The sequence below is a fragment of the Chiloscyllium punctatum genome, chromosome 4 (genome assembly GCF_047496795.1).
Source record: "Chiloscyllium punctatum isolate Juve2018m chromosome 4, sChiPun1.3, whole genome shotgun sequence".
NCBI lineage: Eukaryota > Metazoa > Chordata > Chondrichthyes > Orectolobiformes > Hemiscylliidae > Chiloscyllium > Chiloscyllium punctatum.
This window is the reverse complement of record NC_092742.1, coordinates 106185588-106257676: the sequence shown is the minus strand read 5'-3', so window position 1 is coordinate 106257676 and position 72089 is coordinate 106185588. Positions and strand designations below refer to the sequence as shown.

The 72089-nt window shown below is 44.1% G+C and overlaps 2 protein-coding genes and 1 long non-coding RNA gene across 3 annotated transcripts; 2 read left to right on the top strand and 1 right to left on the bottom strand.

Moving 5' to 3' along the window:
• Positions 1–16728: 16728 nt before the first annotated feature.
• Positions 16729–21167, bottom strand: LOC140476626 (uncharacterized). The gene is made up of 2 exons (XM_072569518.1): positions 20790–21167; positions 16729–19848 (listed from the first exon to the last, which is right to left on the bottom strand). Exon 2 carries the CDS (start codon positions 19741–19743, stop codon positions 18343–18345), a length of 1401 nt encoding a protein of 466 aa, XP_072425619.1. The 5' UTR covers positions 19744–19848; positions 20790–21167; the 3' UTR covers positions 16729–18342.
• A 2771-nt stretch (positions 21168–23938) lies between these two features.
• Positions 23939–42138, top strand: LOC140476625 (uncharacterized). Its single transcript, XR_011960528.1, has 2 exons — positions 23939–24218; positions 39588–42138. It is a non-coding gene; the product is annotated as an uncharacterized lncRNA (long non-coding RNA).
• A 675-nt stretch (positions 42139–42813) lies between these two features.
• On the top strand, positions 42814–53535 carry LOC140476624 (uncharacterized). Its single transcript, XM_072569517.1, has 2 exons — positions 42814–42982; positions 50229–53535. The coding sequence occupies exon 2, from the start codon at positions 50323–50325 to the stop codon at positions 51283–51285; it is 963 nt and encodes a 320-aa protein (XP_072425618.1). The 5' UTR covers positions 42814–42982; positions 50229–50322; the 3' UTR covers positions 51286–53535.
• The last annotated feature ends 18554 nt before the right edge of the window (positions 53536–72089 follow it).

The window sequence follows — 72089 nt, the reverse complement described above, 5'->3', positions numbered from 1 at the left end:
CAGCCCCAGGTTGTGGTCCACATAGGTACTAATGACATTGTTAGGAAAAGGGTTGGGGATTTAAGGTAGAAATTCGGTGAGCTAGGGTGGAAGCTTAGTGCGATAACAAACAGCGTTGTTATCTCTGGTTTGTTGCTCATGCCACATGCTAGCGAGGTGAAGAATAGGAAGAGAGAGGAGTTTAGATTAGAAGATTACATTACAGTGTGGAAACAGGCCCTTCGGCCCAACAAGTCCAGACCAACCCACCAAAGCGCAACCCACACGTACCCCTACATCTAACCTGACCTGCACATCTTTGGACTGTGGGAGGAAATCGGAGCACCCAGAGGAAACCCACACAGGGAGAACGTGCAAACTCCACACAGTCAGTCGCCTGAGGTGGGAATTGAACCCGGGTCTCTGACGCTGTGAGGCAGCAGTGCTAACCACTGTGCCACCGTGCCGCCCACACATGGCGACAGGAATGATGCAGGAGGGAGGGTTTCGGATACCTGGCTAATTGGAGTTCATTCTGGGGTATGTGGGACCTCTACAAACAGGTTTACACCTGAACCAAAGGGGTACCAATAACCTGAGGGGGAAATTTGCTAATGATATCCAGGAGGGTTTAAACTAATTCGGCAGGGGGATGGGAACATAAACTGTAGTTCCAGTGTCCAGGAGGTTGAGAGTAGTGAGGTCAGAAATATGGTTTCATGTCGCAAGAGTTCACTAGCAAGCAGGAAGGTGGTTTGAAGTGTGTCTATTTTGATGCCAGGAGCATCTAGAATAAGGTGGATGAACTTGCAGGATGGGTTGGCACCTGGGACTTTGATGTTGTCCCACTTCGGAGAAATGGTTAGTGCAGGGACAGGAATGGTTGCTGCAGCTTCTGGGATTTAGATGTTTCAGTAAGAACAAACAAGATGTTAAAAGAGGGGCAGGCGTGGTATTGTTAGTCAAGGACAGTATTACTGTGGCAGAAAGGATGTTTGAGGTCTTGTCTACTGAGGTAGTATGGGCTGAGGTTCGAAACAGGAAAGGAGAGGTCACCCTGTTGGGAATTTTCTAAGGGCCTTTGAATAGTTCCAGAGATGTAGAGGAAAGGATAGCAAAGATAATTCTGGATGGGAGTGAGAGTAACAGGGTAGTTGTTATGGGGGCTTTAACTTTCTGAACATTGACTGGGAATACTATAGTTCAGGTACTTTAGATGGGTAAGTTTTTGTCCAATGTGTGCAAGATGGTTCCCTGACACAGTATGTAGATAAGCCAACAAGGGGCACGGCCACACTGGATTTGGTACTAGGCACTGAACCCAGCCAGGTGTTGGATTTGGAGGTAAGTGAGCACTTTGGTGATAGTGACCACAATTCAGTTATGTTTACTTTAGTGATGGGAAGGGATAGGTATATAACGCAGGGCAAGAGTAATAGCTGGGGAAAGTCAATTATAATGCAATTAAGCAAGATTATGGCAAGACTTAAGATGCATAGGATGGGGAAGGAAACTGCAGGGGATGGGCACAATTGAAATGTGGAGCTTATTCAAGGAACAGCTACAGCGTGCCCTTGATAAGTATGTAACTGTTAGGCAGGGAGGAAGTGGTCGAGCAAGCAAGCCATGGTTTACTAAAGAAGTTGAATCTCTAGTCAAGAGAAAGAAGTAGGCTTATTTTAGGGTGAGACACGAAGCCTCAGTTAGGGCTTACTAGTAGAGATACAAGTTAACTTGTATCTTCCTGAAGAGGGGTTCATGCTCGAAACGTTGATTCTCCTGCTCCTTAGATGCTGCCTGACCTGCTGCGCTTTTCCAGCAACACATTTTCAGCTCTGATCTCCAGCATCTGCAGTCCTCACTTTCTCCTAGACTTACAAGTTAGCCAGGAAAGACCGAAAGAGAGAGCTATAAGGAGCCAGGAGGGGACGTAAGAAGTCATTAGCAGGTAGGATCAAGGAAAACCCTAAAGCTTTCTATAAGTATATCAGGAATAAAAGAATGACTAGAGAAAGGCAAGGGCCAATCAAGGACAGTAGTGGGAAGTTGGGTGTGGAGTCCGAGGAGTTAGTGGAAGCGCTGAATGAATATTTTTCATCAGTATTCACACTGGAAAAAGACAAAGTTGTTGAGGAGAATACTGAGATACAGGCTACTAGACTAAATGGGATTGATGTTCGCAAGGAGGAGGTGTTAGCAATTCTGAAAAGCGTGAAAATAGATTAGTCCCCTGAGCTGGATGGGTTTTATCCTCGGATTCTTTAGGAAACCAGGGAAGAGATTCGGGAGCCTTTGGCTTTGATTTTTATATCATCATTGTCTACAGGAATAGTGCCAGAAAACTAGAGAACAGCAAATGTTGTCCCCTTGTTCAAAAAGAGGAGTAGAGACAACCCTGGTAATTATAGACCAGTGAGCCGAACTTCGGTTGCAGGTATTGTGTTGGAAGAAGTTATAAGAGACAAGATTTATAATCATCTAGATAGGAATAAGTTGATTAGGGATAGTCAACAGGGTCTTGTGAAGGGTAGGCCATGCCTCACAAACCTTATTGAGTTCTTTGAGATGGTGACCAAACAGGTGGATGAGAGAAAAGCAGTTGATGTGGTGCATATTGATTTCAGTAAGTTGTTTGATAAGGTTCCCCACTGTAGGCTATTGCACAAAATACAGAAGCAAGGGATTGAGGGTGATTTAGCAATTTGGATCAGAAATTGGCTGGCTGAAAGAAGACAGAGGGTGGTGGTTGATGAGAAATGTTCATCCTGGAGTTCAGTTACTTGTGGTGTACCGCAAGGATCTGTTTTGGGGCCACTGCTGTTTGTTGCTTTTATAAATTACCTAAATGAGGGCATAGAAGGATGGGTTAGTAAATTTGCGGATGACACTAAGTTCAGTGGAGTTGTGGATAGTACTGAAGAATGTTGCAGGTTGCAGAGGGATAGAGATAAGCTGCAGAGATGGGCTGACGGGGGACAAATGGAGTTTAATGCGGAAAAGTGTGAGGTGATTCACTTTGGAAGGAGCAACAGGAATAAAGAATACAGGGCTAATGGTAAGATTCTTGGTAGTGTAGATGAGCAAAGAGATCTCGGTGTCGATGTGCATAGATCCCTGAAAGTTGCTACCCAGGTTGATAAGGTTGTTAAGAAGGCATACGGTGTGTTAGCTTTTATTAGGAGAGGGATTGAGTTTCAGCGTCATTAGAAAGAAGAAGACTGAGCGGTGACTTAATTGAGACAAATAAGATAAGGTTGGATAGAGTGGATAGTGAGAGCATTTTTCCTTGGATGGTGATGCCAGCACGAGGGGACATAACTTGAAATTGAGGGAGATAGATATAAGACTAATGTCAGAGGTAGTTTCTTTACTCAGAGTAGTAGTGGTGTGGAACACATTGCCTGCAACAGTAGTACACTTGCCAACTTTGAGGGCATTAAAATAGTAATTGGATGAAAATATGGATGAAAATGGAATAATGTAGGATAGTTTGGCTTCAGATTGGTTCCACAGGTCGACACAACATCGAGGCCTGAAGGGCCTGTACTGTGCTGTAATGTTCTATGTTCTATAAAGAAGTGGTTTTCTCTTTTTACCCTGTTCTGTCTTTTCCACACCACCACCCCCTCCCCCCCCCCCCCCCACCAGAAACTCTATATCAACATGACCATGTCAAAATGTGTGGTGCTGGAAAACCACAGTCAGTCAGGCAGCAGGAGGGTCGATGTTTCGCGTATAAGCTCTTCATTGGGAATGTTGGGTGGAGGGTGAGGGGGAGCGCGGCCAGGGGGCTGACGCTTAAATGGGAGGGAGATGGGTGGGTCTGGGGGGAAGGTAGCTGGGAATGCGATAGGTCAATGAAGTTGGGGGTGATGGTTTTAGGTTGGAGATCAATGATGATTTCACCAGTATCCTCATCTCCCCTCTCCCCCCACCTTATCCCAGCTCCAAACTTCTACCGCCTTCTTGAGCTGTCCTACCTATCCATATTCCTACCTGTCCATATTCATTCCCACCTATCTGCTCCACCCTCCATTTTCTTCTCAAGTCTTCTGCCATAACTAATTATTTGTTCTTATCTGTCCTATCTAAATACCTCATAATTTTGACACTTGTAAAATATCTTCTTAGTCTTCTCTTGTCCAAAAATAGCAGCCCTAGCTTCTTCGAACTATTCACATAGTTAAGATTAGAGTGGTGCTAGAAAAGCACAGCAGGTCAGGCAGCATCCAAGGAGCAGGAAAATTGACATTTTGGGCAAAAGCCCTTCATCAGGAATGAGGCTGGGAGCCTCCAGGGTGGAGAGATAAATGGGAGGGGGGTGGTACTGGGGAGGAGGTAACTGAGAGTGTGATAGGTGGATGGAAGATGGGGTAAAGAGAGGAGGGTGGAGGGTAGGAAGGAAGATTGACAGGTGGGACAGGTCATGAGGATGGTGCTGCGCTGGAAGATTGAAACTAGGATAGGTGGGGTGATGGGAAATGAGAAAACTGGTGAAGTTTACATTGATGCCACGGGATTGAAGGGTCATGAGATGGAAGATGAGGCATTCTTCCTCCAGGCGTCGGGTGGTGAGGGAGTGGCAATGGAAGAGGGCCAGGACCTGCATGTCCTTGGCAGAGTGGGAGGGGGAGTTGAAATGTTCAGCCACAAGGCAGTCGGGTTGATTGATGCAGGTGTCCCAGAGATGTTCTCTGAAGCGCTCTGTGAGTAGGTATCCAGTCTCCCCAGTGTACAGGAGACCATATCAGGAGCAATGGATACAGTAAATGACATGTGTGGAAGTGCAGGTGAAACTTTGATGGATGTGGAAGGCTCCTTTGGGGCCTTGGACAGAGGTGAGGGGGGAGGTATGGGCGCAGGTTTTGCAATTCCTGTGGTGGCAGGGGAAGGTGCCAGGACAGGAGGGTGGGTTGTTAGGGGGCGTGGACCTCACCGGATAGTCACTGAGGGAACGGTCTTTACAGAAAGCCGATAGGGGTGGGGAGGGAAATATAACTCTGGTGGTGGGGTCCGTTTGTAGGTGGCGGAAACGGCGGACGGTGATGAGATGTATATGGAGGTTGGTAGAGTGGGAGGTGAGGATCGAGGGGATTGTGTTCTTGTTGCAGATGGAGTGGTGGGTTCGAGGGCAGAGGTGTGGGATGTGGATGGAGGGCATCATCAACCACATTGGAGGGGAAATTGTGGTTTTTAAAGAAGGAGGCCATCTGGTATGTTCTGTGGTGGAACTGGTCCCCCTGGGAGCAGATGCGGTGGAGGCAGAGGAATTGGGAATTAGGGAGAGCATTTTTGCAGGAGGCAGGGCGGGATGAGGTGTAATCCAAGTAGCTGTGGAGTTGGTGGGTTTGTATGTCAGTGTTGAGTTGGTCATAAATGGAGAAGTCCAGGAAGGGGAGGGAGATATCAAAGATGGTCCAGGTGAATTTAAGGTCTGGGTGGAATGTGTTGGTGAAGTTGATCAACTGTCCAACCTCCTCATCGGAGCCCAAAGTGGCGCCAATGCTGTCATCAATGTAGCAGAGGAAAAGGTAGAGAGTGGTGCTAGTGTAACTCCAGAAGATAGATTGTTCCACATAGCCAACAAAGAGACAAGCGTAGCTGGGGCCAATGTGGGTGCCCATTGCTACCCCTTTCATCTGGAGGAAGTGAGAGGATCCAAAGGAGAAATTGTTTAGGGTGAGGACCAGTTCAGCGAAATGAATAAGAGTGTCAGTAGAAAGGTACTGGTGGGGACATCAGGACAGGAAGAAACAGAAGGCTTGGAGGCCCTGGTCATGGTGGATGGAGGTGTAAAGGGATTGGATGTCCATAGTGAAGATGAGGCATTGAGGGCCAGGGAAACAGAAGTCTTGAGTGTGATGTCTTGAGTCTTGGGTGATGTCCCAAATGTATGTGGGGAGTTCCTGGACCGGGGGGATAGGACAGTATCGAGATCGGTGGAGATGAATTTGATGGAGCAGGAACAGGCTGAGATAATGGGTCGGCTGAGGTAGTCAGGCTTGTGGATCTTGGGTAGGAGATAGAAATTGGGATGCAAGGTTCCCAAACAATGAGGTTGGAAGCTGTGGGTGGGAGATCCCCTGAGGTGATGAGGTTGTGGATGGTCTGGGAGATGATGGTTTGGTGATGAGGGGTGAGATCATGGTCGAGGGGGCAGTAGAAGGAGGTGTCTTCATATTGGTGCCTGGCTTCAGTTGTGTAGAGGTCAGTGCACCAAGCTACCACAGCACCCCTCCACTGGATAGTAGTAAGGTTGGGGTTGAAGCAGAGGGAATGGAGGGCTGCACATTGAGAGGGTGAGAGATTTGAGTGGGAGGAGTAGACTGGTTGAGACAGTCAATGTCTCGGCGGCAGCTGGAAATAAAGAAATTGAGCGCAGGTATTAGATCGACACGGGGTGTCCAGGTGGATGGAGTGTGTTGGAGGCAGGCGAAGGGGTCCTCGGAAGGTGGGTGGGAGTCTTGATTGAAAAGGTAAGCTCGAAGGCAGAGGTGGTGGAAGAAGTCATAGAGTACAGCATGGAAACAGACCCTTCAGTCCAACCTGTCCATGTCAACCAGATATCCCAACCCAATCTAGTCCCACCTACCAGCACCCAGCCCATATGCCTCCAAACCTTCCTATGCATATACCCATCTAAATGCCTCTTAAATGTTGCAATTGTACCAGCCTCCACCATTGAATTCGTACATGCGTGGACAGCAGGAATGAAGGTAAGGCCTTTGCTGTGGACTAATCGTTCATCCTCAGTGACAGGGAGGTCTGGGGGATAGTGAAAACCCGGCAGGGCAGGGAGCTAGGACCTAATATAGGACTGGAACTGGGAGTGGGGCGGAGACTGTGACTGGAGTGGGCGTGGGAATGAGGGTGATGTCACTTGCAGAAGTGATGCTCACCCCGGGGTTCTGGGGGTGAAGGTGTTGACTGGGATCTGTGCATGTGCAGGTGAGTAGCGTAAGTGGGGGCGGAAGTGGTTGCAATGATGGCAGCTGCAGTTGGGGAAGTGGTGGAACACGAGGCGTCAGTGATGACAAAGGGGGCGGAAGTGACAAAACGCGTGGTATGGGTGATGACATTGGGGGTGGAAGTGGCTGCGGCAGCAGCAACAGAAGGGGTGGAAGTATGGTTCCGGTTGGGCCTTGTGTTGGTCTTAGTAGTGGCAGATCTTGTAGTGATCACGTGGCGGTTGCAGTGGTTGTTGTCTGGCTGGCGGTCATGGAGGCGGCATGAGCAGCTATGGCTGCAAGCTGCTAGGCAGTGGGGACAGAGATGATGTCATTGATCGCCGTGGTGATAGTGGCTGGCACAGCCTTGTGATTGATGGCAGCCGAGCAGTTCCAGAGGCTGGGGGAAGCTTCTGGAATGTTTGAGGATTGCTGACTATTGAGGTGGACATATAGAAGTTTGTTGCACTTACAGTTTTTGATGTTTGAAATGGTGCGGAAGTCTTGTTTATTAAATGTATGAATTTTTCTGAGGATATAATGCAGCAGGGGTCCTTTGCAGTTCTGAGTGTGGCCCTCAAATGAGGCATTGCTGACTGTAGAAAGGTTAGGTGGCGGCGCATGGCTGCGAGTGTGGTGCAGAGGATCCTGAAGAACTGTTGCTGGAGGTTTTGAATTTGTAGTCTGTACTGGTTGTCCTGTTCAGATCCAAACTGTGTTGGTCTGAATGTGGTTTGGAGTCCATGTGGAATCAGTTGTCTAGTTGCTCATATCTGGTAACATTTTTGTGAATCTTTTCTGCACCCTCTTAAATCCCTTCCTGAAGTGTGGTACTTCAACTAGAGTTGAGGGAAAAATCTGGATGTTTAAAGAAAAATTGTCATAACCTCCTTGTTTTGCATGCAATGCTCCTATTTATCAAGGTCAGAATCCTAACAATATCTTCAACCTCCACTGCCACCTTTATAATTTGTGTGCATACATGTAAAATATCAGATATCAGACAGGGATCATTTAAGGAAGCACTGATCATTGTATCATAAGATTGGCTTGGCTGTAGAAGGGACAAAGAACAATTCAGAATAATTCTGAATTGGAGGACAGCAATTTCAATGGGGGAAAGAGGGCGTTTGCAGCAAATAAATTTGAGCACAGGTTTGGGTAAAACTGTAATGAAATAATAGCCTGCCTTACAAGAGGCGATTGTTCAGCAACAGTCTGAGAATGTTTCCGCAAACAGGAAATGGTGGCAAACACAAAACTCTAGTTCCCTGCATGATGATTCAAGGGATAAGGATTATTGATAACCCTAGTGAGAACCAAACTAAATACAGGTAGTTCAGAGGGGAAGTAAAGAGTAAGAGAGACTGGCAACTAAATTTAAAAGTGAATTCTAAAGTCATCCTTTAGTCACAAACAGCAAAAAGGGTAGCAAAATAATGTGTGGGGCCAATTATCATAAATCCCTTGTTTAAACTTCATAGGGGCAGCAGCCTGATATTATGAAGAGGAAGTTGATGTCCAATCCATTCTGAAAATATACGTGGTTGAGACTTGGATGAGTTGAAGTTTCACCGAACTTTAGAAAGGCTAAAATAAAATAGAACTGCAGATGCTGGAAATCTGAAACAAAAAGCAGTTGCCGGAGAAACTCAGCAGGTTTGGCAGCATCTGGGTGAGTTAACGTTTTAGAGTCCTGTGACCCGTTGAGCTTCTACAGCAACTTCTGCTTCAGTTAGAAAGGCTGCTTGTCCTTGCTGTTGGTAACTGATAAAAACTGAATTGGAGACACCTGAGGATACTGAGATAAGTAACTTTGAAACTGTAATGGCATGGTCCACAACAACCTAATCCTGTTCAAATACAGGGATGGGATCAGAGGGCTGGAGCATTACAATGTTTTTGTCACAAGTGCTTGAATAAATCCAGCAGCTAGATTCATCTTCATGGTAGGAAAGCTTCTAAGGAACTGTAACCTCAGCCTCAAGCAACAATACTTGGGGAGCATATGGACTAACTTTTTATGCTGACTAAGAACTCCTCACCATCTAGTGTGTAACCTATTTACTGGGACCATCTGATGAAGGCTTATAATTCTAAATCTTCAGTTTTCATGAGTATTTTAATGGTAAAAGAAAGTGCTTGCTTTAAGAGTCTTAATTTGTTTTTTGTGTTTTAATTGCAGCTGTGAAACAAACATTAAGTCCAAACTCTGCCCAAATTCTGAGGAAGTTGAGAATTTAAATTTTCCAGGAAAGGAAGTGATAGTCAAGAAGTAAGTTTGATTTATTGTATGACCATGGCATGTTTCACTTGTAATACAGTAAAGTCTAAAGGTAATTACTGGAAAGCTGGTGATTGTACCTTAGATTTATCAGCAATCTCCATGAAGTTGTAAATGTTCCTATACTGTATGATTCTATAAGATGCACCCATAGAAATAATGGCATGGACACTACTCTAGATCATAGAACATTCATGAAGAAATGGCTTTTCAATAATTTACATAGGTTGTCCCTCATCCCTCAGCAGTTCAATGTAAAAGTGTTGAGTTTATATCGCAGATTGAAATTTATAGATTATATAGCAAATGTAAGTTATTGAAGGAGTGGCTTCACTCCTCTGACTGTCTGTCTGTCAACTGCTTTGGCCCTCTGTGTCATTTCTTGTGAGTTTCCTGAGGAATTCTATAGTACTATTTTGTGCTATTTTTATATTTGGAATATAACCCTGTTTAATGAAATTAGCTGCTCAGGGCTGGAAATGCTGCATTTTGAGACTTTTTTAAAAATGGTTGGCAACCAATTATAGACTCAAACACCTTTTTTATTTTGTGGCTTATGATCAATTGCAGAGGTGTACAGCTTCACTCACCAAGCATTGAAGAAAATGATAGTCTCGATCCGAGAGCAAATAAAGCAGTGATGAAAAAGTTTCATTTGACGTGTGGTTAAAGTGTATTTAATCTGGAATTTACCAACGTGAGAGGAATTGCTGGAGAGTGAGAATGTCCTGTAAAATAGTGTAGAAATTTTCACATTAAGCCATTCCTGCCACCCCACCCCCACCTCAATGCAGGGTGCCAAACAGCACTCCAAACCATTGCAATCACATTAAAGAAGCTGCTTGATTTGTGTCTCCAATGATTTCATTATTCCTAGAGATTGATTTGTTTAGACTTTCAGTGTAATTCTTCCAAAGCTCCTCCTGTGAATGGTTCTACTATATCAGATTTTGGAGTTGTTCATCTTGGATTGTCATTTATCAAGTTTGCATTAGTGAAGGAATGGTTTCCCTCTTCACACCACTTCACTACAAGTTATCCTGCAAACTCCCTGTGAATGTTTGTTTGAAAAGGAATTACACCAATTTCTAGTGCAGTCATGTACTTGGTATGTGGTTTGTTCCTGATGTCCTGACTTTGGTCGCCCTCCCACTCCATGCTGCTGTTCTATGTTGTTCATGTAATCTAACTTGCAGAACTGCTTCCTGAATCCAAGAAATCCAAATACTCTTATGAAATGAGTTTCCATGTTTGAAATGTGCTAATGAAGTACTTTCCAAGATGTCTGACTGTGGGAAACATTGCACAAGTGCAATTGCATAGCATTGATGGGAGATTAGCAGGAATTCTAGTTAAATATTTGAGCCGGACCAAGGTTGCTGAGGTTGTTTTACTGCTGAGTAATGTCAGTTAATACCCTGGAAGCATGGGGTCAAAGACAGGATTAATCTGTGCTTTTGGATGAAGGCCTTTAAGCCACACACCCAATATGTCCCATTCAATACTTGGGGAATGGTTGTGGGAGTAGCTTGGCTGGTGTGGACACAAGTTGAATTTCCTAATCGGAAGGGTGCGGTATCATTCTGATTACATAAACAAGTGATATTTACTGCTTCTTTCGGTGGGGAAACTCTAAGACCATCGATAGCACCCAGAGTTTTTGGGGCTAGTCAAGGGAACCACCCCGCAAAGTTATAATTACCCCTGTCAGATTTCCAAGTTGTATCATTTGAACCAGAGTCAAATTGTTGTACATCGTATACTTCTCTTTTGGTAAGTGGTATTACCGTGAGAGGAATTCCAGATTCCCCATGGTGTGGGATCTCCGCACATACCCAATAGTCGGTATGCCCCTTTAGTTTAGCATAATTCTGACATAAAGTGGTAAAATGATTTTTTCCCACCCCCCTTGGCAGCTCGCGCCAATATTATCGTGACAATATAAAGCTGACCACTCATTTCAGCTCACAACCGTATCTGTCTATTCCCTAACCCTTTGTATGCCAGGGAGGAGTGAGTCCATGCAACACTTACAATTGTTTTGGGATACAGTTTTTTTTTAACCAATACTTAATAGTCTCTTATCTCAGTCCATTCTTTTTGCTCAGCTTGATTTTCAGAGGGTTGTCATGCCGTCCACTGGGCCCTTAACAAGAGTGTGATGACTCCACCCTTTTTCAGCAGTTAGGACGGCTGTTTCAGGAGTCAGGAGGGTTAGGAACGGTCCCTCCAGCTTGGGTGCAGTTTGGTATCTTTCCAGGTCTTTATCAGGACCCAATCACCCGGTCATATCCGATGTACTGAGAACTCAAGTGGAGGTGTCTGGGTCAACAGACCCTTCTTCCTAAGGACAGACAAAGAAGAGCCGAGCGCCACAATATAGTTCTTTAAAAACTTATCATTGAACTCTACAGTTGGTAATTGTCCTGTCACTTCCTCATCATTTCCTCGAATTAGGGTTGGCTCAAAAATAGGCAGCGCTGAAAATGTGATGCTGGAAAAGCGCAGCAGGTCAGGCAGCATGCAAGGAACAGGAGAATCGACGTTTCGGGCATAAGCCCTTCTTCAGGAAAATAGGCACCAAGAATTCCTCGCCTTTTACTCCGGAAACCCTGAGATTCTTGTTAGTCAATTTAACACCGGTAGGTCTACAACTTAGGGATGACCGTGCCGCTCCCGTGTCCACCAAAAATACTGCCTCCTCCCCTTCAGGTCCCACCTTTAAATTTATCAAGGGTTCCCGGTGGGTCTCAGGAGGAAGGAACCCCTGACTCCCCTAATCTTCATCTAAGGTCATTAGGGAAACAGCTTCCCTTTCTCGTGCTAATTCCGGGCATTCCCGTTTAAAATGCCCCACTTTCCCGCAATGGTAATACCCTGCCTGTTGCCTCCTTTCCCGGGTGTCTGACCTTTGTCTTTCATGTCCTCCCCTATCCTTCCTGTTATCCCCTGATCCCAGTCTCCTTCTTCTACTGCCGCCACCATCATTTTGGCCTTCTGTTTCTGCTTCTCGTCTTCCCTTTTCACATACACTTTCTGTGCCTCACATAACAATCCTTCACTCCATCCATCTAATTTCTGTAATTTCTTTTGTATATCCGGCCATGATTTAGTTACAAACTGGACCTTTAAGAGTCCCTGTGCTATCGGATTATCGGGATCCATTCCCAAATACTCCTTGTGGTCTCCTTGAGCCTTTTAAGAAATGCAGAAGGGATTTCATCCTTCTCTTGTCGTACTTCAAAGGCCTTAACAAAGTTTTATGATCTAGGCGCCGCCTCTTTAAATCCTAATATTACCATTTCTCGTAGATCCCGCACTGACTCCCTATCTTCTTTTACATTATTTTCCCAATGAGGGTCAAAATTTGGGAATTTCTGTTCTGCTGGGGCCCCTTCTTCCCCAACTGGGTGCTTCTTTTCCCATTCCTGTAAAGCCGCTCTCCTAATCATACCTTGTTCTTCCCCTGAAAATAACGTTCCTAAAATTGCCATCAGTTCTCCCCAGGTATATAAATTAGGCCCTAGGAATGGATCTAATTGTTCGGCTAGTCCAACCGGATCCTCTGTTAAACTTTTCATTTCCTTTTTAAAGACCTGCTAGTTAAGGGAGCGTTTACATATCCAATTGTACCTTCCCCAATCGGAACCTCTCTTAAGGGACATAATTTTACATTTTCCATTATCTCTGCCCCTCCTTTACGTGTGGTGGCTCGAGTGATTCTGAGCACCCCCCACCCCCAGGTTCTGCATCTTTTAGTTCAGAGTCCGTTCCCCTTTCTGTGTCTGGACTCGGTTCTACTTCGGGAGCTGTAAGCTCGTTCCGGGGAGTAGTATATGGGGGCAGCAAACACGTTAAGGGAACCCCTTGTGGCTTCCCTTGTTCATTCTTTTTCTGTTCTTTACATGATTCCTCTGTATTCATGGGACATAATTTTACTCTCGTGCTCCCTATCCAACAAGCCGCATAATCAGACTCTTTTTGACTGTACAGTACTTTTCAATTGACATATATATTAAGATCTTGACACAGCCAATCCTCATCGGACCCATATTTGGGCCAAAAAATACCAGGCACCTTAATACTTTCTCTAGTCCAAACGAAACAACAATAGTTTATCATTGTAGCCTTATCTTTCTCCCGCATCCGGGAGTTGAGTTCCCAACTACCCAACATTTTCCCCAAAGGACTGTCGGGTGGGATATATCCCCCTTTAACGTTATTTGCAGATCGATCGTTACATGGGTAACTCCCCTTGCCTCCCATTATTGCAAATTTAATGAATCTGGCCAATTATATGCTTTTTGAAACTTCAGCTGTTAACATTCAATCATCAACAATGTACATTCAAACCGAATCACAGAGGGTTAAACTTTCTACTAGCTGTACAGCACTTTTCTTTCTGTCTCTCTCTCTCACACACACACACACAGACATCGTGTCTCACAGACACTTTGAGCTTCCCACAGCGACTCCTCTAGTTTTTGAATATTTTTCTGGACATCTGGTCATAAGTTAGTTACGAAGTGCACCCTCAGTAGCCCTTCAGCTACTAGCCCTTCTGCCACAGGCTGTTTTCCATTGACATATGCTTTATTTTATATTTCACCAATTCCCCATACTTTCATACGTCCCGACCACCAAGGCAATACTTAAAGGTCTCTTTCCTACCTTGGTCTGTGCACTGAATTACCTGGTCGTTTCGGTGCGCCCTGTCCTGCGGCAATTCTTGCAGCAAATACTGCTGCTCCCGGTCGCCTGGAGGGCGACCTTTAAGACTTTTCCCTACCTGGGTCTTGTGCACAAGAGTTGCCCAACCGAACCCACCACGTCAGCCCGCCTTGTTTCCAGGTTCTCCCAGTCCGGATCATACTCGCCCAAACCGCGAACGACAAGCAAGGGAGTCAGAGACCACCAAAATCGGCAAGGTGCACCTCCGCCATCCTCCCAATAGTGTCGAGCGGTCGGAGTTTTGGATCCCGGAACGAGGCCCCCAACTGTGAGAAACAGAACTCACTCACAAATCAGCCTGAGACAAAGCCTTGGAAACCAGAACAATTTATTACAGCCTTTCAAGTACCAGACGCTTCTTCAATCAAGCAGAAATGCATGCGAAAACAGAGCATGTTCGCTTTCTTATTCCGTTTACAAGTTGCGGAATCATGCCTCCCTTTTGCCATCCTATCATAAGCCGATTACCTCTCTTGTTTTTTTTCTCTAGTTATTTTCTTATCTGGCCATCCTGCTGTCCTTGTATGTCTGCATTCTTTGTTCCTTGTTTGTTACAGTTTGTTCTTTTGTCCAGTTTCTCTAATCATACTAGAAGCTTTATTGTGAAATCCCCCTGCTGCTTCTTTTTGTGGTCAGCTACAACCCTTCATAGTTATTTCCTAGCTTAAAACTATTTTCTTTAAAAGACCCTCTATATTCATTAAAACCTTAGTCTTAAGTATACTTAAGAATTCAGTGACCGTTTGTATAATGTTCCCCTTCCCTCTCTCCACAACACCCCCTCCCCCACCTGCAGAAACAACATTTCTAATCTCCCACGGGTACTCTGTAAATAACTACAGGTAGACAACCCTTTATTCGAAATACCAAAATCCTAAAAGCTCCGAAATCCGAAGGTTTTCTCGTGAAGATTTTTTTCTCATTAACAAGATTGTTTGGCATTCAAACTGTTAACCCAACTCCACACCCGCTTGATGTGTGTCACTCAGATACAACATGTGGCACCTTGGCCCAGCACTGGCAGGCCTCAATTCTGTTTCAGGGCCTGATTCACTCGCAGTGCGCCTGCTGTTTGGTAAGATTTTTTTTAAATTTCACCATCAAACTGTCACTTATTCTGAAATTCAAAGAATTCTGAATTCCAAAAACCAGTTGGTCCCAAACATTTCAGATAAAGGATTGTGCACTTGTAAATCCTGATTCATCTTAAGAAGTGGCCATTGTGAAATGTCTCTGAGATGCTGACAATTTGTCCCACTCCCAACCACCTTCTTCCTCACACTGGAAACTTTTCCTTTTTAGGGAGAAGTCAGTCACTTTTGAAAGTTACTGTTGAAAGTTACTGGATATTCAGATGATCCCAAATGGATCACCCCAATCACTGAATAAAATCATCTCCCCTCATCCTTACCTGGATTTTTGCCACTTAAAGTTGTGTTATCAACCATCCTGCAGTGAAAACAGTTTCTACCAATGTAGATAAAAAATCCTAAAATATTTCCTCACCTGGATAAAATCACTCTTTAATCCTGAATGCTTGAAGGCAAATAATATGCAACATTAAGTGATATTCAATCAAAAACTAATTTTGAGGTCAAATTTAACAAATTGCCTGGTTGAGCCTTAGACATTTCCCAGGGAGAGGGATAGACTTGCTAATTAAGGAACAGAATTAGTAGCAGAGACTGAAGACCATTGCTTTGGCCTTAATTTTTATTTGGAGGAAATTTCTGCTCATCTGTTACTGTATGTGCTGTACTCAAACTGATAATTATGCAACAGTGGAGGAATGGAGATGGATGATGGTGAAATGGAGCAAAATGTTTATTTTTCTTTTGATTAGATTAGAGTCCCTACAGTGTGGAAACAGGCCCTTCAGTCCAACAAGTCCACACCGACCCTCTGAAGAGTAACCCACCCAGACCCATTTCCCCTCTGACTAATGCACCTAACACTATAGAGGAAACCCACGCAGACAGGGGGGAGAACATGCAAACTCCACATAGTCACCCGAGGCTGGAATCAAACCTGGGACCCTGGAGCTGTGAGGCAGCAGTGCTAACCACTGAGCCACCGTACTGCCCCCCTGGGGTATGTGTTTAAAGTAACACTGTTTTTGAATGGATGAGTAATTTGAAGGGCCTACCACAGATCCTTGGAGGACACCCAGGGTATCAGGTTGAGGGACTTAGAGCTTGGTCAAATGGACAAGATGAGCTTTGGAGGGAACTGATCAGATGGTCTCATTGAGTCACAAAGTTAACAGTTCCTCAATTGTCGTTAAGACTTGAAGATGGAAGAAATAGTGAAAGCCTTCACTGTGGAACAGGAATGGACCATTCAGCCTCTGAGCCTGCTCCACCAATTACCAATGGCTGGTCTTTCTTTTCTGCAGTATTCCTATTGTCATTCACCTCCAGAAAACTGTTGATTTATCCTCAATGGTTGAGATTCCATGAACCCCTAGGTAGAAAATTCTGAAGATTCACCACCCTTTGAGTGAAAAGATTTGCCTCACCCTAACGTATACCTTATTTCTGAGAAAATGCCACCTGATTATAGATTAAACTGCTAGGGAGGAAATCCTATCAACCATCCACGCTGTAAGGATCCTGTAAGTTTCAATGAAATTGCCTTTATTCTCCAAATGTTATGACCCCACTCGATAGTAATACTGGATAGGTTGGATTTCTGAGTGAAACTTGGCTTGGTAGATCATAAGCTTTATGTTTGAAATTTGGAGAGGATGGCGGTTAATTACTGAACATATTCACACAATGCTACCAATTTTCTTTCAATAAACAACACGTGTTTATTGCACAAAAGAGTAGAAGTTTCTGTATGTATAACTACTTTGAAAGACCTTAACATAAACAGCAGTTTAATCCATTTCCCCTGCAACATCCTTTACAAATGCTCAGTGAAGTATCACACCTATTTTTTGATTCATTCACAGGATGTGATGTTGCTGGCACTGCCAGCATTTATTGCCCAACCCTAATTGCCCACAAAAAGATGATGGTAATCTGACTTCTTGAATGTTTGCAGTCCTTGCGGTATCGGGTCATTGACAGTAGTGTTAGGTCCATACTCTTGACCCAGTGATGATGAAAGGAAGATAATTTGGCCCAAATTATGATGGACTATGGGTTGAGAGCAAAGTTGCAATAAGTGGTATTCCCATCTATTTATTGTTTCGGTCTTTTTGGGTGAGAGGCTGTGAGAAAGTTCTGTTGAAGGAGCCTTGGTGAGTTACTGCATTGTACATTGTAGATGCTGCACACTTCTGCAACTATTGGGGAGCCAATTGGGAGGCTTTGGCATTTTTTGCATTCATGTAACTAAACAACTTTTAGAGTCCACCTTTATGCTCCTTGTGTGCTTCCATATATCTTCTCTTTCCCCTTTCATTACCTTCTTGGTAATCCAATGTTAGATTACAAATTACACCCAATCCCCTGGTTCATCATTTTTTCGTACGACCTTCAAAACCACTACCTTTTATCTAATATAATCTTACAGTTCTTTTATCAGCCATAGCTGATTTATTTTTCCTACTGTCTTCAGGAAATGCTTAATTGTTGTAAACCATGCAATACATCTTCAAATCCTCGTTACTGTGTAATTTCAAACCATTTTGTGTGTTTTTCCAATCCATCACAGCCAACTTGCCAATCTTCATAGTTTACATATTCAGGTTGGAGATCTCAATTCCAGAATGAACTATATCATTTTCAAACTTGATTAAAAAATCCACATTATGGTCTCTATTAAACAAAGGCCCCTTAACAGTAAAATTATCAATTACAGTTTCACTTTACAGAATACTAAATCTAAAACAATCTGTTTCCTTTTTGATCCTTCAATGTTCTACTTCAGAAATGCTTCAGTACAAACTGCAGAAATTCATCCTCCACAGCATTCGTGCTGAGTAGCATCTCCCAGACAGTATGGAAAATGAAGTCATCTATTTTTTAGTTATAGTCCATTCACATGGACATCTAGTTTCTGATCTTTATTCAAAGGAATTTTCGGGGATATTAAACACCTTCAGCAGACATGAGTTCAATGTAACATCCAAATATTTCTCTTTACCTCTAGTATTCTCACATAAAGCTGAGCTGGATGTTTTAACATGCTTTATCCTGAATGTAATTAACAGAAAAATATCCTGAAATCACTCGTAAACTTGCTACTATCTCAGCAGTGTGCCAGTGAGGTGGGATTTCTGAGGGAATCCTTTCCCACATTCAATGCAGATGAATGGCCTTTCTCCGGTGTGAATATCCTGGTGAACAGTGAATTGGGATGATCATCGGAACCCAGTCCCGTAGTAAGGGCACTGAGCAGTCTCTCGTTGCACTGTAGCATCAATTCCACAGAACTTTTAAAACACTTGGGTCATTCTGGACATTTAACAGGCATCTCATTGGAATGAACATGTTGATGGCGTATCAGATCCCAGGATCTTACATAGCACTTCCCACAGTGTGTGCATTTAAAAGGTCTTTCCCCAGTGTGAACTCGCTGGTGTGTCATCAGGTGAATTTTCTGAGTGAAACCCTTCCCACAGTCGGAGCAGGTGAACGGTCTCTCTCCAGTATGAGTGCGCTGATGTACAGTGAGACGAGATGACCACTTGAAGCCAGTCCCACACTGAGAGCACCTGAATGGTCTGTCATCAGTGTGAACACGTTGGTGTAACTTTAGCTCCCTGGAGCTTTTATAACTCCTCGTACAATCTGGACATTTGAAGGGTCTCTCCTCAGTGTGAATTCGCTGGTGTGCCTTGAGATGGCAAGCCTCACAAAATCCCTTCCCACACTCAGTACAAGTGAATGGCTTCTCCCCAGAATGAACTCGCTGATGCTTCAACAGGGTGGAGAACCGATAGAATACCTGCCCACACTCAGAGCAGATGAATGATCTCTCCCCAGTGTGAAGACGCTGGTGTAGAGTGAGTTGAGATGATCTCTTGAATCCATTCCCACAGTGAGAGCACCTGAATGGTCTCTCATCAGTGTGAACACGGTGATGGACAATCAACTCCCTGGAACCTTTAAAGCACTTCCCACACTCTGAGCATTTAAAAGGTCTCTCATCAGTGTGAACACGTTTATGGGACTGCAAATAATGGGAACTTTTAAAACACTTCCCACAGTCTGTACATTTAAAAGGTCTCTCCTCAGTGTGAACCTGCTGATGTGACTTGAGATGGGATGATTGAGTGAATCCAATTCCACATTCAGAGCAGGTGAATGGCCTCTCCCCCGTGTGAATGCGCTGGTGAACAGTGAGCTGAGATGACCACTTGAAACCAGCTCCACAGTCAGAGCACCTAAACCGTCTCTCCTCAGTGTGGACACGCCGATGGGACATCAGCTCACTGGAACTTTTATAGCACTTCCCACAGTCTAGACATTTAAAAGGTCTCTCCTCAGTGTGAACACGCCGATGGGACATCAGATCACTGGAACTTTTAAAGTACTTCTCACAGTCTGGACATTTAAAAGGTCTCTCCTCACTGTGAACTCTCTGGTGTTTAAGCAGGGTGGATAACTGAGTAAATCGCCTCCCACAAAGGGAGCAAATGAATGGCCTCTCTCCAGTGTGAACACGTTGGTGAATTTCGAGTGCAGAGCAGTGACTGAACCCTTTCTCACAGTAACCACACTTCCATGGTTTCTCCCCAGAGTGACTGCATTTGTGGTTCTTGAGACCAGTTGATTGGCTGAAGCCTTTTCTGCATCCTGAACATGTGTAACTGTTCTCCTCACTGTGAGCAATGCTTTCTCCTTCCATGTTTAAAATCTGTTGATAGTCTATGATAGATTGGGTGACTCCATCAGATCACTGTGTGATGTTTGGTTTCAGTATCCTGACTTCAAATCCTCTATTTAGCATACCCTGTTAATTGACATAAACAGAAAAATGGAATGAGATACAAGCCACAAAGACATAAATTCAGCTTATGAAATTATATGAGTGAATCTGGTAATATGTGGGGAGATGGCATTTTGGAAAAGTGACCAACAAAGCTGGTGGATTGACATAGAAATTGAACAGAGGCTGAACTAATAACAATTTGGGAATTAGCCTGCTACGTCTGCTCAGGCCTGCACAAGTCAGTAGCACATTTATGGTGCAGAGTGACAGAGGAAAGAGAGAGATATGGGGAGGAAGTTGGAGAGGCAGGGATCAAAGAAAGGGGACTCCATATATCTAAACATCCAGATATTTGATAGGAGTTTCCCATTGCAAAGATTCAGGCTAGTACATCTAAATACTTGCCATTACCACCAAGTTATCCTCCAAGATGCACCATCCTGACCTGTTTGACATTCATTACTGGAGGAACAGACTTCCTTTGATTAAATATTAGGAGGATGAAAGTTAGTGCCTTCAATCCCTCCTACGAACTCCATTCCTTAGCCGAATGAACTCCTCTCTCTGGCATCTGACTGGTGCTGAAACAGACTGTTCAGAACCTTGGCATCCCAAATTGAGACCCCAACCAAAACAAAACTGCGGATGCTGCAAATCAGAAACAAAGGAACAAGTTGCTGGAAAAGCTCAGCAGCATCTGTGAATAGAAATCAAAAAAAGTCAACTTTGATTTCTCTTCACAGATGCTTCAGACCCGCTGAGCTTTTTTTCCAGCAAATTGTTTTTGTTTGAGATTCCACCCGTAATCACCTGTAAAACCACCTATGTTCACTTCGATATCATCACCAACTTCACCCCATTCTCTTCTTAACTCATCCATTCCATTATGGTCTGTAGACTTATTGATGCTATTAGACCCCACAATCACCCTCCCTGTAGTTAAGGTTACTCCCCCCACTTGCCTCCTCACACCGACCCTTGCTCAGTTACGTCACAGCGCTCGCCCACTGGGGTGGCCGCGCATGCGCTCTAGCCCGAGAAGAATGGCAGGCCTGAAGCCCGCACTCCCTGGTCCCTCAAACAAAAAACAACTTGCGGTCGTACACCTGGGCCCCTGCCTTGGACAAAGACCGGATCTCCTAACGCGGGGCCCGGAGAGTCTTATTCGGGCCTTGCAACCGACACAAGACGTTGACGAGATATCGCTGTTCCTTTGTCCCAGCCACGCTCTCACATAACGGCTCCACTCCTACTCCTCCTCCCTTTGCCGCCGATCGAAGCCATCGGTGAAAACGGCTCAGTGTCTTTCACAGGCCCCCATCAACATTAAACTGCGCATGCTCCACATACAAACCGAACTGCGCTTGCGTTTGAGCCGGTTGGTGCGTGCGTTGAGGATACAGTATTTATGTTAACAAGGTTAAAAATCACATAACGCCAGGTTATATTCCAACAGGTTTATTTGGAAGCACTCGCTTTCGAAGCGCTGCTTTCTCATCTTGTGGAGCAGGTCCATAAAACACAGGATTTATAGCAACAGGGTTGCAGTGTCATGGGATGTAATATTAAAGAAATTTACATTGTTTCATCTTTTAGAATGATTACGTTAGTTTCGGTTCTTTAATATATAAATTCCAGAACTTTTTAAAAAGTTACATTCTCAAGATATCTTTAACAATAGGTGCCACATCAGCTCATTTAGGGTGTGTGTGCATGTGGGAGTGTTTGTGTGTGTATGTGCATGTAAATTGGGGTATAAGTCTGTGAGGAGTTGCGTGTGTGAGTGGTGTATGTGTGAGCTCTCTCAAACGCTCACACTTACATCACTCCCCCCCACACACACACCCCTTCTCAGACTTATACCCCATTACACTCACACATACACCTCCCTATACACACACTCACAGACACTCAAGTCTCCCCTGCACACACACACCTGCAAGTTTGGGGGGTGAATTTGTACTTGCAGAATTACATTTTATTTTGCTCAAAAACTGCATAAATCCATGTAAGATTCTGTAAGTCCCATTTTAAAAACGGAATCAATCCGACCCAACACTGAGACACAGACTTTAACCTCACACCTTCAATGCATTAGCTGAGCTGAGCTGATACTGTTAATACCTCGAGAATGTAACTTTACAACCACATGAAGAAGCAGCGCTTAGAAAGCTAGTGCTTCCAAATAAACCTGTTGGACTGTCATCTAGTGTTGTGTGATTTTTAATTTTGTCCACCCCAGTCCAGTACTTGCACCTCCAGATCATGTCAACAAGGAATGTTCGGTAAAAGGATCGCCATTCACAATTGTTCTGCGGGCCTTAAACGAAGTTTCTTATTCGACTTCTGTAAATTAATTTGAAATACATAAATTATCATGAGCTGCACTTCAATTATTTCTTAAGATGTCCCATTGATTTAATGGGAGGTTTAGTGCTCCACGACGTCATGAGAATAATCGGAATTTGTAAAACATTCTGCTTCTTCCATTCCTGACCATTTCTGAAGCGTGCACTCCCCGTCAATCGTCCGGCCCCGCCCCCTCACTCACTCTAATTGGTCGGAGGACCGCCTCTGCTCGGTCTTCCAGCTCCGCCCCCTTCCTCCCATTGGCAAATTTTGGTTCAGGCGCAGCTCACCAGCTGTGCCCCAGAAACATTTTCCAGGCACAACGGTGCAATCTATCCCAAAAAAGGAAATCAAGGGGACTGTCTTGTGACGAGGTAGGAATGTTCCTACTCTTGGACAAAAAGATCTGGGCTTAGTTCCCAGTTGGTGCAACATCTTTGAACAAGATTTGGAGATGCCGGTGTTGGACTGGGGTGTACAAAGTTAAAAATCACACAACACCAGGTCCAACAGGTTTAATTGGGAGCACACTAGCTTTCGCAGCGACGCTCCTCCATCAGGCGATAATGGAGGGCTCAATCCGAACACAGAGTTTATAGCAAGAATTTTATTATGATGTAACTGAAATTATACATTGAAAAATTGATTGCCTTTCATCTGTTAGAATACAGTGATAGTTTCACTTCTTTCATGTGCAAAACACAAAACCTTTTTTTTAAATGTTGCATTCTCGGGTTAGCTGTTAACAATGTTAACAGCCGGGCAGAGGCTGATAGCCAAGTTCGGTACCCATAGGGAGGGCCTCAACCGGGACCTTGGGTTCATATCACATTACAAGTGACCACCATTGCACTATACACACTCACAGATACTCCTACACACACACACAAACATTCCTATATACACACACACACACACACTTACCGACATAGACATTCCCACACTCACACATGCACCCCCTCACAGACTTAAGACACTCTGCATTCATGACACACACATATACACTTTCTCACACTCATGTGGTTGGCACGTTGGCACAGTGGTTAGCACTGCTGCCTCAAAGCGCCAGAGACCTGGGTTCAATTCCTGCCTCAGGCAACTGACTGTGTAGAGTTTGCACATTCTCCCCGTGTCTGCGTGGGTTTCCTCCGGGTGCTCCGGTTTCCTCCCACTGTCCAAAGATGTGCAGATTAGGTGAATTGGCCATGCTAAATTGTCCGTAGTGTTAGGTAAGGGGTAAATGTAGGGTTATGGGTGGGTTGCGCTTTGGCGGGTCAGTGTGGACTTGTTGGGCCGAAGGGCCTGTTTCCACACTGTAAAGTAATTTTTTAAAAAACCCCAACCCAGACAGACAAAGACCCACATGCACACATATATTTTGTGGGGTTAATTTGTACTTTCAGGGTTACATTGTACTTTGCTCAAAAACTGCATGAATTTATGTAAAACTCTGTTATCTCACTTTTTAGATTAGAATCAATCTAAACATCATGACATAGATGGAGAACACAGGGGGCCAACACCTTCAACATATTGTCTAGCTATCACCATTGTTAACAGCTAACCTGAGAGTGCAACTTTTTTTAAAAAAGGTTTTGTGATTTACACATGAAAGAAGTGAAACTATCACTGTATTCTAACAGATGAAAGGCTTAAAGGCAATCAATGTTTCAATGTATAATTTCAGTTACATCACTATAAAATTCTTGCTATAAATTTTGTGTTCGGATTGAGTCCTCCATTATCACCTGATGAAGGAGCGTCGCTCCGAAAGCTAGTGTGCTTCCAATTAAACCTGTTGGACTATAACCTGGTGTTGTGTGATTTTTATCTTTGAACAAGTTCGTTAGAAAAACAAGGGAAGTCAAGGAGAGAATAAAAACAAAAGGCATACAATGTGGTGAAGATCGGTGGGAAGCCAGAGGAATGGGAGGAGTTTAAACACCAGCAGAGGACAACTAAAAAAGCAACATGGAGAAGATGAAATATGAGCAAGCTAGTAACACAAAAGAATACTGAAGGAGATCTTCATATGTAAAGAGGTAAGACAAAACATTGGACAGTTGGAAAATGGGGCTGGAGAAGTAGTAATGGGAAACAAAGAAATGGTGAAGGAATTGAACAGTGACTTAGAGTCATAGAGATGTAAGCACGGAAACAGACCAGACCATGCCGACCAGATATCCCAACCCAATCTAGTCCCACCTGTTAGCACCCGGCCCATGTCCCTCCAAACCCTTCCTATTCATATACCCATCCTGATGCCTTTTAAATGTTGCAATTGTACTAGCCTCCACCACTTCCTCTGGCAGCTCATTCCATATTTGTAACCCCCGTACATGAAAACATTGTCCCTTAGGTCTCTTTTATATCTTTCCCCTCTCACCCTACACTTCTGCCCTCTAGCTCTGGACTCCCCCACCCCAGGGAAAATACTTTGTCTATTTATCATATCCATGCCCCTCATGATTTTACAAACCTTTATAAGGTCACCCCTCAGCCTCCAACGCTCCAGGGAAAGCAGCCCTAGACTATTCAACCTCTCCCTATAGCTCAAATCCTCCAACCTTGGCAACATCCTTGTAAGTCTTTTCTGAACCCTTTCAAGTTTCACAACATCCTTCCAACCTGCCAACTTGACATTGTGGAAAACACCAGAAGCCGATCAGAACTTCAAGACAGTCAGGTCAAAGGTGACTTTAGTGGCTATTACAGAGGAGAAGATGCTGGACAATCTTCTGAAGATGAATAAAACATATGGATAGATGGACTACAGCCCAGGATTCTGAAGGAGATCATTTGTAGAGACATTGGTGATCTTTCAGGCATCACTGGAGTCATGAATGGTTCCAGAAAACTGGAAAATGGCCAATGTAATCCCCTGTTTAAGAAGGGAGGGAGGCATAAGACTGGAAATTACAGGCCTCAGTTGTTGCTAAAGTTTTAGAATTCATTATTAAGGATGAGATCGTGAAGTATTTGAAACTGCATGGTGAAATAGGGCTGAGTTAGCATGGCTTTGCCAAGGGGAGATCATGCCTGACAAACTTGTTAGAATTCTTTGAGGAGTTAACGAGTAAGTTAGACAAAGGAAAACCTATTTAAATCTCCAGAAGATCTGCATTGGTATTCACTGAGGAGAGGGACATGATAGATGTTGAGGTCGGGGATAGATGTTTGATTACTCTAGATCAAGTCAGCCTAAGGAGAGTTGAAGTGTTGGGTATACTAAAAGGTATGAAGGTGGACAAGTCAGATGGGATCTATCCCAGATTTCTGAGGGAAACGAGAGAGGAAATAGATATCTTTGCAGCATTCTTGAACATGGATGAGGTCCTGGAGAATTGTCCATAAGGGTAGCATCTAATTATAGACCAGTGAACCTGACGTCAGTGGTAGGGAAACTGCTGGAGAAGGTATTGAGGGATAGGATCTATTCCCAGTTGGAAGAAAATGGGCTTAACAATGTGGTTATCAATAGGCAATGTGGTTTTGTGCAGGGAAGGTCATGTCTTACTAACTTAATAGAATTCTTTGAGGAAGTGACAAATTTATTGACGAGGGAAGGGCTGCAGATGTCATATACTTAGACTTCAGTAAGGCATTTGAAAAGGCTGCCCATGGTAGGCTGATGGAGAAAGTGAAGTCGCATGGGGTCCAGAGTGTACTAACTAGATGGTGAGAAAACTGGCTGGGCAACAGGAGACATTGTAATGGAAAGGAGTTTCTCAAAATAAAGAACTGTGACCAGTGGTCTTCCACAGGGATCCATGCTGGGACCACTGTTGTTTGTAATATACATATATGGCCTGGAGGAAGTTATAGGTGGTTCGATTAGCAAGTTTGCAGATTACACTAAGATTGTGTAGCAGATAGTGAAGAGGGCTGTGTGAGAATGCAGCAGAATATAGATAGATTGGAGAAATGGCACATGGAGTTCAATCCAGGCAAATGCGAGGTGATGCACTTTGGAAGATCCAGTTCAAGAGCGAACTGTATAATAAAGGGAAATGCCCTGGGAAAATTGATGTACAGAGAGATCAGAGTGTACCCTGAAGGTGACAAAGCAGGTTGATAGAGTGGCAAGAACGCATACAGCATGTTTTTTTTCATTGCATGTATTGAATACAAGAGTTGGCAGATCATGTTACAATTGTATGAGACTTTGGTTCAGCCACATTTGGAATACTGCATACAGTTCTGATCGCCACATTAACAAAAGGATGTAGATTCTTTGGAGAAAGTGCAGAGGAGGTTCACCAGGATGTTGGGTCGAGATTAGAGTGGTGCTGGAATAGTACAGCAGGTCAGGCAACATCCGAGGAGCAGGAAAATTGACGTTTCGGGCAAAAGCCCTTCATCAGGAATAGAGCCAATGAAGGGCTTTTGCCCGAAATGTTGATTTTCCTGTTCCTCGGATGCTGCCTGACCTGCTGTGCTTTTTCAGCACCACTCTAATCTAGCCTCCGATCTCCAACATCTGCAGTCCTTGTTTTTATGTAGCTGTTTTTGTCAGGATGTTGCCTGGTATGGAGGGCATTAGCTATGAAGAGAGGTTGAGTAGATTAGGGTTACTTTCATTAGAGAGAGAGGTTGAGGGGGATCTGATTGAGGTCTACAAAATCATGAGAGGCACAGACAGGTTGGACAACAAGAAGCATTTTCCCAGAGTGGGGCACTCCATTACTAGGGGTCACAAGTTCAAGGTGAGAGGGGAAAAGTTTAAGGGAGATATGTGTGGAAAGTTCTTTGTACAGAGTGTAGTTGTGCCTGGAACGCGTTGGCAGTGGAGGTGTTAGAGAAAGGCACAACAGCATCATTTGAAATGTATCTAGACAAATACATGAATCAGCAGGGAATAGAGGAATACAGATCAGAGTTTGGTAGAAGATTTGTAGCTCGGGTGCTCGTTGTTGTGGTTCTGTTCCCCGAGCTGGGAATTTGTCTTGCAAACGTTTCGTTCCCTGTCTAGGTGACATCCTCAGTGCTTGGGAGCCTCCTGTGAAGCACTTCTGTGCTGTTTCCTCCGGCATTTATAGTGACCTGTCTCTGCTGCTTCCGGTTGTCAGTTCGAGCTGTCCACTGTACTGGCCGGTATATTGGGTCCAGGTCGATGTGTTTGTTGATAGAGTCTGTGGATGAGTGCCATGCCTCTAGGAGTTCCCTGGCTGTTCTCTGTTTGGCTTGCCCTATAATGGTAGTGTTGTCCCAGTCGAATTCATGTTGCTTGTCGTCTCTGTGTGTGGCTACTAAGGATAGCTGGTCGTGTCGTTTCGTGGCTAGTTGGTGTTCGTGTATACGGATCGTTAACTGTCTTCCTGTTTGTCCGATGTAGTGTTTTGTGCAGTCCTTGCATGGGATTTTGTACACTACATTAGTTTTGCTCATGTTGGGTATCGGGTCCTTTGTTCTGGTGAGTTGTTGTCTGAGTGTGGCTGTTGGTTTGTGTGCTGTTATGAGTCCTAGTGGTCGCAGTAGTCTGGCTGTCAGTTCAGAAATGCTCCTGATGTATGGTAGTGTGGCTAGTCCTTTGGGTTGTGGCATGTCCTCGTTCCGTTGTCTCTCCCTTAGGCATCTGTTGATGAAATTGCGAGGGTATCCGTTTTTGGCGAATACTTTGTATAGGTGTTCCTCTTCCTCTTTTTGTAGTTCTGGTGTGCTGCAGTGTGTTGTGGCCCTTTTGAATAGTGTCCTGATGCAACTTCGTTTGTGTGTGTTGGGGTGGTTGCTTTCATAGTTTAGGACTTGGTCTGTGTGTGTGGCTTTCCTGTAAATCTTTGTGGTGAATTCTCCGTTCACCACCGGAGAATTCACCACAAAGGTTTACAGGAAAGCCACACACACAGACCAAGTCCTAAACTATGAAAGCAACCACCCCAACACACACAAACGAAGTTGCATCAGGACACTATTCAAAAGGGCCACAATACACTGCAGCACACCAGAACTGCAAAAAGAGGAAGAGGAACACCTATACAAAGTATTCGCCAAAAACGGATACCCTCGCAATTTCATCAACAGATGCCTAAGGGAGAGACAACGGAACGAGGATATGTCGCAACCCGAAGGACTAGCCACACTACCATACATCAGGAGCATTTCTGAACTGACAGCCAGACTACTGCGACCACTAGGACTCATAACAGCACACAAACCAACAGCCACGCTCAGACAACAACTCACCAGAACAAAGGACCCGATACCCAACATGAGCAAAACTAATGTAGTGTACAAAATCCCATGCAAGGACTGCACAAAACACTACAAAGGACAAACAGGAAGACAGTTAACGATCCGTATACACGAACACCAACTAGCCACGAAACGACACGACCAGCTATCCTTAGTAGCCACACACAGAGCCGACAAGCAACATGAATTCGACTGGGACAACACTACCATTATAGGGCAAGCCAAACAGAGAACAGCCAGGGAATTCCTAGAGGCATGGCACTCATCCACAGACTCTATCAACAAACACATCGACCTGGACCCAATATACCGGCCAGTACAGTGGACAGCTCGAACTGACAACCGGAAGCGGCAGAGACAGGCCACTATAAATGCCGGAGGAAACAGCACAGCAGCGCTTCACAGGAGGCTCCCAAGCACTGAGGATGTCACCTAGACAGGGGACGAAACGTTTGCAAGACAAATTCCCAGCTCGGCGAACAGAACCACAACAATACAGATCAGATTAGATTACGTTACAGTGTGGAAACAGGCCCTTCAGCCCAACAAGTCCACACTGTCCCACCGAAGCGCAACCCACCCATACCCCTACATTTACCCCTTACCTAACACTACAGGCAATTTAGCATGGCCAATTCACCTGACCTGCACATCTTTGGACTGTGGGAGGAAACCGGAGCACCTGGAGGAAACCTACACAGACATGGGGAGAACATGCAAACTCCACACAGTCAGTCGCCTGAGGCGGGAATTGAACCCAGGTCTCAGGCGCTGTGAGGCAGCAGTGCCGCCCACTAAATCCTTCAAAATATGGGCGACAGGTTTAGAAAGAGGATCTGGATCGCAGGTATGGAGGGCCAAAAGGCCTGTAGCCATGCTGTAATTTGTTTTGTTTTTCGTCTTGAACTACGTGCCACACAGGAGCTGTTAAATATGATAACAGCAGATTATGTCAGGGGCAAAGTACTGGCATAGATAGAGGATTGGCTGACTACAGATGACAGAGTTTGGGAATAAATGGGTCTTTCTGTAGATGGCAACCAGTGATCTGTAGGGCACAGTGTTGGGGCCATAACTATTCATGTTATACATTAACAATTTAGGTGAAGGAACTGGACAAAGATGGCACAAGTGAAATAAAATGTGAGATGTAGCATCTTAGTCGGAAGAATGGAGACAATGACAACTTTCTAAATGTTGAACACACTGCCTGTGCCTCTGCTTTCTACCATGTCGCCCCCATAGACAACACCAGTGCTGTGGATGCCACTGACAATGTCGCTTCCGCCAAAGTCACCACTGATGCCACCAGTCACGCAACCACTGATGTCACTGCTAATCGCATGATCCCACACACATACTCACTCCAGAGACAATCTCCACCCCAACTCCCAACACCAGTTCAACACTCAGCCCTAGCCCTAAGCCCTGCCAGATATTTACCATTCCCCCAGACCATCCCTCACTGAGGGTGAATGGTCAGTCCTCAGCAAAGGACACACCTTCATTCCAGTACACCTATATATCAACAGGTTTTGCACACATCTAGATGTCGAACACTTTTTCCTCCACCTCTATGCCTACTTCTTCAAACGTGAATTCCACCCACCCTCTGAAGACACCTTCCTCTGCCTCCAACAAACTCCATCCTCCTGGGCACCCCATGCTGGCCTCTTACCCTACCTTGACTGTTTCATCTCCAACTGCTGTCATGACATGAACAGCCTCAATCTCTCCATCCCCTCACCCACTTCAACGTCATCCCTTCAACTTCTAACCCCAACCTCATCGTCAAACCAGGTGACAAGGGAGGCACAGTGGTAGTTTGGTGCACTAAACTCAACCTCACTGAAACCACACTCCCAACTCACAGTCTCCAATGTCATAGTCCCCCAACCCCACACTGCCATTCCTATCTTTGCCCTAAAATACATAAACCTGACTGCCCCAGTCAACCGATTGTCTCTGCCTGCTCCTGCCCTACTGAACTCATCTCCTCTCATCTTGACTCAGTCCTATCCCCTTTGGTCCAGGAACCCCCCACCTACATTCGGGACACTACCCATGCCATTTACCTTCTCAATGACTTTCAGTTCCCTGGACCCCAATGCCTCATCTTCACCATGGATATTCAGTCTCTGTATCTCCCATGAGGAGGGCCTTAAGGTCCTCAGTTTCTTCTTCTCCTGCAAACCCAACCAGTGCCCCTCCACTGACGTGCTCATTTGCTTGGCAGAACTGGTACTCACCCTTAACAATATTTTCCTTTCAATCCTCCCACTTACTACAAACCAGATACCATGGATACCCACATGGGTCCGAACTATGCCTACCTCTTGGTAGGGACCTGGAACTGTGCCTCTTCCTCAGCTATACTGGCACCATCCCCCACCTTTTCCTCTCCTCCATGCTCCCACAAGGAACTCGAACAGTCCAACCACTATACTCACATCTTCCACCCTGACATCAAATTAACGTGGACCATCTCTGACACCTGCCTCCTCTTCCTAGACCTCTCTGTCTCCATCTCTGCCAACCAACTCAGCATTGACATGTACTACAAACCCACTGACTCCCAGAGCTACCTTGATTACACCGCCTCGCACCCCCCCTTGCAAAAATGCAATCCCATACTCCCAATTCCTCCACCATATCTGCTCCCAGGACGAGCAGTTCCACTCCAGAATATCCAGATGTCCTCCTACTTCAAGAACTGCAATTTCCCCTCTCCCATGACCAACAATGCCCTCAACTGTATCTCCTCTGCTCTCAAACAAAACCCACTCAACCATAATGAGGATTGTATTCCCCCTGGTCCTCACATTCCACTAATCTCCAAGTACAACGCATCATCTTCCGCCACCTCCAGTCTTACCCCACTACCAACATAATACTCCACCCCCCCATTCCGCCTTTTGCAGGGACTGGCCACAACTTCCTAGTTAGGTTCATACTCTTCACCAAAACATCCTTCACGGCTGGAACCTTTCTCTGTGGCTGCAGAGGTACAAAATGTGCCTCAAACCACTCCCCTCACCTCCGTCCAAGGGCCACAGAATCTTTCCAAGAGATTTACATGCATTTCTTCTAATCTAATTTATTGCATCCCGATGTGTCTCTTCTACATTAAAGAGACTGAGTGCAAACCGAAGAACTGGTTCAGGGAACCTTTATGGTCTGTCTGCTTCAATCAACCCCACCTCCCAGTTGCCATCCATTTCAACTCCTTCTCCCACACCCTTGATGACATGTCCATCCTGGCCCTCCTCCATCATTAAAACAAGGCCATATGCAAACTAGAGGAAGAACACCTCATCTTCTGCTTCAGGAGCTTATATCCATAGAGCCTTTAACATAGAATTCACCATTTTCCAAATCCCAGCCCCAACCTTCCCCCTTAGCCTGACTCAACCTATCCATCTTCTTTTCCACCTGTTTGATCCACCCTTCTCACTGACCAATCACAGCCACCTCCTACCTGCATTCACCTCTTGCCATCCCACCCATTTTTCCCACAGACTCAACCCCCACAGTCCCTCTAATTATTCTTCAACCTCTCTCCCCTCCCCCAGTCCTGATAAAAGGTTCCGACCTGAAAAGTCAACCCCCCCCCCCCACACTCTACTCTGTTGCTTAACCTGCTGTGCTTTTTCAAACTACATTCTTTATCTACTCCTATTTTTCTAAACAGTGAAAGGCTTCAGAAATCTGGAGCACAAAGGCACTTAGGACTCCTAGTTCAAGATTTTCTTTATGTTACCATGTAAATTCATTTGGCAGTTAGGAATGCAAATGCAATCTTAGCATTCATTTCAAGATGGTGGGCGGCACGGTGGCACAGTGGTTAGCACTGCTGCCTCACAGCGCCTGAGACCCGGGTTCAATTCCCGCCTCAGGCGACTGACTGTGTGGAGTTTGCACGTTCTCCCCGTGTCTGCGTGGGTTTCCTCCGGGTGCTCCGGTTTCCTCCCACAGTCCAAAGATGTGCAGGCCAGGTGAATTGGCCATGCTAAATGGCCCATAGTGTTAGGTAAGGGTTAAATGTAAATGTAGATGTAGGGGTATGGGTGGGTTACGCTTCGGCGGGGCGGTGTGGACTTGTTGGGCCGAAGGGCCTGTTTCCACACTGTAAGTAATCTAATCTAATCTAATCTAATATAAAACCATTCCTGATGTAGGGCTTTTGCCCAAAACGTCGATTTCGCTGCTCGTTAGATGCTGCCTGAACTGCTGTACTCTTCCAGCACCACTAATCCAGTATTTGCTTTCCAGCATCTGCAGTCATTGTTTTTACCTCTATAAAACCATTGTTGTATATCTCTTTTTTAAGCTCTGGTCAGGCTGCATTTTGAAGATTGTGAACCATTTTGGACCCAGTATCTGAGGAAGGATCTGAAAGGTTTACAAGAATGATCTCAGTGATGAAGGACTTGTCCTATACAGAGTCATAGACTCATATCTGTTCCATACATTCACCCTCTGTGTGAAAAAGCTGTCCCTTAGGTCCCTTTAATATCTCTCCCCTCTCACCTTAAATCCAAGCCTTCTAGTTTTGGATCCTGGGAAAAAAGACCTTGGCTATTTACCCTATCCATGCCCCTCATGATTTTATAAACCTCTATAAGGTCACCCCCTCAACCCACATTGTGGGGAAAATAGCCCCAGCCTATTCAGTCCCTCCCAATTGCTCAAACCCTCCAACCCAGCAACATCTTTGTAAATCTTTTCTGCACCCTTACAAGTTTAACAACATCTTTCCTACAACAGCTAAACCAGAATTGAATGTGATATTCCAAAGTGGCCTAACTAGTTGAGTATTCTGGGACTGTATTCAAAAGTTCAGAAGGATTAGCGAGAATCTCATTGAAACTTAGAAGATATTGAGAGGCCTGGTCAAAGAAGGGGTGGCATGGTGGCTCAGTAGTTAGCACTGCTGCCTCACAGTGCCAGAGACCCAGGTTTGATTCCCACCTCAGGCGACTGTGTGTGTGGGGTTTGCACATTCTCCCCATGTCTGCATGGGTTTTCTCCAGGTGCTTTGGTTTCCCACAATCCAAAGATGTGTAGGTCAGGTAAATTGCCCATAGTGATGAGTGCACTAGTCAGGGGTATATATAGAGGTAAAAACAATGACTGCAGATGCTGGAAACCAGATTCTGGATTAGTGGTGTTGGAAGAGTACAGCAGTTCAGGCAGCATCCAAGTAGCTTTGAAATCGACGTTTTGGTGAATGGGTCTGGGTGGTTACTCTCTGGAGGGTCAGTGTGGACTTGTTGGGCTGAAGGAACTATTTCCATACTGTTGGGAATCTAATTTTTCCATGAGTAAGATAAACCAGAATCTGAGGGCACAGGCTCAGAATGAAAGAATAACACCTCATATCTGAATTCAGGTGGAATATTTTCAGCAAGAGGGAACCTACTATCTCATTCTGAGTGACAGATAAAATTCATGAGATCCTCACATTTGTTGGAATTGAGAATGAAGTTTCTATAAGCTCTGGTCAGATTATATTTGAAATATCAAGCAGTTTGGGCCCCATAATCTAAGGAAGGAAGTATTGGCATTGGAGGTTCAGAAGAGTGAACCCGGTGATGAAGGAGCACTTGAAAACTCTGGGACTATGCCCAATGGAGTTGTGGGATATAGGTGGATTAGTGTTACTTCTGCAATTCCATTTTACAAAGGAGGTGAACTCACACCAGTGGGTAATTGTTTTAGTCAAGAGCTGAGTCAACAAGAATGGAAACGATGTGGAGGAAATATATAATTGTTCTTGTATTAGCTAAAACTGTATGTCAGAAGGTAGACATTATGGGCAAGTAGATAAGATGTTGTGAGGGGATGAAGTTAAGCTAGATACGCCTGTACAAACAGTAGATATAAACATGTGCTTCCCACTTTTACAAAAACACAGGAACAAACCCTAATTAAAAGGGTCATAGGGATCAGAACAGCCTCGGGAAAGGCACAGATGAAGGGGGTAGATAATGATGAAGAAAGGATAGGCCTAACAATGACCTATAGCAGGGTAAGGTCAAACAGCCTTGTGAGACCAGAAATAAGCATTTTATCACAGACAAGGCCGGATAAGGCAAGAGGCAAACAGGGGTAATGGGGGCCGGTCTTAGGGAAGTGGACGATGTAAGCAGGGGAGGGAGCAGTGTAAAACAATAGACATCAAATCATATAAATGTTATGTATGAATTGAATTTAGTGTGTGTATGTCCCTTGCCTTGAGAAAGTGACATCACACCCACTTGCAAGTGTAAAATAAATGGCACTACTGATTCAGATCTTGTCTCGGACTGAAATTATTGAAGTGAGTGGGCTTTGTTTCTCACAATTGGGGGCTGTCCGGGATTTTCTTCCATCACCGGGGGGAGTGGCTGGCCTTGGACACTGGGAAGACGCGTCCCGTTCCCCATTGAGGAGCGGTCTCGTGTCCTGGTTTGGTCTGCTCCCTTGGGCGACTGGTACGAATCCCACAAGAGAGACATCTGAATCAGACAGTGATAGGAGCTCGATAGACAATACGGCACAAAGGGGCCAGGCAACTCTGTGCACAGACCAAGGTAAGAAACCTGACTTTTAAGTATTGCCTTGGTGGCCGGGATTGAGTTTTAGTAGTTAATAAGGGACTAACAAAGGAACTCAATATGGGTTGTGCCGTGGGTAAGGAAAAAGCCTCCGGGAAAACAAAAGAAGGAAAAAGCAATGGATTTGGAGGCGGGGTCCATTACAACATACCTCCAGAAAGTTCTTTGGGGAGGATGTTGTGGAATTGGCAAAATAATACTTGTACAGGGGAAAAAGATGATTAAATATTGTTGCTTCTTATGGACTAAGGAATCCATTCTTCGTCCCGCCTCTTTTGGCCAAAGATTCAGGTCGGCAAAGACTGGGTTTGTAAATATCTGAATTTATTTGTCAATGAGTGAGAGAGAGAGAGAATGAAAAGAGCTGTACAGCTGGTAGAAAGTTTAACCCTTTGTGATTTGGTTTGAATGCACATTTGTTTGTTGGTGATTGAATGTTTGCGTTTTATTCCCTGGAGCTTGAGTTCCGGGACTGTTTTGAATCTGATTTTTATTATGGAAACTTAACATGATTTCTTTTAAGGTTAAGGATTCTATAGAGATTATGAAAAAAAAGAATGATAACTCCTGTTCTTCTTACTATCAGTTTCTAACTAATCTCTTTTATCTTTATATGAAAGCGATTTATGGAGGACAGTTGAAGTTTCAGTTCAACATTAGATTGTAGTAAAAACAAGATCCTATGGTTAATATCTGTGACCTTGGATTCGGCCATTGTTCATGCATTAGAAGTTTTTTTTTTAAACTTGAATAGACAAATAATTTTAAGGCAGCTCTGATTATTTCACGACCTATAGTATTGTAATTGAGCAATGATTGGTCAGCACTACTTAAGAAAACTAATTTTGGATTTAAATTAAGGGACTAAAACTGGGTGATTACAGTGGATTTCAAAATTGAGAACTGTATGCATTTTACATTTTGAATATTGAATACTGAATAAATGAATGTAAATATATAAATATATTTACAAGTTTGGAACAGGCTTTAAAGTTAGTCAAGCATGAATTGATGAATTGGTGTCTGAAGTTATGGGGAGCTAGAAATATTGCAATATTTCTTTAAAAAAAAAAGAAAAAGGGGAAGAACGTATTGACTTATCCCCTTCGGGAGGTACCAATAGGGGACAAAGAGATTGGGTTTGTAAGTGTCCCCCTCAGCAGTGGGGAGGTCAGAACATTTAAAAAAAAAGAAATGAAGGTCCTGGTTGAGGATCCGGTGGGGCTGTCTGAACAAATTGATAAATTTTTGGGGCCCAGTCTGTATACCTGGGCTGAGTTAATGTCTATTTTGAATATACTATTTACTGGGGAAGAAAGGGGACTTATATGGGGAGCAGCCAATAAAATATGGGACAGGGAACACCCCATTGGGGATGGGGATGCTGGACAGGGAGAGGTGAAGTTTCCCCTCAGAGACCCCCAGTGGGAAAATCAAAATCCGGAGCATAGAGAAGAAATGAGGGAATTGAAAGACCTGATTCTAAAAGGAATAAAAGAGGCAGTTCCGAAGTCACAGAATTTGACTAAAGTCTTTGAAGTTAGACAGGAGAAAGATGAGACTCCTTCAGCTTTTTTTTGCAAAGATTAAGAGACTCAATGCGGAAATATTCTGGAATGAACCCTGAGGACCCAGTGGCACAGGGTCTTTTGAAAGTACATTTTTGTGACAAAGGAATGGCCAGACAGAGAAAGATACAGCAAATAGAAGGGTGGAGTGAAAAGCCATTAGATGAATTGTTAAGAGAGGCACAGAAAGTGTTTGTAAAGAGAGAGGATGAGAGACAGAAACAGAAGGTGAAAATGATGGTAGCTGCGGTTGATGAGGTAGTTAAGAAAAGAGTAGAACCAATAGTGACCAACCGGAGGGGCGGGTGGCAGCATGTAGGGCAGAGAGGGAGAGGGGGAGCGTTTGATAGAGGGTTCGAGCGACAGGGGCAGAGCTGGAAGACTCCACAGGCAGGATGCTATTATTGCGGAAAGATAGGGCACTTTAAGTGGGAATGTCTGGCTCTGAAAAGGGAAGAGAGGGCAATTCCGCTTATGAATTTTGATGAAGAATAGGGGTGTCAGGGGTTCCTGCCCTCAGGGGCCCACCAGGAACCCTTGATAAACCTGAAGGTGGGACCCTATAAGGAAGAGATAGTCTTCCTAGTAGATACGGGGGCAGCACGGTCATCGCTGAATTTTAAACCAAAGAAAGTAGAAATGTCGACACGGTCAATTACTGTTTCAGGGGTTAAAGGGGAGGGATTTACTGTTCCAGTATTTGAACCTATGATGATAGAAGGTCCTAAGGATAGGGTCACAGGGGAACTGTTGTATATCCCTGATATAGGAAGTAACTTATTAAGGAGAGATTTAATTATCCTCTTAGGACTGGAGATTGGAATTCAGGAAAAAGAATTAGTTGTACAAAAGGCAATGTTGGCAGAGGATGTGGAGAGAGAGATAGACCCTATTGTATGGGCTAGGGAAGGGAATTGTGGAAAACTACAGATCCCTCCCCTTGAAGTAATTTTTTTTAAAAGAAGGAAAGGGGATTTTGTCTGTGAGCGACAATATCCCATTTCCATAGAAGGTAAACGAGGACTGCAGCCAGTAATTGAAGGACTGATTAGAGATGGACTGTTGGAGCCATGTATGTCTCCTTATAATACCCCAATACTACCAGTGTGGAAATCTGATGGAACTTATCGATTGGTGCAGGATTTGAGAACATTAAATCGAATAGTACAGATCAGGCACCCAGGGTGCCAAACCCCTCTACGTTATTAAGTAAGATCCCTCATGACCACAAATGGTTTAGTGTGATAGATTTAAAGGATGCCTTTTGGGCTTGTCCCTTGGCAGAGGAAGGTAGGAATTTGTTTGCCTTTGAGTGGGAAGACCCTAAGACAGGACAGCAACAGCAATACCAGTGTACTGTGCTTCCCCAGGGGTTTACGGAATCCCCGAATTTATTTGGACAGATGTTAGAACAAATATTGGAGAAAGTTAGTAGCCCGAAGGGGACTACCCTGTTGCAGTATGTAGACGACCTCTTAGTAACAGGAAAAAGAAGAGAAAGAGTAGTAGAAGCCACTAACAAATTATTGAATTTCCTGGGTCAGCAGGGACTGAGGGTATCTAAAAACAAACCACAATATGTGGAGCAAGAAGTGAAATACTTGGGACATTTAGTTAGTGAGGGAAAGCGAAAGATAAGCCCGGAACGGATAGAGGGAATAGTGGGGATGCCACTGCCCAGCACTAAAAGGGAGTTACGCAAATTTTTAGGTCTAACGGGTTATTGCAGATTGTGGATTGATTCCTATGCACTGAAGACTAAGAAATTATATCTCAAACTATTAGAGGGGGAACCCAAATGTCTAAGTTGGGATGATGAGGAAAAAGAACTAGTTGAGAAACTCAAAAGAGATTTGATCCATGCCCCCGTGTTAGCCTTACCTTCCCTAGATAAACCTTTCCACCTCTTTGCTACCGTGGATAAGGGAGTGGTTTTGGGAGTATTAACCCAGAGGTGGGGGAAGGAATTAGTACATGAAGAATTGATTAAACGGGTCTTGGAGTCCCTATTACTTCCCCGAGAAATAGCAGTAGTGCATGTAAATGGTCATCAGAAAGGAAATGAACTAGAGGTTAGGGGAAGTAGATTAGCCGATGAAGTGGCAAAGGAAGCAGCCCTGAACCCACAAGAAGTGGTGATTCATTCCCTAATACCTACTGTTCCAGGTCCTTGGGAAGCTCCTATATTTACTGAAAGCGAAGAAAAGGAATTGAGAGATTTAGGGGCTGTAAAAACAGCAGGCGGGCATTGGAGGTTACCTGATGGAAGGAGAATGTTGAACAAAATGATGATGCGAGACATTATGGCTGTCCTACACCAAGGCAGCCATTGGGGAGTACAAGCAATATGTGATTTGGTTCTTAGGGAATATGGATGTAAAGGAATATATACAATTGCTAAACAAATATGTGAGGGATGTATCATATGCAGAAAGGTAAATAAGAAAGTCTTGAGAAAACAGACCCCGGGAGGAAGAGACCCAGGATTGAGACCTTTCCAGAGTATACAAGTAGATTATACTGAACTCCCCAGGGTAGGGAGACTAAAATATATGCTAGTCATAGTAGATCATTTATCTGGTTGGGTTGAGGCATACCCCCTAGCTACCGCCACTGCGAGTGGAGTGTCTAAAACAATATTGGAGCACATAATTCCCCTATATGGGCTCGTGAACCATATTGATTCCGACCAAGGAACTGACTTTACCTCTAAAGAGTTACAGGGGGTAATGAAAGGGTTGGGAATTTCCTGGGAGTTCCATACTCAATGGCACCCGCCATCATCGGGAAGGGTTGAGAGAATGAACCAAACACTCAAACGACAGCTCTCTAAATTGATAATAGAAACCAGACTCCCTTGGACCAAATGTTTACCTATAGCTCTCTTGTGAGTATGAACAGCCCCAAGGAAAGATTTGGGACTATCCCCCTATGACATCTTATTTGGATTACCTTACTTGGGAACGAATGGAGAATTGCCAAGTCCCGAAACTAAAGATTTGTTTTTAAAGAAGTATATACTGGGCTTGTCCTCCTCTTTGTTTTTCCTCAGGAAACAGGGTTTATTGGCACAGACTCCACCCCTTGAATTCACCGTTCATTTCATCCGGCCAGGCGATTGGATCTTAGTAAAATCATGGACAGAGACTAAATTACAGCCGGACTGGGAAGGGCCGTACCAGGCTCTTTTGACTACCGAAACAGCGATAAGGACAGTGGAGAAAGGCTGGACTCACTACACTCGGATCAAAGGGCCAGTGGACCCTCCAGTTGAGGAAGAAGTCTGGACAGCCGAATCAACGCAAGATTCGCTGAAACTCAGGCTAAAGAGACTTTGAGTAACTGATTATACAGTGGCGACGCGAGCGCGGGATTATTTCTGTAAGATTGTATATTAAGTCTTTTTGTGCTTCAGCATGATGTTTAGAATACTGGGAATGCTTAGAGTTATGATGCTAGCTCTCTTAGTATTGGCATTTCATCAAATATCATTTTCATATGTATTATTAACGGTTCCTGAATCTGATAACCCACAAGTATTAGACGCTGATGTATGTAGCTTAGTAAATTGTGGGGACGTAGATAATCAGAGACAGTATCGCAGCTCTGAGATACATCTTAAGTCCTATGGGGATGGCCTTGGGGACAGTACTTGGTATAACGGTCTTGTCACAGTACACCGGGCCCCCTTCCGACCAGCTCGCGATTGCCCTGATAAAAAGTGTAACCCAATATACCTAACAATAAGGAAAACCACATGGCACGAAACAATCCTGGGTGGGGGCACCTATGAGATACAATGAAATGAAACATTTGGGATAGAAATGAAAGCAAATGGGAAGGATTTCTTGGGCTGTTGTTTCCGAATTAGTGTAGGACAGGGAAAACGGGTAGAACTACTGGGTAATAAGATACAATCTTTCACCCCTCCCGATGATCCTAAAGTAGTAAAATTTATAGAGGTAAAGGACTTGAAACAGACCATTGAAATAGAAACTGGGTACGGGGATGCAAATGCCTGGGTTGAATGGGTAAAGTATACTGTGAAAAGTCTGAACAAGAGCAATTGCTATGCATGTGCCTCCGGTAGGCCAGTGGCCCAGGTGGTTCCCTTTCCGCTCGGGTGGAAGGGAGACAGGAAGGGCATGAAATGTATGATAGCCCTGTATCAGGATGAGACTGCGTGGAATGATAGGAATTGTACCTCCCTATCTCAGATGTTCCCTCCCTTGGAGAAGAAAGATGTAAAAGTTCCCCCCCCTGTTTTCTGCCGCAGTTGGAAATCACACCTCGTGTGTGCGTAGACGAGGTACAAGTCGGTCGAAAGATTTGGGGGAGCTGAAACTATGTACAGAGATTAAGAATGTAACCGAAATGGAGAAGGGAGGGAACTACTCAGCACTAAAGGTTCCCCGAGCGGATCTGTGGTGGTACTGTGGAGGCAAAATATTGAGACCCACCCTACCTCCGGATTGGAGAGGGATATGTGCAATTGGCAATTCCATTTACCCTGGCATTTGAGAAGGAAAAGATAGGAGGGAAAAAGGGAAGGGGTAAGAGATTACTGTTAGACACTTCTTTCGATGACAGGATTTATCTCGATTCGGTAGGAGTCCCTAGGGGGGGTACCTGATGAATTCAAGGCTCGTAACCAGATTGCAGCAGGCTTTGTGTCAGCTCTCTTTTGGTGGGTAACAGTTAATAAAAATGATCATACCCTGTATACGAGGGCTCACCCAAAGACTGATTGAAACAGCCTTAATGAAACAGATGCCCCTAAAAGGGAATCAGGCTGAAGGACTTTATCGACTAAATAATGAGGAGATGAGTGAGACCAAGATGGATGAAATCTCCGGGATGATGCTTGCAAATTTCGGGAGCGATGCTTAAAAATAAAATATTTGCAGAAGATAACAAATGGTAACTAAAAGAAAGAGGGGGAATTGTGGGATATAGGTGGATTAGTGTTACTTCTGCAATTCCATTTTACAAAGGAGGTGAACTCACACCAGTGGGTAATTGTTTTAGTCAAGAGCTGAGTCAACAAGAATGGAAACGATGTGGAGGAAATATATAATTGTTCTTGTATTAGCTAAAACTGTATGTCAGAAGGTAGACATTATGGGCAAGTAGATAAGATGTTGTGAGGGGATGAAGTTAAGCTAGATACGCCTGTACAAACAGTAGATATAAACATGTGCTTCCCACTTTTACAAAAACACAGGAACAAACCCTAATTAAAAGGGTCATAGGGATCAGAACGGCCTCGGGAAAGGCACAGATGAAGGGGGTAGATAATGATGAAGAAAGGATAGGCCTAACAATGACCTATAGCAGGGTAAGGTCAAACAGCCTTGTGAGACCAGAAATAAGCATTTTATCACAGACAAGGCCGGATAAGGCAAGAGGCAAACAGGGGTAATGGGGGCTGGTCTTAGGGAAGTGGACGATGTAAGCAGGGGAGGGAGCAGTGTAAAACAATAGACATCAAATCATATAAATGTTATGTATGAATTGAATTTAGTGTGTGTATGTCCCTTGCCTTGAGAAAGTGACATCACACCCACTTGCAAGTGTAAAATAAATGGCACTACTGATTCAGATCTTGTCTCGGACTGAAATTATTGAAGTGAGTGGGTTTGTTTCTCACAGAGTTTAGAAGGATTACTGAGAACCTCATTGAAACTATAGGATACTGAGGCCTGGACAGAGTGGAGGTGGAGAAAGTATTTCCAGACTAGAACCCGAGGACACAGCCTCAGAGTGAAAGAATCACATTTCTTGAGATGTGGAAATTTCTTCAGCTGAAGGTGGTGAATCTGTGGAACTCTCTGCTGCAAAAGGCGGTGGATGCCAAGTTAGAGATAGATAGGTTCTTGGGTTACAGGTAGAAGGCAGGAGAATGGAGTTGAGAAACATATCACTCTCCGTTAGCTGATGAAGAATCATCTGGACTCAAAACCTTAGGTTACTGTCTGTCTACCGATGCTGCCTGGGCTCCTTCGATTTCCAGCGTATTTTGTTTTCAGTACAGATTCCAGCATCTGCACTAACTTTACTCTAATTTACTCCAATATATTACAGTCTCATGATCTGAACACTCAGCAATACCCCCGCATTTTGAATTGGGAAACGAAAAATGAAGAAAGTACTGCGCATGTTCCAGCCCATGTGATTGATGTCAACTCTGGCCCAATAGGAAGTTAGGGGCGTGGCTGGACCGAGCAAAAGCGGCTTGTCCTCCAACCAATCGGAGTGAGTCAAACTGGTACAAACCACGTGATTGCCTTCAACAGCAGGCTCTGTGCTGTTGTGTCTGCACTCTTGGCCTTTACGGAAGGTGTAGAACACGGTAAAGAAAACGGGAGGGAAATGGTGATCGTACGGCATAAAAGGTTTAAGAAACGCACGTCGAAAAAGGAGCAAATTTTAACTTCCCTGTCCCAGGTTTGTAGCAAATGCGAAAAGGACTCCGGGCGTCGGCTGTTGTAGCCCCCTGGTAACCGCCGCCATCTTTACTGCGGGCAATGATCCGCCAGATACGTGTTGGCGGCCGCCATATTTTTAGGTGGCAAAGTGCAGCGGGAGGCATGCGCAGTCTTCCGTGTTGCCCCGACTGGGAGAGAGCCTGTATTTCCGGGGAGATGCATTTAACGCTGGCGAAGTACTGAAGCAAAGAATTGGCTTCAGGCAGCGTAGTTTCTGCTGTTACACGGCAGGTATTTAGTGGAGGCGAAATTCTTGTAACATGTGAGCGCTCCATTTTACCTGTTGCAGCCTCCCGGCGAAGTAGGGAAGCCCTACTTTTAAAAGATTTTGATCAATCAAAATATATCCGTTTGTTCAGTATTCGTACAATTGGGATCATAATACTGAACCTTGCTCTGATTTACCCCAGTGCTCCATCTTCAACACTTCGTCAATATCTGACTTCCTCAGTCTCTAATATTGGATGCGTTTTAGCTGTTTTATTATTTTATAACTGAGTTTTCCACTGCTGTCCAATCCTTGCTGTTGTCTTTTCAGATTCATTTGTATACAATTTCTTTCACAGTCAGGCATTCTTTTTCCAGCATGGAAGTCCATTTCCCTTACATTTCTGACCATCAAATTCTGCACCATTTTCATTCCCTGTAATTCATTTTGCATACCCTCAAACATGAACTCTGTTTCTCCTTTCACAGATACCAACCATTATTGGCAAAGCCCTAGAATCTGTGGAGAATGTAATGATTAACCTCCTTATACCGATGTGATTTTTTTTTTGGTGAATGTACTTCCACAATGCAATTAGGTAATGACTTGCAGATCATTCACCAAGCAATAGTGAAGAATTACAATGTATGTCTGAATTTGACACGATTCTAATGTAACAGGAATATTGTAGAGGAGCATTTGACGAGAAGCCACAGGTGGAGCTATTAGTTAGGGTGACCAAAAGCATCGTGAAATGAGCAGGTTTTCAGGAATATCTTAAAGGAGGAGTGCAGACCTCAGGTTTATGGTAAGAATTCCAGACTCTATTAACTTTGCAATAGAAACCATCACCATTGGTGAAGCAAGGAATTGTTGGAGTCTGAAGCTAAATGAGTTGTTGAGGCCTCAAAAGTTGTGTGCTATAGGGATGACCAAGTCAGGGTGAGATTTTTAAAATGTTGCTTTTAAATAGGAGCCGTTGTGGATTGGGGAGCACAAGCGATGAGGGGTAAAACAAGTCTTGGAATATGTGAGCACTTGGTCTGCAAAGTTTTAGATATTCTTGAGATTACAGGGAGTTTGAATGTGGAAGGCCATCTGGGAGTTTGTTAGGATTGTTAAATCTAGAAGTAATAAAGGAATGGACAAGAGTTTTAGCAGCAGATGTGCAGAGATTAGGGTGATGTCACAGAGATGGAAATAGGTGTTCTTGCCGCAGGACTAGGTTCTTGCTTTCATCTCAACTCACCGCATATCAGCGAATTCACACTTGAGAGAATCCATTCACTGCTCTGTGTGGGAAGGTGTTCATGCGGTCAACCAGACTGCTGGGACACCACTGAGTTCACAAGTAACTCCAGTGACTGGATTTCAGTGTGAATCATTTTTAGGAGGAAATCTATGTTACTAGGGTCTGTTTCTCTTGCTGTATATAAACTACATAATTTTTTCTTGGGATGTGAGTTCTGCGGAAGGGTTACTGAACCCAAAACGTTAACTCTGAGCTTTTCCAGCAACTTCTGTTTTTGTTTAGATTTTATTGACTGTGTCTAGTTACCCTTGAGACAGTGGTAGTGAGTTGTCTACTTGAACTGCTTTAGGTAGATTCATTATGCCCTTAGGTAGGCAATTTCAGGATTTTGACCAAGCAACAGTGAATAGAGTCGTAGTCATAGAGATGTACCACACGGAAATAGACCCGTCGGTCCAACTCCTCCATGCCGACCAGATATCCCAACCCAATCTAGTCCCACCTGCCAGCACCTGGCCCATATCTCTCCAAACCCTTCCTATTCATATACCCATCCAGATGCCTACAAAATATTGCAATTGTACCAGCCTCCACCACTTTCTCTGGCAGCTCATTCCATACACATACCACCCTCTGTGTGAAAATGTTGCCCCTTAGGATTCTCTTATATCTTGCCCCTAAATCTATGCCCTCTAGTTCTGAACTCACCTACCATAGGGAAAATACTTGGTCTAATTATCCTGTCCATGCCCCGCACAATTTTGTAAACTTCTATAAGGTCACCCTTCAGATTCCGACACTCCGGGGAAAACAGCCTATGCCTATTCAACCTCTCCCTATAGCTCAAAACCTCCAACCCTGACAACATCCTTGGGAATCTTCTCTGAACCCTTTCAAGTTTCACAACATCCTTCCAATAGGAAGGAGACCAGAATTGCATGCAATATTCCAACAGTGGCCTAACCAATGTCCTCTACAGCTGCAACGTGACATCCCAACTCCTGTACTCAATACTCTGACCAATAAAGGAAAGCATACCAAACGCCGCCTTAACTATCCTATCTATCTGTGACTCCACTTTCAAGGAGCTATGAATCTGCACTCCAAGGTCTCTTTGTTCAGCCACACTCCCTAGGACCTTACCATTAAGTGTATAAGTCCTGCTAAGATTTGCTTTCCCAAAATGCAGCACCTCGCATTTATCTGAATTAAACTCCATCTGCCACTTCTCAGCCCATTGGCCCATCTGGTCAAGATCCTGTTGTAATCTGAGGTAACCCTCTTTGCTGTCCACTACACCTCCAACTTTGGTGTCATCTGCAAACTTACTAACTGTACCTCTTATGCTCGCATCCAAATCATTTAGATAAATGATGAAAAGTAGTAGATAATCTATTTCAATGTAAGGATGATGAGTGTTTCAAAGGGAACTTTTAGGTGGTTATGTTTCCATGTATCTGCTGCCCTTTTCCGTGTTGATGGAGGTGGTCATGGGTTTGGATGGTGCTGTCTGAGGACATTTAATGAATTTCTGCAATGCATCTTGTAGATGCTAGACACTGTTGTCACGGAGTGTCTATGGTGGAGGGAGTGGCTGCTTGTGGATGTGGTGCCAGTCAGCGGAGTTGCTTTGACCTGGCTGGTGCCAAGCTTCTTGAATGTTAGTGGAGCTTCCCCCATCCAGGCATGTTTGGGGAGTCAGGAGGTGAGTTACTCTCTGCAGTATTCCTGGCCTCTGACCTTATTTTGTAGCAATTGTATTTATGTGACAGATCTAGTTAAGTTATGGTCAGTGATATTCCCATTGATGGTAATAACATGGAATGTCAAGGTGCAGTGGTTAGATTGTCCCATCTTGGAAATGGGCATTGCCAGGCATTTGTGTAATGCGAATGTTACTTGCAACTTGTCAGCCTAAGCCTGGATGTTGTTCCCATTATGTTGCATTTGAACATGGACTTCAGTTTCTGAGGAGACACCAATGGTGCTGAATCATCCCTACTACTAACTGAATGATGGATCAATTAGCTGAAGATGGTTAGGCCTAGGACACTACCCTAAGAAATTCCTATAGAAATGTCCTGGAGCTGAGATGACTGACCTTCAATGGGGACAGCCACATTTTTATGTGCCAGGTATGACTCCAACCAGCGGAGAGTTTGCTCCCCTGATTTCCATTGAGTCCAGTTTTACAAGTGTTCCTTGATGCCTCACATGTTCCAATGTAGCCTTTACATAACTCTTCACTCACCTCTGGAACTCTGTTGTTTTGGTCTACGGCTGCAATGAAGTCAGGAGTGGCCCTTTGGAATCCAAATTGGGCATCGCTGAGCAGGTGCTGCTTGATAGTCTGTTGATGACATCTTGCATCACTTTACTGATGATAAAGAGTAGACTAATGGAATATTAATTGGCTGGGATGGATTTGACATGCATTTTCTGTAGAGGCTATGCCCGAACAATTTTTCACATTGAGTAAATGCCACTGTTGTGACTTTACTGGAACAGTTCACTGGGGGAGTGTCACATTCTGGAATACAATTCTTCAGTACTCTTGCTGGAATGTTGTCCATAACTATTGCAGAATCCAGTGACTCCAACTATTTCATGATATCCTGTGGAGTGAATCAAATTGCCTGAATACTAGCATCTGTGATGTTGTGAAAGCATGGAGGATGCTTGAAATGGATCATCCACTTGACCCTTTTGGCTGAAGATTGTTGCAATTATGTCAGCCTTATCTTTTTGAACTGATGTGTTGGACTGTTCCATCATTGAGGATGGAGATATTTTCGGAGTCTCCTCTCCAGTCGGTTATTCACCAACATTCATAGCTGGAGGTGCCAGGACTGCAAAGCTTAGATCTGATCTGTTGATTATGGGATCATTTAGCTTAGTTTATTACTTGCTGCTCATATTGTTTGGCAGATAGTCCTGTTGTTAGCTTCACCAAGTTGACACCTCATTTTTAGGTATGCCTGGAGTTGCTCCTGGCAAGCCCTCCCCATCGAATGAGGTTTGATCCCCTGGCTTGATGGTCTGGGTTGAATAGCGGTGTGCTGGGCCATGAGAAGGCAGATTGTTAGGATATCTGGTCGGCATAGGCCAGTTGGACCCAATGGTCTGTTTCCGTGCTATAAGTCTCTCAGGCTCTGTCCATCCATTGCTCTTTTTCACCTCTGATCACCGCTCTGACATTGTCTAACCTCATCGGTCTCCAACAATGGTGCTATCTTACCAACGTTTTGTTTTAATTGTTAAGATTTCCACAGCTGCTTATCCCTGCTGATTTACCAGCTTTACCTGACCTTCCCACAGGATTCTTTAAAAATCAGGAACGTTCTTTTTTTGTCACATGGTATACTTCACTTTCCTACAACTTCTTTTACTGACCATCAGCTTCTGCACTGTTTAATATTATTGTAATGTAGTGTACACACTATGAATTATTACAGCTATTTCTGTCTCCATTGCCTGACCTGAATATTTTCAAGATTTTCTCCTTGCAGATTTCTAGAAGCTGCAGTGTTTCTTTATTCTTGTATTATAGGTGCTCCCAGGACACAGTTTGTAAACCCAGATAGAGCAATTAAAAGGAAGAAGTTTATATCTGGGTGGGTGTTGGTTACAGAGTTTGCTCATTGGACGCATTGTCAGCCTTTTCTCATTGACTCAGTGCTGTTGGCTGCCTCCTGTGCTGCAGTTGCTCAGTTAACCCGCCATACCTGTGCTGGTTTTCTACATGTGCAAGGCTGATCATCCCTACTCCCAGCCATCTCCTTGTAGACTGGCAATTTATGTTTCGTTGTAGGTGTTCATGCTTTTGAAGCCTTTGCTCCAGCTGGAAAGGAGATGGAGGAAAAGCTGCTGAGGTTAGCCCCAAATACATCAGGATCTAGTTTGGCCCTGCAATTTCCAATGTGAAACTGTTGAAGGGAGCAAGATTCCAGGGGAATTCCAGTTGCTAAATGGACATTGTCCATAAAAAGTAACAGGGTATACCTTCTTCAGCAATACTTGTCCTTGAAACTTGTCCTTGTCTTTGTTGTGTACACACATTATTCTTGGATTTGAATGTTACTGATGAGAGGAACTTTCTAGTATACATGACATTTTAACCTTCCTGAACAGCTGCAAGTGTATGATGAAGGTGCATCATACACCTTCATCATACTGTGTTGTTAGGTAAGGTATAATGGATTATTACACAGAGCTGATAAAGTCCGTTCGAATCGTAACCAACAGTATAGCTTCAATACCAGTATCTCTGTCTCTACCTCTACCTCTTTGTCTCTCTGTCTTTCACTCCTTGCTCTGTCGCGCGCTCTCTTTTGCATGCGCTCTCTCTTGACATCCCTCCCCCTGGAGCGGGTGGACCCTGCTACTGGACAAATTGGTGGCAACTTCCCTTCCCTGATGGACCAAGCAGAGCCACTGGATGTTATCTACCTGGACTTCAAGACAACCTTTGGCAAGCTGCCGCACAGGAGTCTGCTGAGTAAGATAAAGGCCTTTGGTATTAGAGGCAAGAGGTTAGAATGGATAGACGTTTGGCTGTCTGGCAGAAAGCAGAGTGGGGATTAAAGGATCCTTCTCAGGATAGCAGCCAGTGACAAGTGGTGTTCCGCAAGGCTTTATTGGGACCACAACTTTTCACATTATACGTTAACAATCCAGATGAAGGAACTGAGGGCATTCTGGCAAAGTTTGCAGATGATACAAAGATAGGTAAAGGCTATCGTTGAAGAAGGGGGGAGACTGCAGAACGATTTGGACAGGTTAGGAGAGTGGACATAGAAGTGGTAGATGGAGTACAATGTGGGAAAGTGTGAGGAAGAATAGAGGCATGGACTATTTTCTAAATGGGAGCAAATTCAGAAGTCTGAAGTACAAAGAGTCTTGAGGGTTCTAGTCCAGGACACACTCAAGGTAAACCTGCAGGTTGAGTCAGTAGTTAGAAAGGAAAATGCAATGATGGCATTTATTTTAAGAGGACTTGAATTTAAAAGCAGGGATGTATTTCTGAGGCTGTATAAGGCTCTGGTCATACCACATTGAGTATTGTGTGCAATTTTGGGCCCCATATCTCTAAGTATGTACTAGCCCTGAAGCGTGTTCAGAGAAGGTTGACTGGAATGGTCCCAGGAATAAAAAGCTTAATATAGGAGGAACATTTGAGGACTCTGGATCTATACTCAATGGAGTTTAGAATGATGAGGGGGAATCTAATTGAAACATGCAGAAGACTGAATGGCCTGGACAGAGTAGATGTTGGGAAGGTGCTTCCAATGATAGGAGAGACTGTGGCCTGAGTGCACAGCCTTGGAGTAAAGGAAAGACCAGGAGAGATAAGGAGAAACTTCTTCAGCTAGAGTGTGGTGAATCTAATGGAGTTCCTTGCTACAGAAGACTGCAGAGGCCAAGTCATTGAGTACATTTAAGACTGAGATGGTTAGGTTCTTCAGTGTCAAGGGTTATGGGGAGAAAGTGGGAGAAAGGTTTCTCAACCCCAATCAGCAATGATTGGCAGAGCAGTCTCAGTGGGCTGAATGCCCTAAGTTCTGCTCTTATGGACATCAGTAACTCAGTTTGGATTGTATAACAATCCCACAGCTTTTATATCACTTTTTCCTTCTGTTGGCGGCACCAATGTCCAGATTCGTTCAGCTGTACTTCACAATCTGCCTTTGTTTTTTGTCGGTTCTCTCTCACTCCATTTTGTCCTGTTTTCAATCATTTTTACAGGGTATTCGAAGGAGATGATTTGCAATCACAAAGCTAAAAGAATACATCGCATCAAGGGGACAGACATAATTTATTGTGACATCCATTTCATTGGATGTTTAATATGGAAAGAAACAGCACTGTTCACAGTGGAGATAAACCATGGAAATGTGGTGACTGTGAGGAGGGATTCAGATCCCCCTCTGAGCTGGAAACTCATTGGCGCAGGCACACAGGGGAGAGGCCATTCTCTTGCCCTGAGTGTGGGAAAGGATTTGTTCGCTCATCCAACCTGCTGAGACATCAGCGAGTTCACTCTGGAGAGAGGCCATTCACCTGCCCCAAGTGTGGGAAAGGATTCATTCATTCAGCAGATCTGCTGAGACACCAGCGAATTCACACAGGGGAAAGACCATTCTCCTGTCCCGAGTGTGGAAAAGGCTTTACACGCTTATCAGGGCTGCAACAACACCAACGGATTCACACAGGGGAGAGACCATTCATCTGCTCAACATGTGGGAAGGGTTTCACTCAGTTTGCCGACCTGCAGAAACATCAGCGAGTTCACACTGAGGAGAGACCTTTTCACTGTCCGGAGTGTGGGAAGTGCTTTAAATATTCTGGGGACCTGGTGCGCCATCAACGTATTCACACTGAAGAGAAACCATACCGGTGCACTTACTGTGGCTCTGCGTTCAAACAGTCTGAGCAGCTCACTGTGCACCAGCGAGTGCACACTGGGGAGAGACCGTTCAGCTGCCCTGAGTGTGGGAAGGGGTTCACTCAGTCATCTGCAATGCTGACACACCAGCGCATTCACACTGGGGAGAAGCCATTCATCTGCTCTATTTGTGGGAAGGCGTTCACTCAGTCATCCACCCTGAGGTCACACCAGCGAGTTCACACTGGGGAGAGACCATTTAGCTGCCCTGAATGTGGGAAGAGATTCGTTCAGTTGTCTGCTGTGCTAGCACACCAGCGAGTTCATACTGGGGAGAGGCCATTCACCTGCTCCCAGTGTGAGAAAGCATTCAAGACTTCATCTACCCTGCTGAAACACCAGCGAGTTCACCAGTAACTGTCGCACTTCTATTTTTGCTGTTTATTTCGCCAATGGTTCAACAATATAGGCTGGAGGTTATTGACATCAGCTCCAGTCAATGTGTTGGTGTTAGCACACTGGATGATGTAAAATCAGTGTTTTTTTTAAACTAGGTTCTTGTTAGATCTAATTTGAAATGTTCTCCCAGTAAATGCGAGGAGCTGGTGGAAATTCTTTGTCACTAAGATTAAGACAATCCAATCAGCTGCTTCTGTCCTAATCTGTTGCCCACTGGCCCAAACTGTTTCTCGGGTATTTCCTTGCCTGAGCTCTGGGTTTTCATCTTTCTCCATCTTCTCTCAATAGGACCATAACAATGTCATTGTACATACTCCGATGAGAAGAACTGTTCCAGTTTATATTATAGAAAGTACTAATTACTGTCCAGATTAGAGAGAAAAGAAGCCCCTGTCTATATAACAGAGAACAGTAGTCCCTATGTATATGGTGCAGAACAGCTATCACTTTATGTATTGTAAACCAGCAGTCCCTGGGAGTGGTGCAGAGAACAGAAGTACCTGGGAATATTACCATGAATGCCAGTACTTTTCTGTTTTAAAGAGAAAGACGGCCCTCCTGTATATTGGTGAGAACAGCAGTCCATTTGTATATTATAGACAACAGCAGTCCTTGTGCATACTACCTGATGAAGGAGCAGTACTCTGAAAGGTAGTGCTTCCAAATAAACCTGTTGGACTATAACCTGGTCTTATGTGATTTGTAACATATTGCAGAGGACAGCAGTTCCGTTTGATATTACTAGGGAACAACATGCTCTGCATATGTCATGTTCTACTTTATACTATAGGGAAGAGTAGTCTCTACGCATGCGAAACAGAACAGCAATGTGTTTTATGACAGAGGACTGCATTCCCTGTTTACATTAGAGCGTGACCGTGCCCATTCATTTTATACTGAACAGCAATCTCTGTGCATATGAAACAGAGCTACAGTCCCTGTTAATATTGAAATGTAGTGCAGCCTTTATGTATATGAAACAGAACAGCAGTCCTCTTCTTTGTGCAAGAGAACTGCAGTCTGTGTTTCACAGGAGGCTCCCAAGCACTGAGGATGTCACATAGACAGGGGGCAAAAGGTCTGCAACACAAATTCCCAGCTTGGCGAACAGAACAGTCTGTGTTTATTAAGGATGACAGCAGTCCATGTGTACATTGTAGACAGTAGCAGTTATTCTCCAGATTACAGGAAAAAGCCCCTGTGTATATAGAACAAAGAAAAGTGTCGCACAGGTACAGGCCCTTCTACCCACCAAGCCTGTGCTGATCCAGATCCTATATCTAAACCTGTTGCTGGTTTTCCAAGGATCTGTATCCCTTCGCTCCCTGCCCATTCATCTACCTGTTTAGATACATCCTAAATAACACTATAGTGCCCACCTCTACCACCTTGACTTGCAACATGTTTCAGACATCCACCACTGTCTGCGTAAATAACTTTTCATGCACATCTCCCTTAAGCTTTTCCCGTCTCACCTTAAACTCCTGTCCCCTAGTAATTGAGTCCCCCATTTTGGGGGAAAAAGGTTTCTTGCTATCCACCCTTTCATAATTTTGTAGACCTCAATCACGTTCCACCCCCAACCTCTGTCTTTCTAATGAAAATAATCCTAATCTACTCAACCTCTCTTCATAGCTAGTGTCCTCCATACTGGGCAACATTCTGGTGAACCTCCTCTGCACCCTCTCCAAAGAATATACATCCTTTTGGTAATGTGGTGACCAAAACTTTAAGCAGTATTCCAATTGTGGCAGAATGAACGTCCTATAGAACTGTCATATGACCTTTCAACTCTTGTACTCAATACCCTGTCTGATGAAGGAAAGCATGCCGTATACCTTCTTGGTCACTCTATTGACCTGTGTTGCCACCTTCAGGGTACAGTGAATCTGAACACCCAGATCTCTCTGTACATCAATTTTCCCAGGGCTTTTCCATTTGCCATATAGTTTGCTCTAGCATTGGATCTTCCAAAATGCATCATCTCACGTTTACCTGGATAGAACTCAATTTGCCATTTCTCTGCCCAACTATCCAATCTGTCTATGTTCTGCTGTATTCTCTGATAGTCCCCTTCACTATCTGCTACTCCGCCAATTTTAGTGTCACCTCCAAATTTGCTAATCAGACCACCTATACCTTCCTCCAGATCATTTACGTACATCACAAACAACAGTGGTCCCAACACGGATCCCTGTGGAACACCACTGGTCACAGTTCTCCATTTGAGAAACTCTCTTCCACTACTACTGTCTCCTGCTGCCCAGCCAGTTCTCTATCCATCTAGCTAGTACACCCTGGACCCCATGTGACTTCACATTTTCCATTAGGTGAACTTTTCAAACGCTTTACTGAAGTCCATGTAAATGACTTAACAACCCTTCCCTCACCAATCAACTTTGTCACTTCCTCAAAGAATTCTATTAATTTGATAAGACGTGACTTTCCCTGCACAAAATCACATTGCCTATTACTGATAGCCCATTTTCTTCCAACTTAGTATAGATCCTATCCCTCGGTAACTTGTCCAGCAGCTCCCTACCCCTGATGTCAGGCTCACCAGTCTATAATTACCTGGATTATCCCTGCTACCCTTTTTTTAAACAAGGAGACAACATTAGCAGTTCTCCAGTCCTCCGGGACCTCACCCGCATTCAAAGATATCTGTTAAGCCCCAGCTATTTCCACTCTTTCTTCCCTCAGTAACCTGGAATAGATCCCATCCGGACCTGGGGACTTATCCATCTTAATGCCTTTTACCCAACACTTCCTCCCTCCTTATACCAACTTGACCTAGAGTAATCAAATAATTATCCCTAACCTCTACATCCGTCATGTCCCTCTCCTTGGTAAATACTCAAAGTACTCATTAAGAATCTCACCCATTTTCTCTGACTCCATGCATAACTTTCCTCCTTTGTCCTTGAGTGGGCCAACCTATTCCCTAGTTACCCTCTTGCTCCTTACATACGAATAAAAGGCTTTGGGATTTTCGTTAACCCTGTTTGCTAAAGTTTGTGACCCCTTTTAGCCCTGTAAATTCCTCATTTCAGATTGTCTTACTTTCCTGATTTAACAGAAAACAGTAATCCTTATGTATATTGAGAAGAACAGCAGCCCCTGAGAATATTATTGTGAAAAGCGGTCCCTATGTATATTATGTAGAACAGTAGTTCCTTTCTTTATCACTGAACACAACGCCCATGCAGAATAGCTGTCACTGTTTATAGTGTAGGGAACAGCAGTCTATGTACATACAAAACACCACTGTAATCGCTGTTCTTTATTACACAGGTCTGCATTGCCTGATAATGCAGAGAACAGCAGTACTGTTTATATTGTACTGAACAGCAGTCTCTGCAAATGAAACAGAGCTGCAGTGTCTGTTAATAGAGTGAAGTGCAGTCTGTGTATATGAAAGTCAGAACAGCAGGCCTTATTTGTACATGAGAGAGAACAAGTCCCTGTGTATGTTATAGAGAGTAACTGTTTGTGTTTCTTGCAGAGAACAGCAGTTACTGTTTACAGTATATTACAGAGATCCATGCTCCTGTATACTGAGTAAAGCTGTCCCTGTGTATACTGGAGCTGATAGCAATCCCTGGGGATGTTCTACAATAAAGCAGTCACTGACTATATTACAGGTAACAGATGTCCCTATCCATATTACAGAGAACACGAGTCTGTCTTTCTCACAAAGTTCCTGTAAATATTGCACAGAATAAGAATTTAGGTGTATATTGTTTCTGCATGTATTGTAGAGAGCAGCAGGCTCTAAAGAATGTTATAGAAAACAGCAGTCCCTGTCTTTTATACAGGGAACAATAGTCCCTGTCTTTCGTATAGAGAACAGCAGACCCTGTCAGAAGTATAGAAAGCAGCAGTCTCTGTGTACAGTATGGAGAACAGCAGTCCCTGCTATTTGTATGGTATGGAGAACAGTGTTCCCTTCCTTTAGTATACAGAACAGCAGTCCCTAACGATCGTATAGGGAAAAGCAGTCCATGTCTACATTATAGTGTTAAACAGTTACTGTTTTAATGAAAGAAAACAGCAGTCTCTGTGTATATTAAACAGAAAAGCAGTCCACGCATTGGTTATAGATAATACCAGTTCCTGTGTATATTGAGGAGAACAGCAGATCCTGTGCATATTTTTGAGAACAGCTGTCACTGTGGAAATGATAGAAAACAATAGTCCCAGGTAATGTTGTAGAGTAGACCAGTCCCTGATTACATTACATAGAGCATCCGTCCCTATGCATATTATAGAGGACAGTAGTCCCTCTTTTAAACATAATGAAGAGCAGTTGTGTGCAGGAATCAGAAGAGCTTGCCCTATGTTTATTATAGAGTACAGCAGACCCTTTGTGTTTTATAGAGAAAAGCAATTATTGTGTCTTTTGCAGAGAACGGCATTTCCCAGTTACATTGTGTTGAATCTTTATGTTCATCTTTATGTCTGAAACAGAACAGCAATTCCGTTTTATTACAGAGAACCACCTGTTTCTATTGTACAGGAAAGCACTGTGTGCATTTGAAACAGAACTACTGTCTCGGTTAATATTAAAGTGAAATGCAGCCTGTGTGTATATAAAAAAAGAACAGCAGTCTCTTTGTACATGCAAGAGAAGAACAGTGCGTGTGCATGTTATAGTGAATAAAAACTGCAGTCCTTGTTTATAGTGAGGAGAACAGCAATCCCTAGGGATGTTGTTGAGAAGAGTGGCCACTGACTATATTGCAGATAACAATATTATGTTAAACAGCAGCGGCTGTGTACATGAATTGGAATAACAGTTGATGTGTTTATTATACAGAACAGTAAACCCTGTGCATATTACAGAAAAGAGCAATTCCTGTGTCTCTTGCAGAGAACAGAAGTTCCTGTGTCTTTTGAGGATAACAGGATATATAGAGTCATAGAGATGTACAGCATGTAAACAGACCCTTCGGTCCGACCAGTCCACGCTGACCAGATATCCCAACCCAATCTAGTCCCACCTGCCAGCACCCGGCCCATATCCCTCCAAACCCTTCCTATTCGTATACCCATCCAAATGCCTCTTAAATGTTGCAATTGTACTAGCCTCTACCACATCATCTGGCAGCTCATTCCATACACGTACCACCCTCTGCATGAAAAACTTGCCCCTTAGGTCTCTTTTATATCTTTTCCTCTCATCCTATACCTATGCCTTCTAGTTCTGGACTCCCCGATCCCAGGGAAAAGACTTTGTCTGTTTATCCTATCCATGCCCCTCATAATTTTGTAAACCTCTATAAGGTCACCCCTCAGCCTCCGACGCTCCAGGGAAAACAGCCCCAGCCTGTTCAGCCTCTCCCTTTAGCTCAAATCCTCCAACCCAGCAACATCCTTGTAAATCTTTTCTGAAACCTTTCAAGTTTCACAACAGCTTTCCGATAGGAAGGAGACCAGAATTGCACGCAATATTCCAACAGTGGCCTAACCAATGTCCTGTCCAGCCGCAACATGACCTGTACTCAATACTCTGACCAATAAAGAAAAGCATACCAAATGCCTTCTTCACTATCCTATCTACCTGTGACTTCACTTTCAAGGAGCTATGAACCTGCACTCCAAGGTCTCTGTTTAGCAACACTCCCTAGGACCTTATACACTTAATGGTAAGTCCTGCTAAGATTTGCTTTCCCAAAATGCAGCACCTCTCATTTATCTGAATTAAACTCCATCTGCCACTTCTCAGCCCATTGGCCCATCTGGTCCAGATCCTGTTGTAATCTGAGGTAACCCTCTTCGCTGTCCACTACACCTCCAATTTTGGTGTCATCTGCAAACTTACTAACTGTACCTCTTATACTCGCATCCATATATTTTAGAGAATACCATTCCCTGCATATATTGCAGAGAATAGCAGTCTCCTGAAACAGAACAGCAATCTTTGTTTTTATTACAAAGAAACACACCGTCTGTTTATATTGTACTGAACAGCAATCTCTGTGCATATGAAACAGAATTACAGACCCAATTAAAGTGAAATGCAGTTTGCGTGTATATGGAAACAGAACAGTAATCTCTTTGACAAGTTCTCTTCGCATTTATATACAATGTCGTACAGAATAGCAGCTTCTGTGCATATTACAGAGAACACCGGTTCCTGTGTCTCTTGCAGAGGATATCACTTTCTGTATGTATTACAAAGAACCGCAGTCATTGGAAGATAGAGATCTACAGCATGGAAACAGACCCTTAGGCCCAACCCAATCTCGTTCCACATGCCACCACCCAGCGCATATCCCTCCAAATCCTTCCTATTCATATACCCATCCAGATGCCTTGTAATCGGGCGACTATCTGTGTGCAGTTTGCACATTCTCCCCGTATCTGCATGGGTTTTCTCCGGGTGCTCCGGTTTCCTCCCACAGTCCAAGAATGTGCAGGTCTGTTGAATTAGCCATGCTTAATTGCCCATGGTGTTAGGTGCATTAGTCAGAGGGAAATGGGTCTGGGTGGGTTATTCTTTGGAGGGACAGTGTGGACTTGTTGGGCTGAAGGGCCTGTTTCCACACTGTAGGGAATCTAATCATCACTTTCTCTGGCAGCTCATTCCACATATGTACCACCCTCTGCATGAAAACGTTGCCCCTTAGGTCTCTTTTATATCTTTTTCCCCTCTCACCCTAAGCCTATGTCCTCTAGTTCTGGACTCCCCCATCCCAGGGAAAGAACTTTGTCTATTTATCCTATCCATGTCCCTCATAATTGTGTAAACCTCTATAAGGTCACCGCTCAGCCTCCGACGCTCCAGGGAAAACAGCCCCAGTGTGTTCAGCCTCTCCCTATAGCTCAAATCCTCCAACCATAGCAACATCCTTGTAAATTTTTTCTGGACCCTTTCAAGTTTCACGACATCTTTTTGATAGGAAGGAGACCAGAATTGCACACAATATTCCAACAGTGGCCTAACCAATGTCCTATACAGCTGCAACATGACCTCCCAACTCCTGTACTCAATACTCTGACCAATAAAGGAAAGCATACCAAACGCCTTCTTCACAATCCTATCTACCTACGACTCTACTTTCAGGGAGCTATGAACCTGCACTCCAAGGTCTCTTTGTTCAGCAACACTCCCTAGGACCTTGCTGATATTTGAGGGGCTCTATTCTCTACTTAATTACCCTTTTGTCCTTAATATATTTGTAAAAACCCTTTGGATTCTCCTTAACTCTATTTGCCAAAGCTATCTCATATCCCCTTTTTGCCCTTAACAAATTCCTCTCCATCAAAACCTTTAAAACTATGGCAATCCCAGTCTGTGTTTGGCAAGTTAAAATCACCTACCATAACCAACCTATTATTCTTTCAGATAACTGAGATCTCCTTACAAATTTGTTTCTTAATTTCCCACTGACTATGAGCGGGTCTATAATACAATCCCAATAAGGTGACCATCCCTTTCTTATTTCTCAGTTCCACCCAAATAACTTCCCTGGATGTATTTCTGGGAATATCCTCCCTCAGCACAGCTGTAATGTTATCCCTTGTCAAATACGCCACACCCCCTCCCCCTTGCCTCCCTTTCTGTCCTTCCTGTAGCATTTGTATCCTGGAACATTAAGCTGCCAGTCCTGCCCATCCCTGAGCCATGTTTCTGTAATTGCTATGATATGTTCCGAACCAGGCCCTGAGTTCATCTGCCTTCCCTGTTAGGCCTCTTGCATTGAAATAAATGCAGTTTGATTTATTAGTCCTACCTTGTTCTCTGCTTTGTCCCTGCCTGTCCTGAATGTTAGAATCACTTTTTTTCTCAAGTGTACCAGTCTGAGATTGATCTCTTTCTTCACTATCTCCCCAGCTGTATTCATCAGCTGTATCCTCCCATTCCTGCCCTCACTAGCTCGTAGCACCAGAAGTAATCTGGATATTACTACTCTCGAGGACCTCCTTCCTGCCTAACTCTCTCTAATCTCCCTTCAGAATCTCATCCTTTTTTCTTCTTATGTCATTGGTTCCAATGTGTATAATGACCTCTTGCTGGCCCCTCTTTCCCCCTTGAGAACATTATGCACCCTATCTTGAGACATCCTTGATTCTGGCACCAGGGAGGCAACACACCATTCTGATTTTTCACTGCTGGCCACAGAAATGCCTCCGACTAGAGAGTCCCCTAACACAAAAGATCTCTTAAAACCCAGTGAAACCCTTCTTGCATTAGAGCCAGTCTCGATACAAAAAACTTGGCTGTTCATGCTACATTCCCCTGAGAATCCATCCCCCCGCCCTACATTTTCCAAAGCAGCATACTTGTTTGAAAGGGGGATAGCTACAGAAGACTCCTGTACAACCTGCCTACTTCTCTTACTTTTCCTGGAGTTAACCCATCTATGTGACTATATCTGCGATTTTTCTCCCTTCCAATAACTGCCATCCATCACACCCCCTTGCTCTTGTAAATTCCTCATTGCCTCTGTCACTTCAACTGATCCATTCGATTTGATAGGATTCACAACCACCAGCATTTATTGAAGATAAATGCTCAGTAACATGTAAACCTCCCTAAACATCTGACAAGAAGAGCATATCACTCTACTGAAAGATTATTTTTGCTTCTTCCAATCTGCAGAGCCAGAAAATAGCACTGTCTTATTCTCTACGAAACACTGCTCCCAAGCTAACTTAATACTTATGGATTATATTTTTAAATTTAATCAAGAGACATATCTCACTAAAATGTATAATCAAGAAAGAACCCATTCTGCTCACTACTGTAGACTTACTGTAAGGCCACACTTAAATGTTCTCTTCTGTTTCTGTGCTATGACCTCTCCCAAACAGATTCCTCCAAGATTACTTGTGAATTTCACTGTTTGCTAACTTTCCCAGATGCACTCCAATGTCCAGCGATACATGAATTCAAACAGCAAAGGCAGTAACTGTGTCTCTGTCTCTCTCTCTCTCTCTCTCTCTCTCTCTCTCTCTCTCTCTCTCTCTCTCTCTCTCTCTCTCTCTCTCTCTCTCTCTCTCTCTCTCTCTCTCTCTCTCTCTCTCTCTCTCTCTCTCTCTCGCATTGACCTGACCATGTGCTGCCTTTCCCATTTAAAAGTGCCGTTGTTTTGACTTTTTTCTTCTCCAAAGTTCCAAAACAATGCAACAGCTTATAAAATAGTCATTGCTGCTCCTGGAATTCAAAGAAATCACCTGCAACATCTAAAATAGCTCAAAAAACGAGCAGCCTGATACAGCCAGAAAATTGTCCCGTCCTCCTCCAGTCCTTCTGTATATTGGAAAAAAAAGCAGTCATCATGTATATGGTAGGAAACAGGACTCCCTGTGTATAGTATGGAGGACAGCAGTGTCTGTGCATTGTTTGGAGAACAACGGTGCTGGTCTATAGTATAAAGAACAGTAGTCCCTGACTATATTACACAGAGCAGGAGAATCGACATTTCGGGCATAAGCCCTTCTTCAGGAATGAGGAAGGTGTGCCAAGCAGGCTAAGATAAAAGGTAGGGAGGAGGGACTTGGGGAAGGGGCATTGGGAATGCGATAGGTGGAAGGAAGTTAAGGTGAGAGTGATAGGCCGGAGAGGGTGTGGGGGCGGAGAGGTCGGGAAGAAGATTGCAGGTCAAGAAGGCGGTGCTGAGTCCAAGGGTTGGGACTGAGATAAGGTGGGGGAGGGGAAATGAGGAAGCTGGAGAAGTCTGCATTCATCCCTTGTAGTTGGAGGGTTCTTAGGGGATCTCCCATCCACTGCCTCCAACTTCATAGTCTCACAACCCTGCACCAACCGTTTCTACCTCCTGCCCAAAATCCACAAACCTGACTGCCCCAGCTGACCCATTTGTCTCAGCCTGCTCCTGCCCCACCGAACTTGGGAACCCTCCAACCAAAAGGGATGAATGTAGATTTCTCCAGCTTCCTCATTTCCCCTCCCCCCAACCTTATCTCAGTCCCAACCCTAGGACTCAGCACCACCTTCTTGACCTGCAATCTTCTTCCCGACCTCTCCGTCCCAACCCCTCTCTAGCCTATCGCCCTCACCTTAACCTCCTTCCACCTATCACATTCCCAATGCCCCTCCTCCACGTCCCCCCTCCCTACCTTTTATCTTAGCCTGCTTGGCACACCTTCCTCATTCCTGAAGAAGGGCTTATGTCGATTCTCCTGCTCCTTGGATGCTGCCTGACCTGCTGTGCTTTTCCAGGAACATATTTTTCAGCTCTGATCTCCAGCATCTGCAGTCCTCACTTTCTCCTATATTACACATAACAGCAGTTCATGTGTATATTATGGAGAACAGCAGTCATTATTTATATTAAATGGAACAGCAGTCTGTACAAATGAAACAAAACAGCAGTGCCTGTGTAGATTATTGATAATAGCACTTGCTATGCCTATTAAGCAGATTAGACGTCGCTATATGTATTGAGGAGAACAGCAGATGCTGTGTGTATTGTGGAGGATAACAATCTCTGCGCACATATTGGACAGAGCAGCAGTCCCAGAAAACGTTGTGGAGAAAACCAATCCTTGAATGCATTACAGAGATCAGCAGTCCCTGCCTATGTCACAGAGAACAGTAGTTTCTGTGCATATTAAGAGAACAGTCGTTCTTCTTTATATTATATGGAACAACAGTCATTGTTAAAAATCACACAACACCAGGTTATAGTCCAACAGGTTTAATTGGAAGCACGCTAGCTTTAGGAGTGCCGCTCAACCACCTGATGAAGGAGCGGCACTCAGAAAGCTAGTATGCTTCCAATTAAACCTGTTGGACTATAACCTGGTGTTGTGTGATTTTAAAGTTTGTACACCCCAGCCCAACACCAGCAGCTCCAAAGCAGTCATTGTGTGTGTCGCTCTGTTTTTATAGGGAACAGAAGACCCTGTGCATATTACACTGAATATCAGTTCCTATGTCTCAAGCAGTGAACAGCAGTTTCCGTGTATAATGAGAACAGCAATCTGTGTCTATATTTTAGAGAACAGCATTCCCTAATTATATTAGAGTCAGCACCACTTCCTGAACTGCAATATGTGTACATGTGAAACCGAACAGCAATTATTACAGAGAACTGCAGTGCCTGTTTATATTGTACTGAACAGCAGTCTCTGTGCATATGAAACAGAACTATAGTCCTGGTGAATATTGAAGTGAAGCGCAGTCTGTGTGTATGTGAAACAGAAAAGCAGTGCTTTTGTATGTGCCAAAGAAGAGCATTCCGTATGTCTGTTATAGGGAAGCCCTCATTCCTGTTGATGGACTTTGCCCAAAACATTGATTCTCCTGCTCCTCGGATGCTGCTTGACCTGCTGTGCTTTTCTAACACAACACTCTCAACTCTAATCTCCAGCATGTGCTGTCCTCACTTTTGCCCTGTTATAGGGAATAGCAGTTTGTGTGCATATTACACAGAGCAGAAGTTCCTATGCGTCTTGCAATGAGTATCAGTTGCTCTGTATTTCATAGAGAACTGCAGACTTTCTGTATATTGAAGAGAAAGGCAATCCCTGTGTATACTTTACAGAACAGCAGGACCTGGGGATCTTGTTGAGAAGAGCAGTGCCTGAGTATATTACAGATAATAGCAGTCCCTGTTTATATTACAGAGAACAGAGACGAGCAGACCCTGTATATAGTGCAGAGAACAAGAGTTTGTGTGTATATTGAGAAGAGCAGTAATTTCCGTGGATATTGTAGAGAACAGCAGTCCCTGCAAATGTGCAGAGAACAGCAGACACTTCGTATATTACAGAGAAATGCAGGTCCTGAGTATATCAGTGTCATTGGCCATTCCAATGTATATCATACATAAGAGCAAATCCTGCATATATTATAAACATCTGCAGTTCCTGTGCACATTACAGATATCTGCATCTCTGGTGTATATTACAGAGATCTGCCACTCCTGTGTATATTATACAGAACAACAGTCCCTGTGTATATCTTGGAGAAGGATCTGTCCCTGTGTATTTTGCAGACAAGAGCAGTCGCTCTATATAATGTGGGAACAACAGTTGCAGTGTACATCCGAGAGAATAGCAGCCCCTAGAGAGCACAGCAGTTGATGTGTATCTTATGGAGAACAGCAGGTTCTGTGAATTTTGTATAGAATAGCATTCCCTGCAAATATTACAGAGAACAGCAGTCCCTGTCGATTATATAGAGGCCAACAGCCCCTGTTTAGAACATAGAACATAGAACAATACAGCACAGAACAGGCCCTTCGGCCCACGATGTTGTGCCGAACTTCTAACCGAGATTAAGCACCCATCCATGTACCTATCCAAATGCCTCTTAAAGGTCGCCAATGATTCTGACAATCATTTATATCACAGACAACAGCGGTTCCTGTGTATATTAGAAATGGCAGTATTCCTGTGAATATTGTGGACAACAGTATCCCTGTGCTCATCACAGAGAATAGCAGGCTCTGTATATATTACAGTGAATAGCAAACCCTGTGTCTATTACAATGAAGAGCAGTTCCTCCATGTACAGCAGCAAATATAAGTGTGTGTATATTGAGGAGAGCTGTAGTCCCTGTCGAGAGTCTAGAGAACAGCAGTCCACATCTACATAATGGAGAACAGCAGTCCATGTCTATTGAATAGAGAACAGTCTGTATTTTGGAGGGCAGCAGTCCCTGTGTGTATATCATAGAGAGCAGCAGTATTTGCTGATATAACAGACAACAGCAGTCCCTGTGTATATTATGGAGAACAGCAGTTTCTGTGTATATTACAGAGAACAGAAGTTCCTGTGTATAATACAGACAGCAGACAGTCCTGTATATAATGCAGTGAATAGCAATCCCTCTGAATATTCAGTAGAACAGCACCTGCAGTGTATATTGTCAAGAACAGATGTTCCTCTGTATATTGAAGAGGGCACTCCTACAGGGAATAGCAGTTCTTGACCATATTACTAAGAAGTGCAGTCGTTGTGCATATCACAGAGAACAGCAGTTCTTGTGTATATTGAGAAGATCAGCAGACACTCTGTATGTTATGCAGAACAGTTATCATTGTGTATATTGTAGAGGATAGCAGATATTAGATAGAATAGCATTCGTGTGAAAGTTGTGGATAACAATTGTGCAGATTACACCAGAATTGGAGGTGTAGTGAACAGCGAACAAGATTTCCACAGAGTACAATAGGAACTTGATCGGATGGGCCAATGGGCTGTGGAGTGGCAGGTGGGGTTTTAATTTAAATAAATGTGAGGCACTGCATTTTGGGAAAGCAAATCTTAGCATGACTTATACACTTAATGGTGAGGTCCTGGGGAAAAAGCAAATCTTAGCAGGGAGGAAAGGGTCGTGTGAGGGAGCCGTGGTTTAATAAGGAATTGGAATCCCTTGTTAAATGGAAGAGGGCGGCCTTTGTAAAGATGAGGCGTGAAGGTTCAATAGGGGCGATTGAGATTTATAAGGTAGCCCGGAAGGACCTGAAGAGAGAGCTAAGAGCAGCAAGGAGGGGACATGAAAGGTCCTTAGTTGGTAGGATTAGGGAAAACCCTAAGGCTTTCTATAGGTATGTTAGGAATAAAAGAATGACTAGAGTAGGAATAGGTCCAATCAAGGATAGTAATGGGAAGTTGCGTGTGGAGGCTGAAGAGATTGGGGAGGCACTGAATGAATACTTTTCATCAGTATTCACTCAGGAACAGGACATTGTTGTCAATATGAATACTGAGGCACGAATAAGTAGAATGGATGGCTTTGAGATATGTAGAGAAGAGGTGTTGGAAATTCTGGCAAGGGTGAAAATAGATAAGTCCCCTGGGCCTGATGGCATTTATCCTAGGATTCTCTGGGAAGCAAGGGAGGAGATTGCAGAGCCATTGGCCTTGATTTTTGTGTCCTCTTTGTCTACAGGAGTAGTGCCAGAGGACTGGAGGCTAGCAAACGTGGTTCCCTTGTTCAAGAAGGGGAGTAGGGATAATCCTAGTAACTATAGGCCAGTGAGTCTCACTTCTGTTGTGGGCAAAGTCTTAGAGAGAATTGTAAGGGATAGGATTTATGCACATCTGGATAAGAATAATGTGATCAAGGATAGTCAGCATGGTTTTGTGAAGGGCAGGTCGTGCCTCACAAACCTTATTGAATTCTTTGAGAAGGTGACTAAGGAGGTAGATGAGGGGAAAGCGGTAGATGTGGTATATATGGATTTTAGTAAGGCGTTTGATAAGGTCCCCCATGGTAGGCTACTGCAGAAAATACAGAGATATGGCATTGAGGGTGAGTTGGAGGTTTGGATTAGGAATTGGCTGGCTGGAAGAAGACAGAGGGTAGTAGTTGATGGCAAAGGTTCATCTTGGAGTGCCGTCACTAGCTGTGTTCCGCAAGGATCTGTTTTGGGACCATTGCTGTTTGTCATTTTTATAAATGACCTGGAGGAAGGGTTAGAGGTTGGGTGAGCAAGTTTGCGGATGATACGAAAGTCGGAGGAGTTGTTGACAGTGAGGAAGGATGTGGCAGGTTACAGCGGGATATAGAGAAGCTGCAGAGCTGGGCAGAAAGGTGGCAAATGGAATTCAATGTAGCTAAGTGTGAGGTGATTCACTTTGGTAAGAGTAACAAAAAGATGGGGTACTGGGCTAATGGTCGGATACTTGGTAGTGTGGAAGAGCAGAGGGATCTTGGTGTCCATGTACACAGATCTCTGAAAGTTGCCACCCAGGTAAATAGTGCAGTGAAGAAGGCATATGGCGTACTGGCTTTTATTGGTAGAGGAATTGAGTTCCGGAGTCCTGAGGTCATGCTGCAGTTGTATAAGACTCTGGTGCGGCCGCATCTGGAATATTGTGTGCAGTTTTGGTCGCCATACTATAGGAAGGATGTGGAGGCACTGGAACGGGTGCAGAGGAAGTTTACCAGGATGTTGCCTGGTATGGTAGGAAGATCCTATGAGGAAAGGCTGAGGCACTTGGGGTTGTTTTCATTGGAGAAAAGAAGGTTTAGGGGTGACTTGATAGAGGTGTACAAGATGATTAGGGGGTTAGATAGGGTTGACAGTGAGAACCTTTTTCCACGTATGGAGTCAGCTATTACAAGGGGGCATAGCTTTAAATTAAGGGGTGGTAGATATAGGACTGATGTTAGGGGTAGGTTCTTCACTCAGCGAGTCGTAAGTTCATGGAATGCCCTGCCAGTAGCAGTGGTGGACTCTCCCTCTTTATGGGTATTTAAGCGGGCATTGGATAGGTATATGGAGGATAGTGGGTTAGTGTAGGTTAGGTGGGCTTTGATCGGCGCAACATCGAGGGCCGAAGGGCCTGTACTGCGCTGTATTCTTCTATGTTCTATGTTCTATGACTTATACACTTTATGGTAAGGTCCTAGGGAGTGTTTCGAAACAAAGAGACCTTGGAGTGCAGGCTCATAGCTCCACGTAAGTGGAGTCACAGGTAGATAGGATAGTGAAGAAGGTGTTTGGTTTGCTTTCCTTAATTGGTCAGAGTATTGAGTACAGGAGTTGGGAAGTCATGTTGCGGTTGCACAGGACATTGGTTAGGCCACTTTTGGAATATGCAATTATGGTCTCCTTCCTATCGGAAAGGTGTTGTGAAACTTGAAAGGGTTCAGAATAGATTAACAAGGATGTTGCCAGGGTTGAAGGATTTGAGCTACAGGGAGAAGTTGAATAGGCTGGGGCTGTTTTCCCTGGAGCATCGGAGGCTGAGGGGTGACCTTATAAAATCATGAGGGGCATAGATAGGATAAATAGACAGTCTCGTCCCTGAGTTGGGGAATCCAAAACTAGAGGGAATATGTTTAGGGTGAGAGGGGAAAGATACAAAAGAGATCTAAGGAGCAACGTTTTCATGCAAAGGGTGGTATGAATATGGAATGAGCTGCCACAGGAAGTGGTGGAGGCTAGTATGATTGCAACGTTTAAAAGGCCTCTAGATGGGTATATGAATAGGAAAGGTTTGGAGGGATACGGGTACTGGCAAATGGGACTAGATTGGTTGGGATATCTAGTCAGCATGGACACATTAGACCGAAGGGTATGTTTGCGTATTGTACATCTCTATGACTCTATGACTGTTGCTGAACAAAGCGCCCTTAGTGTGCAGGTTCTTAGTTCCTTGAAAGTACAGTCACAGGTAGATAGGCTAGTGCAGAAGGCAATTAATGTGCTTGGTCAGAGCATTCAGTGCAGGAGTTGGAAGATCATGCTGCATCCGTACAGGATATTGATTTTGAAATATTGTGTGCAATTCTGGCCTCCCTTCCACAGGGAGGATATTGTGAAACTTCAAAGGGTTCAGAAAAGATTTACAAGGATGTTGCCAGGATTGGAGGGTTTGAGCTGTAGGGAGAGGCTGAATAGACTGGGGCTGTTTTCCTTGCAGTGTCGGAGGCCATGGGGAATCTTTATAGAGCTTTATAAAATCATGACATGCGCGGATGGGGCAAATAGAGACTGGTCTTTTCCCTGGGGTGGGGGAGTCCAGAGCTAGAGGCCGCAAGTTTAGGGTGTGAGGGGAAAGGTAGTTAAGGGGAAATTTTCTCATGCAACAGGTGCTGTGTGTATGGAATGAACTGCTCGAGGAAATGGTGGAGGCTGTGACAATTACAATGTTAAAAAGGCATCTGCATTGCTGTATGAATCAGAAGCGTTTAGAGGGATATAGACCAAATGCTGGCAAACGGGACTAGATTAATTTAGGATATCTCGTCAGCATGGATGAGTTGGACAGAAGAGTCTATTTCCATGCTGTACATCTCTGTGACTTTATGAATCTAACAGCAGGCCACGTGTGCAGTACAAAGAATAGCAATCTCTGTATATATTATAGAGAACAGCAGTTCCTGTGAAAATTGTATAGAAGTTGTATAGTCCCTGTGTCTATTATACAGAAGAGCAATTCCTGTGAAATTGCAGAGAACAGCAGACCCTCTCTATATGAAAGGGAACAAAAGTTCCTGTGTATATTACAGGGGACAGCAAGCTTTGCATATAGCACAGAGAAAAGCAGTCCCTGTCTATATTATGGAAAAAAACAGTTCTTGTCTATATTAAAGCAACTGTCCATGCCTTTATTACAGATAAGCAGTCTGTGCTGATGTTATAGAGAACAACAGTCACTGTGTATATTATGGAGAAAAGCAGTTCCTGTGTATATCACAGAGAACTATAGCGCCTGTGTATCTTAGATATATCAGCATTCCTGTGAATATTGCAGAGAACAGCAGTCTCTCTGTACATTATGGGCAGCACGGTGGCACAGATGGGTGGCACAGTGGTTAGCACTGCTGCCTCACAGCGCCAGAGACCTGGGTTCAATTCCAGCCTCAGGCAACTATCTGTGTGGAGTTTGCACATTCTCCCCGTGACTGCGTGGGTTTCCTCCAGGTGCTCCGGTTTCCTCCCACAGTCCAAAGATGTGCAGGTTAGGTGAATTGTTCATGCTAAATTGCCCGTAGTGTTAGGTGAAGGGGTAAATGTAGCGGAATGAGTCTGGGTGGGTTGCTCTTCGGAGGGTCGGTGTGGACTTGTTGGGCTGAAGGGCCTGTTTCCACACTGTAAGTAATCTAATCTAATCTAGTTACAAAGAATAGCAGTGCCTGCATATTTACTGAGAAAAACAGTCCCTGTATATATTGCAGACAACAGCAATCCCAGTGTTCATTGCAGAATTCTGCAGTTGCAGTATATAATACAGAGATTTGCAGATCCTGTGTATATTGTAGAGATCTGCAGGTCCTGTATATGTGTCAGAGAACAGTGGTGCCTGGGCACACCAGACAGAAGAGCAGGCCCTGTTAATATTATGGAGAACACCAGTCCCTGCATACATTACAGTGAACAGCAGTCTGTATTTTACAGAGAACACCAGTCCCGGTATCTCTCATAGAAAAGAGCTATTCCTGTGTACTTTGTACAGAACATTTCCTGTGCACATTGGAGAGGGCAGCATTTGCTGTGTCTATTGTGAAGATGACAATCCCAATGCATATTGTAGAGGAGAATAGCTGGAGCAAACAGCAGTCCCAGTGATATTATAGAGGACAGCAGTGGGTAGAGAGCAGTTGTTTCTAAGCATATTGCGGAGAACAGCAGCCCCTGATTACATCACAGAGAAATGCAGTCCCTGTCTATATCATAGAGAATAGCAGTCCATATCTATATTGTTGAGAACAGCAGTCCATGTCTATATTATCAAGAGTAGCAGTCCCTGCATATCTTATATAGATGCACAGTTCCTGTGTACAATACTGAAATCCTCAGCCCCTGTGTTCATTACAGAGATCTGCAGCTCTTGTGTATATTATAGAAGTTTGTGTCGATCACACAGACTGCAGTTGGTGTGTATATTGTGGAGAAGATTGGTCCCTATGTACAGTGCAGCCCCTGTATTGTAGAGAACAGCAGTTCCTGTGAATGTTGTATAGAACAGCAGTCCCTGTGAAATTGTAGAGAACAGCCCACCTTCTCTATATGAAAGAGAACAGCAGTTCCTGTATATATGACAAGGAACAGCAGGACCTCCGTATTGCACAGAGAAAAGCTGCCCCTGACTATATTATGGAGAAAAGCAGCTCCTGTCTATATTATAGAGAGAAACCATCTGTGCCTTTATTAGAGAGAAGCAGTCCATGCCGATATGATAGAGAACAGTAGTCACTGTGCATATTTAGTATATCCACAGTCCAGTTTATATTACACAAATCCACAGCTCCTGCGCATATGTCAGGGAACGGCAATCCCTGTGTATGTCACAGAGAACTGTAGTCTCTGTGTGTATTGGAGAGAACAGCAGTCCTTAAGTATGTTACTGAAAAAACAGTCCCTGTGTATTTTACGGAGAACATCAGTCGCTGTGTCTATTACAGAGAACAGAAGTCTCTGTGCATATTACAGAGAACAGCAGTTCCTGTGTAGAGTCCTTATGTATACGGAGGAGAGATGCAATCCCTTTCTAAAGTCTACAGAACAGCAGTCCTGATCCACAGAATAGAGAACAGCAGTCCTTGACTGTATTACTTGGAACAGCAGATCCTTTCTATATTATCGAGAACAGCAGTCCCTGTCAATATTAGAGAGAACAACAGTCTCTGTCTATATGACAGAGGACAGCAGTTCCCTGTGCATATTCTACAGAGCAGCAGTTCCTGTATAAAATAGAGGTCAGACATTCCTGTGTATATTCTCGAGAACAAAAGTCCCTCTGTATACTGGATAGATTGTCAGTTCCTTCCTATGCATGTTACAGAGAACAGCAATCCTTTTGTATATTGAGAAGATCAGCAGACCATCTTTCTTTTGTAGAAAAGCACTCTGTGTATATTGTAGAGGACAGCAGTCCCTGGGAATGTTTTATAGAACAATGTATGTACATGTTCATAAAATACCTACAGTGCGGAAACTGGTTATTTGGCCCAACAAGTTCACACTGATACTTTGAAGAGTAACCCACCCCATTACTCTACATTTTCCTTGACTAATGCCCATGACCTATACATCCCTGAACGCTGTGGACAATTTCGAATGGCCAATTCGCCTAACCTGCACATCTTTGGATTGCAGGAGGAAACTGGATCACCTGCAGGAAACTCATGCAGACATGGAAAGAATGTGCAAACTCCACACTGACAGTTGCCTGAGGCTGGAATTGAACCTGGATCCATGATGCTGTGAGGCAACAGTGCTAACCACTGAGCCACCATGCTGTTTTATAGAAGACTCTCTGTCCATATGACTAGTCCCTGTCTATGTCACAGAGAACAGTAGTTCCTGTGCATATTAAGAGAAGAGCAGTTCGTGTGTACCACAGATACAGAGAACAGCAGTTCCTATCTATAGAAAAGAGAACAGCAGTCTCAGTCTATATTATAGAGAAGCGCAGTCCTTGTTTATATAAAAGACGTATAGTATATAGATTAGCAGCTTCTGTGTATATTAGAGAGAACAGCAATCCCTGGGCATCCTGATGAAGGGCTTTTGCCCAAAACCTCGATTTTCCTGCTCCTCGGATGCTGCCTGACGTGCTGTGCTTTTCCAGCACTACTCTAACCTTGACTCTAATCTCCAGCATCTGCAGTACCCACTTCTGCCTATATCACAGACAACAGCTGCCCCTCTGTATATTAAGCAGAACAGATTCCCGGTGAATAATCTGGTGAATATTTTATGGAGAAAAACAATTCCTATCTATATTTTAGAGGGCACGGACAGATGGTGGAGAACAGCAGACCCTGTGCATATTACAGAGAACAGCAATCACTGTCTGTATATTGTGTAGAACTTCAGTTACAATGCACATTACAGGGAATAGCAGCCCCTGTGTATAATACAGATACCACTCCTGAGGAAGGCCCAGAGCTCTGAAAGCTTGCAATTTCAAATAAACCTCTTGGACTACAACTGGTGTCATTTGGTTTTTGATCTACATTACAGAGAACAGCCGTCCCTGCGTATTTAGAGAACGCAGCAATCGATGTGTAGCTGTAGGAAAACAGCAGTTCCTGTGAATGTTGCATAGAATTCCCAGGGAATATTATGGAGAACATGTGTCCCTGTCGATAATATAGTGAACAACAGTCCCCGCATATATCTACAATTCCTGGGCATATTACAGAAGTTTGCAGCTCCTTTTTATAACACTCAGATCCGCAACTCCTGAGTATATTAGAGAACAGCAGTCCCTGTGTAGGTTGGTGACGATTCACCGCCGATGATTAGCCACTGCCGGTTCTCCACCAGCGTTTCTCCACTGGGGTCATTTGACCTCTGGAGACTATTCGCCACCGGAAATA

What these genes read in the sequence shown, in the direction of transcription:
- LOC140476626 (XM_072569518.1), bottom strand. Translation starts at nt 19,743, where the DNA reads ATGGAAGGAGAAAGCATTGCTCACAGTGAGGAGAACAGTTACACATGT.
- LOC140476624 (XM_072569517.1), top strand. Translation starts at nt 50,323, where the DNA reads ATGTTTAATATGGAAAGAAACAGCACTGTTCACAGTGGAGATAAACCA.